Source organism: Phyllobates terribilis, unplaced genomic scaffold (assembly GCF_046119375.1).
Source record: "Phyllobates terribilis strain yellow unplaced genomic scaffold, ASM4611937v1 Scaffold_10__3_contigs__length_209671492, whole genome shotgun sequence".
Classification (NCBI taxonomy): Eukaryota; Metazoa; Chordata; class Amphibia; order Anura; family Dendrobatidae; genus Phyllobates; species Phyllobates terribilis.
In genome coordinates, this window is record NW_027362770.1 from 178,585,148 (window position 1) to 178,657,236 (window position 72,089).

The window sequence follows — 72,089 nt, forward strand, 5'->3', positions numbered from 1 at the left end:
TGATTAATTTGGAATCAGTCTGATCGAAACTCGGAATTATGAACGTTAATCCAGCCTGATCATACTGTTGATCTCGAATAATAATCTGGTCTGATCAACACTCATAATTGATCCAGTCTGATCGACATCTGGGATCATGAATATTATTATCAACACTCGGGATTCTAAATATTGAACCAGTCTGATCAACACATTCGGAAACATAAACATTGATCTGGTCTGATTGACACTCTACTCTGGATCATGTTGTTCTAGTCTGATCGACACTTGGAAACAACAACATTGTCTGATCCACACTCGGGATTATAAATGCTCACTTGGGATCAGGAGGAAACGCTTTATGTTTTCTTTTTTTTTAGACTACCGTACTTCTTATGAAGCAATCGTGAAGAAACAACCTTCTGCAGTTTTCCCCGTGTCCTCGCCCTTCATTCACATTTCACCCATTCCATGTTTTTTCATGTAACTATTAAGCAATGACGCTGCAGATTACCGGCTGAACAGGCAGCTGCCTTCACTCACCTATGGGATGGGCTATACGACAGGGGAAGGACTGGATAAATGCAGGCAGCACCTTGTGCACTGCGAGACACTGGGACACATTGCACCATGGCTCTGAAGCCGGACTCCTACGTGTTGTTGAACGATGGGCATAAAATGCCAGTGATCGGATTTGGCACCTACGCCCCGGACACGGTGAGTGCATTAGACATAAAGTAGAGGCTACACCACTGAACCCAAGGCAAAGCGGCATTTTTGCTGGTCTCTCACCATCACAATGTTTCCCTGTTTGGGACCCCGTGCCATCATTCCGTGCGACATTTACCCCATAGGGAAACATTGAGATTTATAAAAAAAATTGCATCTTATGCACTCTCTGCACAGTACACCAAAGAACAGGCTTGTGAGAGCACCAAAGTGGCCATTGACGTCGGATACCGCCACATCGACTGCGCCCTTTTATACGGGAATGAGGTCCAGGTCGGCCAAGCCATTAGATCAAAAATTGCAGATGGGACGGTGAAGAGGGAAGACATTTTTTACACTGGGAAGGTGACCAATTAAAATATATATATATATATTTTTTCACTTTAACATGGCCACTAGGTGGCGATGATGAGCTGTTATAGGTTATTTTTTTATTCTGCAGCTTTGGGGTAATAACCACACTCCCGAGAGGGTCCGACTCGGGCTGGAGAAATCTCTGAAGGATCTGCAGCTGGATTACGTGGATCTCTTCCTTATCCACACCCCTGTGGAGTTTAAGGTTTGTGGATATATGTCTGGGATCGGCCGTGGGATCAGAGTGGAAGATATGAATTATATGTGAATTCTTTTTTTCCCCTCCAGCCTGGAGATGATCTCTTTCCCATAGATGAAAATGGGAAATTTGTTTTTCATAACACAGATATCCGAGAAACATGGAAGGTAAATTATCTAAAAGTAAGAGTCCCAGTTTCAGATGGAGCATCTCTTTAATTATACCACCATAATATCTAGGCTATGGAAGCGTGCAGAGACGCCGGCCTCGTCCGATCCATCGGAGTCTCCAATTTTAACCGAAGTCAACTTGAGCTGATTCTCAAAATGCCAGGACTCAAGTACAAACCAGTGTGCAACCAGGTACATATCACAGGACATTAAGAATAAATCACACATAAATATCCTAAAAAGTAAAAAAATTCAATATTAAAAAAAAACAGCGCCACTCTTTCCTACAGGTTGTGTGTGGTATTGCAGTTCAGCTCAATTCCCATTAATGGAGCTGCAATACGAGATACAACCCATAGACAGTTGTGGCACTGTTTGTGAAAAAAAAAGCAGCCATATTATTGTAATATTTTACCATCGTTATGTTGTTTAGAGTAAAATGTTCTTTAAATAATTGCACATTGTATGCAATATTATATATAATAATGAGATATTGAATCTCTACACAGGTAGAATGTCACATATTCCTCAACCAGAGCAAATTACTGGAGTTCTGCAAATCTCGTGATATCGTGCTGGTCGGGTACAGTGTGCTGGGGTCCAGCAGAGTAGAGGGCTGGTAAGAACGAGGACATTGGTTTATTATATGTGGTGGTGTCCTAGAAAGTAGGCAAATATAAGGAAATAACTGCTATAATACTGCCCCTATGTACAAGAATATAACTACTATAATACTGCCCCCTATGTACAAGAATATAACTACTATAATACTGCTCCTATGTACAAGAATATAACTACTATAATACTGCCCCTATGTACAAGAATATAACTACTATAATGCTGCCCCTATGTACAAGAATATAACTACTATAATACTGCTCCTATGTACAAGAATATAACTACTATAATACTGCCCCTATGTACAAGAATATAACTACTATAATACTGGCCCTATGTACAAGAATATAACTACTATAATACTGCTCCTATGTACAAGAATATAACTACTATAATACTGCCCCTATGTACAAGAATATAACTACTATAATGCTGCCCCTATGTACAAGAATATAACTACTATAATGCTGCTCCTATGTACAAGAATATAACTACTATAATACTGGCCCTATGTACAAGAATATAACTACTATAATACTGCCCCCTATGTACAAGGATATAACTACTATAATACTGCCCCTTATGCACAAGAATATAACTACTATAATACTGCCCCCTATGTACAAGAATATAACTACTATAATACTGCTCCCTATGTACAAGAATATAACTTCTATAATACTGCTCCTATGTACAAGAATATAACTACTATAATACTGCCCCCCATGTACAAGAATATAACTACTATAATACTGCCCCCTATGTACAAGAATATAACTACTATAATACTGCTCCTATGTACAAGAATATAACTACTATAATACTGCCCCTATGTACAAGAATATAACTACTATAATACTGCTCCCTATGTACAAGAATATAACTATTATAATACTGCCCCCTGTGTACTAGAATATAACTACTATAATACTGCTCCCTATGTACAAGAATATAACTACTATAATACTGTCCCCTATGTACAAGAATATAACTACTATAATGCTGCCCCTATGTACAAGAATATAACTACTATAATGCTGCTCCTATGTACAAGAATATAACTACTATAATACTGGCCCTATGTACAAGAATATAACTACTATAATACTGCCCCCTATGTACAAGGATATAACTACTATAATACTGCCCCTTATGTACAAGAATATAACTTCTATAATACTGCTCCTATATACAAGAATATAACTACTATAATACTGCCCCCTATGTACAAGAATATAACTACTATAATACTGCTCCTATATACAAGAATATAACTACTATAATACTGCTCCTATGTACAAGAATATAACTACTATAATACTGCCCCTATGTACAAGAATATAACTACTGTAATACTGCCCCTATGTACAAGAATATAACAACTATAATACTGCCCCCTATGTACAAGAATATAACTACTATAATACTGCTCCTATGTACAAGAATATAACTTCTATAATACTGCTCCTATGTACAAGAATATAACTACTATAATACTGCTCCTATATACAAGAATATAACTACTATAATACTGCTCCTATGTACAAGAATATAACTACTATAATACTGCTCCCATGTACAAGAATATAACTACTATAATACTGCCCCTATGTACAAGAATATAACTACTATAATACTGTCCCTATGTACAAGAATATAACTACTATAATACTGCACCTATGTACAAGAATATAACTACTATAATACTGCCCCCTATGTACGAGAATATAACTACTATAATACTGCTCCTATATACAAGAATATAACTACTATAATACTGCCCCCCTATGTACAAGAATATAAATACTATAATACTGCTCCTATATACAAGAATATAACTACTATAATACTGCTCCCTATGTACGAGAATATAACTACTATAATACTGCTCCTATATACAAGAATATAACTACTATAATACTGCCCCCTATGTACAAGAATATAACTACTATAATACTGCTCCTATATACAAGAATATAACTACTATAATACTGCCCCCTATGTACAAGAATATAACTACTATAATACTGCCCCTATGTACAAGAATATAACAACTATAATACTGCCCCCTATGTACAAGAATATAACTACTATAATACTGCTCCTATGTACAAGAATATAACTACTATAATACTGCTCCTATGTACAAGAATATAACTACTATAATACTGCCCCTATGTACAAGAATATAACTACTATAATACTGCTCCTATGTACAAGAATATAACTACTATAATACTGCCCCTATGTACAAGAATATAACTACTATAATACTGCTCCTATGTACAAGAATATAACTACTATAATACTGCCCCTATGTACAAGAATATAACTACTATAATACTGCTCCTATGTACAAGAATATAACTACTATAATACTGCCCCTATGTACAAGAATATAACTACTATAATACTGCTCCTATGTACAAGAATATAACTACTATAATACTGCCCCTATGTACAAGAATATAACTACTATAATACTGCCCCTATGTACAAGAATATAACTACTATAATACTGCTCCTATGTACAAGAATATAACTACTATAATACTGCCCCTATGTACAAGAATATAACTACTATAATACTGCTCCCTATGTACAAGAATATAACTACTATAATACTGCCCCTATGTACAAGAATATAACTACTACTAGATGGTGGCACGATTCTAACGCATCGGGTATTCTATAATATGTATGCGGCCGACCGGGCGCAATCAGCAGAACGTTGTTAAAATTTACCGCCAAAATCGCTGATTGGTCGCGGCCGGCAACCGCGACCAATCAGCAAAACGGTGTTTAAATTTGGCGGCAATATCGGTGATTGGTCGCGGGTGGCGGCCGCAACCAATCAGCGAACTGTGTTAGTGAGGACCGGAGCGGTTGTTTAAATTTGGCGCCAATCTCGCTGATTGGTCGTGGCCGGCCGGCAGCCGCGACCAATCAGCAGAGCGTTGTTTAAATTTGGCGCCAAAATCGCTGATTGGTCGCGGCTGGCGGCCGCGACCAATCAGCAGAGCGGTGTTTAAAAGTTGCGCCAATCTTGCTGATTGGTCGCGGCCAGCCGGCGGCCGCCACCAATCAGCAGAGCATTGTTTAAATTTGGCGCCAATCTGGCTGATTGGTCGAGGCTGGCGGCCGCGACCAATCAACAGAGCGGTGTTTAAATTTGGCACCAATCTCGCTGATTGATCGCGGCTGGCCACCGCGACCAATCAGCAGAGCGGCGTTTAAATGTGGCGCCAATAATGCTGATAGGTCACGGCCGGCGACCACGACCAATCAGCAGAGCGGTGTTTCAATTTGGTGCCAAAATCGCTGATTGGTCGCGGCTGGCGGCCGCGACCAATCAGCAGAGCGGCGTTTACATTTGCCGCCCATATCGCTGATTGGTCGCGGCCAGCCACCGCGACCAATCAGCCGAGCGGGGTTTAAATGTGGCGCCAATAATGCCGATTGCTCGCGGCCGGCCACCGCGACCAATCAGCAGAGCGGCGTTTAAATTTTCCTTCCATATCGCTGATTGGTCGCGGGCGTCGACCGCGACCAATCAGCGTCGTATTAGTGAGGACCGGGGAGCGGCGCTGCTTGTGAGGCTACTTCCGCTGCGAGAAGCCGGGAGATGAGCGGCTACTCGCAGCAGAAGCATCCCGACCGGCGGCGCCGCTCCCCGGTTCACCGTTCAGCTAGCGGCCGGGAGATGAGCGCCTCGCGCCGGTCATCTCCCTGCTGCATCACCGCTTACCTCCGTCCTGCAGATGAGCCGCTAACGGCCGCCATCTTTTTCTCAAATCCCGCATCGCTGATTGGCCGCGGCCGGACAAATCAGCGACGCGGGATTTCCTGGACAGACAGACAGACAGATGTGATAAGACGATTATATATATAGACTAGATGGTGGCCCGATTCTAACGCATCGGGTATTCTAGAATAGGTATGCGGCCGACTGGGCGCAAGCAGCAGAGCGGTATTTACATTTGGCGCCAAAATCGCTGATTGCTCGAGGCCAGCAACCGCAACCAATCAGCAAAGCGGTGTTAAAATTTGGCGCGTATATCGCAGATTGGTCACGGCCGGCGGTCGCGACTAATCAGCAGAGCGGAGTTTAAATTTGGCGCCAATAATGCTGATTGGTCACGGCCAGCGAACGCGACCCATCAGCAGAGTGGGGTTTAAATTTGGCGCCTATATCGCAGATTGGTCACGGCCGGCGGTCGCGACCAATCAGCAGAGTGGGGTTTAAATTTTGCGCCAATAATGCTGATTGGTTGAGGCCGGCAACTGCAACCAATCAGCAGAGCGGGGTTTAAATTTGGCGCCAATACTGCTGATTGGTAAGGGACAGCGACCGCGACTAATCAGCAGAGCGGTGTTTAAATTTGGCGCCAATACTTCTGATTGATGTCAGCCAGCAACCGCGACCAATCAGCAGAGCGGGGTTTAAATTTGGCGCCAATACTCCTGATTGGTCGCGGCCGGCAACCGCGACCAATCAGCAGAGCGGGGATTAAATTTGGCGCCAATAATGTTGATTAGTCGCGGTTGCCAACCACGACCAATCAGCAGAGCGGGGTTTAAATTAGGCGCCAATACTGCTGATTGGTCACGGCCGGCAACCGCGACCAATCGGCAGAGCGGGGTTTAAATTTGGCGCCAATACTGCTGATTGGTTGCGGACGGCGACCACGACTAATCAGCAGAGCGGAGTTTAAATTTTCCGCCAATATTGCTGATTGGTCGCGGACGGCGACCACGACTAATCAGCAGAGCGGAGTTTAAATTTGGCGCCAATACTGCTGATTGGTCGCGGTTGCCGGCCTCGACCAATCAGCAGAGCGGGGTTTAAATTTGGCGCCAATACTGCTGATTGGTCGCGGTTGCCGGCCTCGACCAATCAGCAGAGCGGGGTTTAAATTTGGCGCCAATAATGCTGATTAGTCGCGGCCGGCATCCGCGACCAATCAGCAGAGCGTTGTTTAAATTTGGCGCCAATCTCGCTGATTGGTCGCGGCTGGAGTCCGCGACCAATCAGCAGAGCGTTGTTTAAATTTGGCGCCAAGCTCGCTGATTGGTCGCGTCTGGCGTCCGCGACCAATCATCACAGTAGTGTTTAAATGTGGCAACAAGATCGGTGATTGGTCGCGGCCGCTATTTAAATGTGGCGCCCAAATCGGTGATTGGTCGCGGGCAGCGGTCGCGACCAATCAGCAGAGCGGTGTTTAACTTTGGCGCCAAGATCACTGATTGGTCGCGTGCGGAGAGCGCGAACAATCAGCGAATCGTATTGGTGAGGACCGGGGAGCGCAATTGTATTAGTGAGGACCGGGGAGCGCCGCTGCCTGTGCGGCTACTTGTGATGCGAAAAGCCGGGAGATGAGCGACTGCTCGCAGCAGAAGTATCCCGACCCGCAGCGCCGCTCCCCGGTCCGCCCTTAACACCCTAGCCGCTGATGTCTCCACAGTATCCGCATGGTGTTACTAAGGTCCGGACATTTGCGTTAAAAATCGCTGATTGGTCGCCGACGCTGGGCGTGACCAATCATCGATTTTGGCACCACATTTAAATAGCGTCCGCGACCAATCAGTACAGTGGTGTTTAAATGTGGAGCCAAGATCAGTGATTGGTCGCGGCCGATATTTAAATTTGGCGCCCAAATCGGAGATTGGTCGCGGGCAGCGTCCACGATCAATCAGCACAGTCACAGTAGTGTTTAACTTTTGCGGCAAGATCAGTGATTGGTCGCGGGCCAAGACCGCGACCAATCAACGATTTGTGCGGCACATTTAAATAGCGGCCGCGACCAATTGGATGTCAGCGCCGCTCCCCGGTCCTCCCTTCACACCATAGCCGCTGACGGCGACCATCGCGTCGGCGACCAATCTGCGATTTTTAACACAAATGTCCGGACCTTTGTAACACGATGCGGATACTGTGGGGACATCAGCGGCTAGGGTGTGAAGGGAGGACCGGGGAGCGGCGCTGACATCCATGCGGCTAGGGTGTGAAGGGAGGACCGGGGAGCGGCGCTGACATCCAATGGGTCGCGGCCGCTATTTAAATGGCCCGCGACCAATCACTGATCTTGCCGCAAAAGTTAAACACTACTGTGCTGATTGGTCGCGGACGCTGCCCGCGACCAATCACCGATTTGGGCGCCAAATTTAAATATCGGCCGCGACCAATCACCTATCTTGGCTCCACATTTAAACACCGCTGTGCTGATTGGTCGCGGACGCTATTTAAATGTGGCGCCAAAATCGGTGATTGGTCGCGCCCAGCGTCGGCGACCAATCAGCACAGCGGTATTTAAATGTGGAGCCAAGATAGGTGATTGGTCGCGGCCGATATTTAAATTTGGCGCCCAAATCTTGGTCCGAAGAGCGCGACCAATCATCGAATCGTCTTGGTGAGGACCGGGGAGTGGCGCGGTCTGTGCGGCTTCTTCCGCAGCAAGAACCCGGGACATGAGCAGGCGCTCGGAGCAGAAGTATCCCGACCCGCAGCGCCGCTCCCCGGTCCTCCCTTCCGCATGGAGGTCAGCGACGTCGGCGGTCCTTCCGCTGTTACCGGCCGGGAGATGAGCGCCTCGCGCCGGTCATCTCCCGGCTGCATCTCCGTTCCGCAGATGGGTCCGGCGGTCGAGGTCCTTCTGCTGCTACCGGCCGGGAGATGAGCGCCTCGCGCCGGTCATCTCCCGGCTGCATCTCCGTTCCGCAGATGGGTCCGGCGGTCGAGGTCCTTCTGCTGGTACCGGCCGGGAGATGAGCACCTCTCGATATGAGCGACGTGGGATTTCCTGGACAGACAGACAGACAGACAGACAGAAAGACAGACAGAAAGACAGACAGACAGACAGATAGACAGACAGACAGACAGACGGGATAAGACGATTATATATATAGATAATTATGCCTTCATATATACAGTATAAGCCCCACCTTGCCTCCATATATACAGTGTGAGACACACATAGCCTCCGTATATTAAGTGTGAGCCCCACAGGCGGGGTAGGGCAGGATGTGGCCCACAGGCCGAGATCTGATCCATAGTATGCATATGATAACATCACATATAGTGCTCATATAATAGTGTCATTCATAGAATGAGACATCACAGAAGGCCCTATAATGACTATTTTGCTGGTGTTTTTTGGAGTACCCTAAAAAAAATTGCTTATCGCCTATCCCATAGCCAAACTATTAGGAAAAGTGTGAAATTTTGTTTGTTTTCGTTCTGACAGGATTGATCAGAATTCCCCCAAAGTACTTGAAGACCCCGTTGTAAATACAATCGCTAAGAAGCTGAACCGTTCTCCTGCACAGGTGGCCATGAGATATCTGCTACAGAGGGGATGTGTCGTCTTGGCAAAAAGCTTCAGCCCTGAGAGGATTAAGCAAAACTTCCAGGTAAATGAAGTGATTCTAATTCCTATAATTTCCTTTATCTTAAAAACAATCGACATTGTTTATTACTTTTCACTTACAGGTTTTTGACTTTGAATTAAGTGATGAAGACATGAAATCTGTAGATGGAGTCAATAAAAACCTGCGTTACGTGATTATCCATCCGTAAGTGTCTTTCCTGGCATTCTAGTTTTCGAGAACATATTTATTCATAATTTATTCTTTATATTTACTTTTATTTATTATTATTTTTACAATTATTTTTAATGTATTTTTATTATCTTATATTTTATGTACTTAGTTTACTTTTATATTCTTTTTTTTTTTATTTTAGCTGGAAAGAAAGCCCTAAGTATCCATATCACGATGAATATTAAGAACATTGGATAGTTTCTCTGGATTCGTCCTATTCATGTCTGTGTCTTAGTATCTTACTCTAGCAGATTCCAATCTGCAGAGAATATACTATCTATGATATAGATTTTGACTGTGGTGTAACACTTATTATGGCTCAGAAATGACATCACATAGATACATTTTAACATACAGTACAAAGAGAAATTCTAAGGCTGAGTTCAGATGCTGCAATTCCACAGCAAAATCTCTTTGTGTCCTAAGTCAAATGTATAGCATTCGTCTGTATATTGCAATAAAATAGATTTTATGTCCAATTTAATTTGAAGGTGTTATATGTTTTAAAGTTTTGTCAATACCCCTTTAACTCATGAAAAATTAATGATGTAATTCAATACCTTGAATCCTCTTAGAATTCTGTACAACATGGTATCAATTTCATTGTTTTCAGTCTTTCACATGGCTGTCAAATAGCTTAAAATCTGTAGAGGCGTTTATGATCGTGCCCATAGCGGTCCTTTAGCTTTATAAACATCCTTAAATTTACATGAATCTCAGTTTTATTATTTTAGTTTAAAACATTCTTTTCTGTTGTTTTCCACCAAGAAAGTTTCAGATTTACTACTCTGGCTTTAAATATGATATGTGAAAAGAAACAAATGAAACAAAAGAGCATCATCAGTATCAAGATATCATGACGTGAGAGTGTCCCCAGGGTCAGCTTTGTAACCATGCATACAATAGCCCTTCAGTTCTGATCACTACAATCTCCCTTTAGGAGTCTCTGTTCCCACATGTTAGTTCTGTTTGATATTTTTCAGTATTTCTGGTTGAAAAAAATTGTCACCTGTAGAACTTACCAGTGAGGAGTTTAAAATATGTGTTTTTGGTTTCTCAGAATTTTTACAAATTTTTCAAAATTATCAGTTATTTTAATTGTAAAAGTTTCTTCATGTCTTTTGGTAATTTCTTAAGAAATTCCACAATACTGGCTGCAATTATATCCTGTAAAATATAAGCTCCTTGCATTGTGCAGTGATATCATGATGTTGTAGAGGCTTTAAAACACAACAGTTGCCCATGTTGCCCTGTTCTATTTGCCACGGAGTACATACTGTAAATGGAAGCCGGATCATGGTTGTTTGTATATTTATGCTCATGTCTACCTGATAGCTTGGCGCTCCTATGTACAGAACCCTATATAGCAGAACACAGAGCTCCTATGGGTAATTATTGTGAGGTCATAGCTGCCAACCCATCCAGATTTGTCTGCAAATCTGCATGTCCCCATATACTGTACCTGTCACCTTCTTCTGTTAAGTGCCCATACATTCATGCATGACATATAGTTTTATGGAAGCTACAATTAGTCACATGCAATGTGGCTGCCATATGTAATCTATATACATTGCAGCAGGGCCGGCTCCAGGTTTTTGTGCGCCCCGGGCGAAAGAGTCTCAGTGGGCCCCTTTAACACATACCACGATTCATGATGCACAGATACCGCAGAGAAATATACAGTACAGACCAAAAGTTTGGACACACCTTCTCATTTAAAGATTTTTCTGTATTTTCATGACTATGAAAATTGTACATTCACACTGAAGGCATCAAAACTATGAATTAACACATGTGGAATTATATACTTAACAAAAAAGTGTGAAACAACTGAAAATATGTCTTATATTCTAGGTTCTTCAAAGTAGCCACCTTTTGCTTTGATGACTGCTTTGCACACTCTTGACATTCTCTTGATGAGCTTCAAGAGGTAGTCACCGGAAATGGTCTTCCAACAATCTTGAAGGAGTTACCAGAGATGCTTAGCACTTGTTGTCCCTTTTGCCTTCACTCTGCGGTCCAGCTCACCCCAAACCATCTCGATTGGGTTCAGGTCTGGTGACTGTGGAGGCCAGGTCATCTGGCGTAGTACTCCATCACTCTCTCTCTTGGTCAAATAGCCCTTACACTGCTTGGAGGTGTGTTTGGGGTCATTGTCCTGTTGAAAAATAAATGATGGTCCAACTAAACGCAAACCGGATGGAATAGCATGCCGCTGCAAGACGCTGTGGTAGCCATGCTGGTTCAGTATGCCTTCAATTTTGAAAAAATCCCCAACAGTGTCACCAGCAAAGCACCCCCACACCATCACACCTCCTCCTCCATGCTTCACGGTGGGAACCAGGTACTGTATGTACAATCCATCGGTTCACCCTTTCTGCGTCGCACAAAGACACGGTTGTTGGAACCAAAGATCTCAAATTTGGACTCATCAGACCAAAGCACAGATTTCCACTGGTCTAATGTCCATTCCTTGTGTTCTTTAGTCAAAACAAGTCTCTTCTGCTTGTTGCTTGTCCTTAGCAGTGGTTTCCTAGCAGCTATTTTACCATGAAGGCCTGCTGCACAAAGTCTCCTCTTAACAGTTGTTGAAGAGATGTGTCTGCTGCTAGAACTCTGTGTGGCATTGACCTGGCCTCTAATCTGAGCTGCTGTTAAACTGTGATTTCTGAGGCTGGTGACTCGGATAAACTTCTCCTCAGAAGCAGAGGTGACTCTTGGTCTTCCTTTCCTTGGGCGGTCCTCATGTGAGCCAATTTCTTTCTAGTGCTTGATGGTTTTTGCAACTGCACTTGGGGACAATTTCAAAGTTTGCCCAATTTTTTGGAATAACTGACCTTCATTTCTTAAAGTAATGATGGCCACTCGTTTTTCTTTACTTAGCTGCTTTTTTCTTTCCAAAATACAAATTCTAACAGTCTATTCAGTAGGACCATCAGCTGTGTATCCACCAGACTTCTGCACAACACAACTGACGGTCCCAACCTCATTTATAAGGCAAGAAATCCCACTTATTATACCTGACAGGGCACACCAGTGAAGTGAAAACCATTTCCGGTGACTACCTCTTGAAGCTCATCAAGAGAATGCCAAGAGTGTGCAAAGCAGTCATCAAAGCAAAAGTTGGCTACTTTGAAGAACCTAGAATATAAGACATATTTTCAGTTGTTTCACACTTTTTTGTTAAGTATATAATTCCACATGTGTTAATTCATAGTTTTGATGCCTACAGTCTGAATGTACAATTTTCATATTCATGAAAATACAGAAAAATCTTTAAATGAGAAGGTGTGTCCAAACTTTTGGTCTGTACTGTATATATATAGTACAAGGCAAAAGATTTCACTTCTTACATTACATGAGTGATATCTATTGTAAATTCCAGAATAGCTCAGAAACCGGTGAATCGCTCCATACAGAATACTGGCCCCCATATAACGTTTCATACAGGATACTGGCCCCCATATAAAGCTCCATACAGGATACTGGCCCCCATATAACTCTCCATACAGAATACTGGCCCCTATATAACGCTCCATACAGGATACTGGCCCCCACATAACGCTCCATACAGGATACTGGCCCCCATATAATGCTCCACACAGGATACTGGCCCCCTTATTTCGCTCCATACAGGATACTGGTTCCCATATAACGCTCCATACAGGATAGTGGCCCCCTTATAACGCTCCATACAGGATACTGGCCCCCTTATAACGCTCCATACAGGATACTGGCCCCCATATAATGCTCCATGCAGGCTGTGCCCCCACATAATGCTCCATGGAGGCTGTTCCCCCCACATAATGCCCCATGCAGGATGTCACCCCCCTTATAATGCCCCATGCAGGATGTCACACCCTTATAATGCCACATGCAGGATGTCACCCCCCCTTATAATGCCCCATACAGGATGTCACTCCCCCCCATATAATGTCCCATGTAGGATGTCACTTCCCCCCCTTTTAATGCATCATGCAGGATGTCACTCCCCCCATATAATGGCCCATGCAGGATCTCACTCCCCCCCCTTTTAATGCCCCATGCAGGATGTCACCTCTCCCCCCTTCCTTATAATGCCCCGTGCAGGATGTCACTCCCCCCCTCATAATGCCCCATGCAGGATGTCACCCCCCCTTATAATGCCACATGCAGGATGTCACTCCCCCCTTTTAATGCCCCATGCAGGATGTCACCCCCCCCTCCTCCCTTATGATGCCCCATGCAGGATTTCACCGCCCTTCCCTTATAATGTCCCATGCAGGATTTCACTCCCCCTTATAATGCCCCATGCAGGATGTCACCCCCCCCTTATAATGCCCCAGGCAGGATGTCACCTCTCCCCCCCATATGATGCCCAATGCAGGATGTCACTCCCCCCTTATAATGCCCCATGCAGGATGTCACCCCCCCCTTATAATGCCCCATGCAGGATGTCACTCCCCCCCCCTTTTAATGTCCCAGGCAGGATGTCACCTCCCCCCCATTTAATGCCCCATGCAGGATGTCACTCCCCCCCTTATAATGCCCCATGCAGGATGTCACCCCCCCTTATAATGCCCCATGCAGGATGTCACTCCCCCCCTTATAATGCCCCAGGCAGGATGTCACCTCTCCCCCCCATATGATGCCCAATGCAGGATGTCACTCCCCCCTTATAATGCCCCATGCAGGATGTCACCCCCCCCTTATAATGCCACATGCAGGATGTCACTCCCCCCTTATAATGCCCCATGCAGGATGTCACTCCCCCCCTTATAATGCCCCATGCAGGATGTCACCCCCCCTTATAATGCCACATGCAGGATGTCACTTCCCTCCATATAATGCCCCATGCAGGATGTCACCACCCCTCCCTTATGATGCCCCATGCAGGATGTCACTCCCCCTCCTTAAAATGCCCCATGCAGGATTCCCCCCCCCCTTCCTTATAATGCCCCATGCAGGATGTCACTCCCCCCCTCCCATATAATGCCCCATGCAGGATGTCACTCCCCCCCATCCTTATAATGCCCCATGCAGGATTTCACCCCCCTCCCTTTTAATGCCCCATGAAGTATGTCACTCCCCCCCTCCCTTATAATGCCCCATGAAGGATGTCACTCCCCCCCCCCCCTTTAATGCCCCATGCAGGATCAGGAAGTCACCCCTCCCTTATAATGCTCCATGCCTCCATACATTAAAAAAAAATAATCAAATACTCACCTCACTTCTCATCTGCTGCTGCTCTGGACTCCAGCGTCGCCGGCGTCTTCCCGTTCTGCGCTGTGACGGCTCAGGAGAGAGCGCGGTGTAAAGACATCACAGTCAGAGGACACGGAAGAGACCGGAGCTGCTGCGGAGGCACGAGGAGAGGTAAGTATTGTTTCGCCGACTGTCGGGACCCTGAGCAAGCGGGGGGAGCGGGCGCTGTCACCGCTCTCCTCCGCTCACGGGTCCCATAACACAGCGGGGAGCCTGACGGCGAGTGGGCCCCCACCTGCTCAGGGCCCCGGCACTTGCCCGGGTGCGCCGGGTGCTGGCGCCGGCCCTGCATTGCAGCCACCTGCTTGCTATATGCCCCTATATACAGTGCACTTAATTACCATATACAATCATGACAGAAAGTGTTGGCACCCTTCAAATTGTTCCAAAAAATGAAGTATTTCTCCCAGAAAATTATTGCAATTACACATGTTTTGTTATACACATGTTTATTTATTTTGTGTTTTGCAACAACACAAAAAAAAGCAGAGAAAGGCAAATTGGACATAATTTAACACAAAACACCAAAAATGGGCCGAACACAATTATTGACACCTTTCTAAAATTGTGGGTAAACAACTTTGTTTCAAGCATGTGATGCTTGTTCAAACTCACCTGTGGCAAGTAACAGGTATGGGTAATACAGAAATCACACCTGAAGCCAGATAAAAAGGGGAGAAGTTGTCTCAATCTTTGCATTGTGTGTCTGTGTGTGCCACACTAAGCATGGAGACCAGAAAGAGGAGAAGAGAACTGTCTGAGGACATGAGAACCAAAATTGTTGAACATTATCAACAATTTTAAGGTTACAAGTCCATCTTCAGAGATCTTGATGTTTCTTTGTCCACAGTGCGCAACATAATCAAGAAGTTTACAACCCAAGGCACTGTAGCTAATCTCCTGGCAGAGAAAAATTGATGAAAGGTTGCAACACCGGATAGTCGAGATGGTGGATAAGCAGCCTGTAACATCCCTGGCGGCGTGCTTGCATAGTGCACCACCTCCCACTATGCAAGACCGCAATTTTACCTGTCAGTCCAGCCTACAAACCTTGCTCCAGTTCATGCTGTGTGCATGTCCCTTGACTGACTGCTTAGGGCGGCGGCCCGGTTGCTTCCTGATTCTTATAGCTGCTGTGGGCGCACCCTAATGCGTCTCCAGCCTATTGCTGTGAGTCACTGGATGTTTAAACCCCCTCCACCCAGTAGGAGGTGCCTGAGCAACACCTTCACTCAGTTTGTCTTTGCAACTGTATTGCCAGGTCCTGTCCTTTTATCTCTGACTTCTAGTCTGTTTACGCCACTCTGGGGGCTGCATTCTCAGACTTGTTATCTCTGACTTCTAGTCTGTTTCCGCTACTCTGGGGGCTGTATTCCCAAGCCTGTTACCTGTGACTTCTAGTCTGTTTCTGCCACTCTGGGGGCTGTATTCCCAGGCTTGTTCTTGTATCTCATTGCAGTAGCAGTTCCTGTCTGAACTGTATCCTAGTCTGTTACCTGTTTTTCTCTATGTCCGTACCTTCCCTTTTCCTGCAGTATCTGAACCTGCACCTAACTCCAACTCGTTGTCTCTGTACTTCTGTTTGTGAGTTTTGTGTCCACTCGCTACTTCATAGGAAGTACCTTGTGTGTATCTGGTTCTGCTTGTCCCTTTTCCCTTCCTCCGTATCTTCCTGTATTTTCCAGTCTGTTCCATGTGAACAGAGCCCTGTCCTCTCTGCCTTGCCCACTGCTCCGGCGGTTTCTCTCTGCTCTGACTTGCCCACCGCTCCGGCGGCTTCCCTCTGCTCTGCCTTACCCACCGCTCCGGCGGCTTCTCTCTGCTCTGACTTACCCACCGCTCCGGTGGCTTCGCTCTGCTCTGACTTACCCACCGCTCCGGCGGCTTCTCTCTGCTCTGACTTGCCCACCGCTCTGGCGGCTTCTCTCTGCTCTGCCTTGCTCACCGCACTAGCGGTTTCTCTCTGCTCTGACTTGCCCACCGCTCCGTCGGCTTATCTCTGCTCTGCCTTGCCCACCGCTCCGGCGGCTTCTCTCTGCTCTGCCTTCCCCACCGCTCTGGCGGTTCCGCTCTGCTCTGCCTTGTCCACCGCACCTGCGGTTTCTCTCTGCTCTGCCTTGTCTACCGCTCCGGCGGTTCCGCTCTGCTCTGCCTTGCCCACTGCACCTGCGGTTTTCGCTCCGCTCTGCTTGCTCACCGAACCAGCAGTTCTTCTCTGCTCTGCCTTGTCCTCCGCTCCAGCGGTTTCGCTTTACTCTGCTTGTCTACCGCATCTGCGGCTCTGTATCTGTCTCCCAGTCTGTACTGGACCCTATCCAGCCTGCGCTCCAACCTGCTAGTACCTCCCGGTCTGCACTCCAGCCGTGCTTGCCAGTATCTCCCTGTCTGCATACCAGCCGTGCTTGCCAGTGCCCACCTGTCTGCATACCAGCCGTGCTTGCCAGAGCCCACCTGTCTGCATACCAGCCGTGCTTGCCAGTGCCCACCTGTCTGCATATCAGCCGTGCTTGCCAGTGCCCACCTGTCTGCATACCAGCCGTGCTTGCCAGTGCCCACCTGTCTGCATACCAGCCGTACTTGCCAGTACCCACCTGTCTGCATACCAGCCGTACTTGCCAATGCCCACCTGCCTGTATGCCAGTCTAACCTGCCTGTTCCTGCATTCCCCAGTGTGGGTCAACAACTGTGACCGGGGTCTGACCTGGAGTCGCACCTGGTCCCTCTGCTCGGTTCCTCCTTGGTCCACGGAGTCGACTGAGCCGCCGTGCGACCTTGGTCGGATCGGGTTGATACTTAGTCACGCCCCTCCAGGCACTCCTCGGTTCATGGTACAGTGGGATCACTAACCACGCTCACGCCAGTCAGTCTGGGATATGTGAATGAAATGAAACGCTATGGCAGGAGACCCAGGAGGACCTGTCACGCTTGGTGAGCAAAGGAACAAGTGTACAATGATGGGAAGAGGGGGAAGGGAGCCCAACAACTAGGGAAAGGGGGAGTGGAGACCCTTAGGCAGATCTAGTATCACCCTGACTGCTCTATCATCCCTAAATAGGTTCCGCACCTATCGCCTATCAGGAAAAATAATCCCTGAATGTCCATAGAGCTAGGCCATAGGTAGGGAGGGGACGAGGTGAACACTAGTTGACGTGGGGTACTCGGCAGCCGGGCCTACGGAGGCCGGTATAGGGGATATCACGGTGGCTAGCCCGGTCCGTGACCCAGGGCGGTCAATGAAAAGGGGAGTTATTATTTATATGGAGTTTTTGGAATAGTTCGTGACGCCACCTGTGAAATGGGGCTAAAGGGGCCGCCGCTGCAGAGCAGTCCTCTGAGGCAGATGGTAGGGCAGCTTGCGATGGAATGGCTCCCCACAGGTGGAGCGGGCCTCAGGGCAGCGTGGGATGTAATGGATGGTGGTGCAGGGGAGAGATGGCAGGACGATCCCGGAGGAAAGACGGACACTCACACAGGGGTAAGCTTCAGTACCTTTACTGGTGGCGATGCAGGCACGGTCCAGGGTACTCCAGACGAAGGGCGCACTTCTGGACTTTCCCCAGTGAGCGGGTATAGGGCCTCCTGATCCGTGGCTTTATTCTCTAAGCTTCTGGCCTGCCTGGAACTAGGCCTAGATTGGTTACTGTCTCTCCTTGCACCTGCTGACCTGGTGGTAGGGCCTTCTCTTTGGAGATCACTCTGCCTGGATGCTGGGGCCTCCGTGACTCTTAGCCCTGGTACTGCAATCAGCATTTGGTGAACCTGGGACCTGTAGTCCTCCAGGGGTTCCAGTGGTTCCTACTGGGTATTAAGGGTCCCTGTAGGCTCGGACCCGATGTCCGGTTTATATATCAGGGTGAGTCTGGTATGCTCCTCTGCCCCCCTCGCTACTTATTCCTTCTCCTCTCGCCTTCGGCCACACTCAGGGCCCTCACTAGGCTTCAGCGTGCTGTAGGCCTCAACTTGCCTCACACAGCAGCCTGTGTGCTGCTCTCTCACTGAGCACTAGACTCTGAACTCACTCACAACTAACTGAGCTGCCTGGCTCCACCCTCCCTATATATGTCCCTAACGGGCTCCCTCTGCTGGTCTGAGGTGGTAGGGTGGAGATGTGTGAATGTGTGAGGGCCTCTTGTGGAGAAGTCCATCCATGCACCCTTCTGGGTTCTGTGGCACCAATGCGCAGCAGGGCACCACACTAGTCAGGCCCCACTGTAACTAAAGGCAACAAGGTAAACAAACAAAGGGGATACACTTAGCTTGAGAAGACACTAGAGAGATCATGTCAACTGTCCTCCAAGGGAACTTCAAAAAGATACTAGCCGACTACTAGTACTTCAGGCCTGGACGGAGGAAAATAGAGCTATCACCGGCGACTCTCTGGAGACACTGAGTTTTTAACTATCAAGCAAGGGTGTGTTAATTAGAAACAGAAGGTGGAGGTCACTGCTGGGTCCTAGAAGGAGAAGGATTTCACTACACTACAAAGATGAAAGGATCAAGAAAGCGTCTGCAAAGCCAAGTGCAGTGACCTTCTAAAGCCGGATCCAGAAGGACTGTCTGTCACGCTTGATACACCTGTGACAGGACCCCACTGCTGACACAGAGGCATAAAAAAGCTAGATGCAGTTTGCCAAAATGTACAAGAAAGCTTCTTGCAGACTGATGAGACCAACATAGAGCTTTTTGATAAAGCACATCATTCTACTGTTTACTGAAAATGAAACGAGTTGCCATTTATATAAATGGCAGCCACAGTTAGGTCTATGCACACATTACCTTTCTTAAAGGGCTACACATTCCTCATCTACAACTAAAGATAAAACATGAGGCATAACATAATATAACAAATAATAACCAGTACGACCAGTTATTCCACTGATCTTATGGCATGTTTCTACTTTCGGGTTTTTTTAAGCACATTTTGAAGTCAAAGTCAAGTGTGAAATCATAGAAAGGGAATGCCTTAGGGTGAATTCATGAAGACTATCACCAGTCTCTACCAACAATCAGCTTGCATAAGATGTGCCAAGTTCATTAATGTTCACATGTGTCTATCTTAATTTGGTGCGTCTTCAGGACTCGAAGTCAAAAAATGTACTGTAGTTATGAGCCTGAAGAAGCACCCGAGTTGGCGAAACTTTAAAACTCTCTCAGGGTTAAAGCTGCAGCCACACAAACTTGCCGTAAGTACTATCTATGCACGCCGCTTCCGGATGTGCCACGGTCATTGATGTAAGACAATGTGAAGCAGTCACAAGATGTCCTCTTGTTCTAACGGCTGATAGATGTCAGGGTGGGAGCACGTTTAGCCTGATGGACGTTCAAGGCAGGAATGAATCTCAGAGATGCACATCTAGCACCAGGAATGGAGATAAACTACCAAAACTATTGTTGCCAGTAGTGGCATAGCAAACGCGTTTCGAGTAACGTTTTTAGTCATGGCTAAGTAGCCGACCAATCAGAATGCAAATAAAAGCCACGTGCTAAACCAGACCAATAATGAAAAACATTATCGCCACCTTTACTGAATATGTCTGATTTGAGTTTATGACTTAACTACTTCCAAATTACTAATAAACTTTAGTCGTCCGGGCAGTCAGCATTTGTATCACGAGATCATGCTGCTGCAGGAGCAAAGAGCCTGGCTATCAGACACAGCCAGACTCCACATAGAGAAGGCAGATATGGTTTATTACTGTCTCTGCCTTTTATATTGCTGTTTAAATAGCACTGAGCGAGTATAAAATATAGAAAGCGCTGACAACTGTCATGCTATGACCGGGTTCAGGGAGAGTTGGAGCTGTTGTGTCCTAAGAGACCTAGTCCGCTCTGCAGTGAGGAGGCTGAATTCCCACTGTAACTCGGCTATTATACCAGTTACAGGGGAAATCAAATAAAAAAAAACGTTTTTAATTGTTGAAATGTCCCCATGAGCTTATGGGGGGCACAATGTGCTTATAGGGGACACAATGTGTGAAATAAATGAAAAATAAATACAAAGTTAAAACAAATAATTTAAAAAATGCCGCTGCCAATGCCTATTATTCTTAACGTTTGAATAAAAAACCCATGTTTCCGATATTAATATAATTGTTACAGAAAAGGGAACAACATTAAAATGCATTCTAGTGTTCCTTTGTGGTCATAAAAAATAATGTAAAAATAGACATATATTTCCTTTATTTTTCCCTCCGATGTTGCACAATATAAGCAAAAAGAAAAAAAAATTATAGGATGCACTAAAATACAAATGCAACACAACTGAATTAGAGCCGGACTACTATTCATGGTGTGTGTATTATAAATACACCCATAAAGCAATTAGTAGTGAATCTTCAGTGGCCGCTCTCCACGGCAGCCGGCTCACACCGAGCAGAGCGTGAGAAGTTCTGCATTCCTGTGACCAGCGGTGACGTCATTAAGGTTACCGCCGGTCACACGCAGTGGGTCTCACGATCTGCTCAGTGTGTTCCGGCTGGTGTGGATAGCGGTCGCATCACTGATGGGACTAATCTCCTAACCATGAACCCCCGTAATTTTCATAACCAGCTGAGGTAATGCCGAAAGCTGGGGGTAGATGTTAATGTTCTGGGAAGGAGCCAATAGCCATAAAGGTTCCAGGCTATTAATATCAGCTCACAACTGTTTGATTAGCCTTTACTGGTTATTATAGGGAGCACCCCCCCAAAGAAATGATGTGGGGTTTCCCCTATATTCAATAACCAGCAAAGGCTAAACAGGTAGCTGCGGGCTGATATTAATAGCATAAGAAAGGGCCATGTAGTTTGGCCCCCTCCCAGACTAAGAACATCAGCTCTCAGCCGCCCCAGAAATGGTGCGTCCATAAGATGCACCAATTTTTGCCCTTAGTCTCCGCTCTTCCCACTTGCCCTGGTGCGGTGGCAAGTGGGGTAATATTTGTGGGGTTAATGTCAGCTTTGTAATGTCAGCTGACATCAAGCCTAGGGGTTAGTAATGGAGAGGCGTCTATGAGACGCCCCCATTACTAACCCAAAGTCAAATGTTATAAAAACACACATAGAGTAACGTTCTTAAATCCTCCTCTTTTACCCATTTATTACTGTAAAATTAAAAAGAATAAAATACAATATACCTCACCTGTCCGACGACAATCCCTTTGTCCCACGATGAGTCCAGCTCTGCTTCATATGGATTTCATGGCTGAGCGGTGGCATGATGCGACCTCACAGCTGGGAATCGAAGAGACACTGAACTGCTGAAAGCGCAGCTCAGTGACCTGCGGTGACTTCTTTGAGGTTACCGCAGGTCACAAGCTGCGGTTCCCACGGGCAGCTCACTGTGAGCGGGCCAATGAACTACGGTGACCTCAATGACATCACCACTAGCACTGTGAGAAATTTCGCTCACACTGAGCTGCCCATGGGAATCGCAGCTTGTGGCCTGCGGTAACCTCAATGATGTCATCGCAGGTCACTGAAGCTGCTCTCAGCAGCTCAGGGTCTCCTCAATTCACAGCTGCGAGGTCGCATCATGCCACTGCTCCCACTATCAAAGAGACCAGTAGTACGCTGATGAGAGTAGTACTCTCATTAGTGTACCCCTGTGACTGTCGGTAACCTTTTTACCGCCGGTTACAGCTGCTGCGTGGGAACTTACCGCTGATCAGAGCCGGTGTTTTACGCGCTGTCACACAGATTACAGCGTTGGAAACACCGGATGTTCGGGCCCCCCATTCATTTGAAGGGGTCCGGGTTTGGGTTCGAGTTCGGGTACCTTTCTGGTAGCTTTTTAAAATCTGATGGACCTCCACGGGTTTGCCCATCGCTACCTATGATCTATTATCTACACTATAGCTTGGAAAGTTTGCGGGTGAATGTGGAGGAGCAGCCATAAAATAGCAGCTCCTCCGTTCAGTGTCAAAGGACAACCCAGGGGTGCAGCTAATCCAGGTAGCTCACATCCTGCAGCTCCAGCCTCACATGGTCTCCAGTCTTCATCTGCTGCATCCCCCTTTTTGGACTTGACTCGTTCCAACCTCTTTCCTCTGTCCTCTGATGTATATGACGCGCCCCCTGGGCCATGTTCAGGGGATACCCGGAGCCGGATCTGAATAGGAGTAGTAGTCCTCGTGGCGGTGACCCGGTCCGTGCCCAGGGTGTCAGTCTAGGAGGCAGTGTTTGGCAGATGATACTGTATTGTTCGACTACGCCACCCGTTGAATGCAGCTATGGAGCTGCCGCTGCAGGGCAGACCGCTGAGGCCGGTGGTAGGATTGTGCAGCGTGGATGGTATAACCCCCAACGGGAGGGGTATGGCCTCAGGGCTATTGTGAGTTGGATGAGGGGAGTGATGGTGCGGGTGTCCCAGTACTGAAGGTGCAGGTATGACCACGAAACACGGAGGCTTGAAGTGCAGTTTCAAAAGCTTTACTCACTGTTCTTTACCCGGTCGCTTGTGCACAGTAAGGACCACTCGAGTCATGCTGCGTCCACCAGGTCAGGGACTCGGCCAACTCCCAGGTCGTTCCAGAGCGTGGTCCAGAGCTCCCCTCTCTTCCTTCCTACTGGCCGTTCTCACCAGGGACCCACCTATGTCCGGCTCCCTCGGGCCTCTTGGTGGTGAAACCTTTCCTGGCTTCCCTGGCCCTATGCGTGGTATGCCTTCCTGGTGGATGTGGTGAGGGTCGTGCCAAAGCTTGACCACGACCTCCGGTTCCTGGCTGAGGATGATTAGCCTCTACCAGTTTGGGATCCGGTACCCTTCTCTGCCAACCCTTCACCCTTTTCGTTCTCCTGTGGGATCTCAGGGTTCCCTCTCTCCTTGCGTCTCTGGGCCTTTCTGCCTCCTTCTCTCTGCTTCAGGCCTGGCCCTGGAGCTGGGCCCAGCCGGAGCCACAGCTCCCTGTCGGCCCTCTCTGGCTGAACTCCTCTCTGCACCGAACAGACCCTGTCTCCAGATGGTGCCCACCTTATATACTCCCTCTATGTGTGAGCCCAGGTGACTAGCACCCAATGGGCTCCTAGCTATACCCAGAGTACCTCCCCTATCTGCTCCTACACTACAGGGATATTCCTCCCCCCTCCCCACTCCAGCCGGGGACAGACGCTGTCGTACCTGCACATCTTCCTAGTGGGAGTACCGTTGTTCTGTCCCCCGGAAATGGGGTGAGTGTAGTGCATGCAGTTGTCTGAGCTCTGTTCCACACTCCATCCTTACCCGGGAGTGGAATACCACACCTCTGGTTCGAGGTGCAATACCCCTGTAGCAGCCGAGTCCTCGGGGTGCTACATATAGATCTCATCCTCTACAGGGGGTCTCCCTCTCTGATCCACAAGGTTGCTGTGCCACTTCAGGGACCACAGATTTTCCTTCCAATGAGGCAATCATGAAGAAACAACCTTCTGGAGTTTTCCTCTGCTCTTTCCCTTCATTTATGTTTTTGCTATCTCATTTGTCCTTTATGTAATTATCAGCAATGACTCTGCAGAATGCCGGCTGAACAGGCGGCCGCCTTCACTCACCTATGGGATGGACTTTACGACAGGGGAAGGACTGGATAAATACAGGTAGCAGCTTGTGCACTGCCAGTCACTGGGACACATTGCACCATGGCTCTGAAGCCGGACTCCTACGTGTTGTTGAACGATGGGCATAAAATGCCAGTGATTGGATTTGGCACCTACGCCCCGGACACGGTGAGTGCATCAGACATAAAGTAGAGGCTACACCACTGAATGCAGAGCACAGCTGCATTACTGCAGCTCTCTCGCCACCTCAATGTTTCCCTATGTGGAAATACACAGTGCAACTATTTTGCCATTTACCCCATAGGGAAACATGGAGATTGTGCACAATTTTCGGTAACGCTGCAACTTAAACATGACTTATAATGATTGCATCTCATTCCACACAGTACACCAAAGAGCAGGCTTGTGAGAGCACCAAGGTGGCCATTGAGGTCGGTTACCGTCACATTGACTGTGCATTTTTATACGGCAATGAGGTCCAGGTCGGCCAAGCTATTAACTCAAAAATTGCGGATGGGACGGTGAAGAGGGAAGACATTTTTTACACTGGAAAGGTGACTGCAGAACGTAAAGTTCTGAACAATCAAAAAATTATTTTTTAGCATTAGTATGGCTATTGGGGGGCGATGCCGAGGTCTTACAGGTTTTAATTTATTCTGCAGCTTTCGAACAATAACCAGACTCCCGAGAGAGTTCGACCCGCGCTGGAAAAATCTCTGAAGGATCTACAGCTGGATTACATGGATCTCTTCCTTATCCACTCCCCAGTGGAGTTCAAGGTCTGTAAATATATGTGTGGGATTTGCCATGGCTCCCACTCAGTCCTGGATGTTATTAGAGCAGAAGACATGATACTTTGTAAATTATATGTGAATCCTTTTTTCCCCTCCAGCCTGGAGATGATCTCTTTCCCGTTGATGAAAATGGGAAATTCATTTTCCATAACACAGATATCCGGGAAACATGGAAGGTAAATATCGGGGTCCTGGTTGTCTTAGATAGCTTGATCTAACTAAGCACAGTGGCAAGTTGACAGCTCTTAAGAGGGCTTTCATGGACAGGATCCCAGGGGAACATTGGTCTTCACAGTTTAAATCCTAAAAAAAGGCAACTGGATTTATGTATGGCAACCTGGGTTGATTTCACAGAGTGGCTGCTGGCCGGTGGAGTGGGCTGGCAGAAAATAGACATTAAGATGTGTAAGAACTTCCATTGATAGGATCCCAGAGGAACCTTGGTCTTCACCCTCTAATCCCTAAAAAAATGGGATCTTGACTTATGAAGGCCACCCTAGATTAATTCCATGGAGTGGCTGCTGGATGGTGGGGCTGGTGGGCATTCAATAGTCAGAATTTCAGGACAGAACTAGGAGTTGCTACTGGCCGGTGGAGTGGGCTGGCAGAAAATAGACAAAAAGATGGGTAAGAACTTCCATTCATAGGATCCCAGGGGAACCTTGGTCTTCACCCTCTAATCCCTTAAAAAATGGGATCTTGACTTGTGAAGGCCTCCCTAGATTGATTCCATGGAGTGGCTGCTGGCCGGTGGAGCAGGTTGGCATTGAATAGTCAGAATTTCAGGACAGAACTAGCAGTGGCTGCTCGCCGGTGGAGTGGGCTGGCAGAAAATAGACAAAGAGATGGGTAAGAACTAGGAGGTCAAAGTCAGGAACAAAATCGAGTCAAATCAGGTAGTCAGTTCACAAACCGGGGTAAAGGACGTGAGTAAACAGCTTGAGTCACAGCTGGAAAGTAGGAATGAACCAAAGAAAATAAATCTTATAACTGGCAGCCAAAGACCGACTTCAGTGGGTTTAATTATCTGAAGGTTGATGGGGGATTCTAGTCAGAATAACTTTGCCTCCAACACGCTGGGTAAGAGTCCCAATTTTAGAAGGAGCATCTCTCATATTATTTCACCCCAACTTCTAGGCTATGGAAGCGTGCAAAGATGCCGGGCTTGCCAGATCCATAGGCATCTCCAATTTTAACCGAAAGCAGATTGAGCTGATTCTGAACATGCCAGGACTCAAGTACAAACCAGTGTGCAACCAGGTACATATCGCGGACCAGTAAGGATAATTTACAGATAAATATCCTAAAGACATAGAAAAACATGTTTTTTTAAAGAAAAAACAAAACAAACAACAACAAAAAAAAAAACAGCGCCACTCTTTCCCACAGGTTGTATGTGGTATTGCAATTCCGCCCCATTAACGTTAATGGAGCTTTAATACAAGATATACGAGATATAACCCATGGACAGGTGTGGGGCTGTTTCTGAAAAACAAAACAAAAACAAAACATAGCCATGTTGTCCTAATATTGTATCATCAACATGTTGTTTAGAGTGAAACTTTGCATATTGTATCCAATGTTATATATAGTAATGAGCCATTATATCTCTACACAGGTAGAATGTCACATATTCCTCAACCAGAGCAAATTACTGGAGTTCTGCAAATCTCGTGATATCGTGCTGGTCGGGTACAGCGTGCTGGGGTCCAGCAGAGTAGAGGGCTGGTAAGAACGAGGACATTGGTTTATTATATGTGGTGGTGTCCTAGAAAGTAGGCAAATATAAGGAAATAACTGCTATAATACTGCCCCTATGTACAAGAATATAACTACTATAATACTGCTCCTATGTACAAGAATATAACTACTATAATACTGCTCCTCTTTACAACAATATAACTACTATAATACTGCTCCTATGTACAAGAATATAACTACTATAATACTGCCCCTATGTACAAGAATATAACTACTATAATACTGCTCCTATGTACAAGAATATAACTACTATAATACTGCTCCTATGTGCAAGAATATAACTACTATAATACTGACCCTATGTACAAGAATATAACTACTATAATACTGCTCCTATGTACAAGAATATAACTACTATAATACTGCCCCCTATGTACAAGAATATAACTACTATAATACTGCTCCCTATGTACAAGAATATAACTACTATAATACTGTCCCCTATGTACAAGAATATAACTACTATAATACTGCTCCTATGTACAAGAATATAACTACTATAATACTGCTCCTCTTTACAACAATATAACTACTATAATACTGCTCCTATGTGCAAGAATATAACTACTATAATACTACTCCTATGTGCAAGAATATAACTACTATAATACTGCTCCTATGTGCAAGAATATAACTACTATAATACTGCTCCTATGTGCAAGAATATAACTACTATAATACTGCTCCTATGTACAAGAATATAACTATATAATACTGCTCCTCTTTACAACAATATAACTACTATAATACTGCTCCTATGTGCAAGAATATAACTACTATAATACTGCCCATATGTACAAGAATATAACTACTATAATACTGCTCCTATGTACAAGAATATAACTACTATAATACTGCCCCCTTGTACAAGAATATAACTACTATAATACTGCCCCTATGTACAAGAATATAACTACTATAATACTGCCCCGATGTACAAGAATATAACTACTATAATACTGCTCCTATGTACAAGAATATAACTACTATAATACTGCCCCCTTGTACAAGAATATAACTACTATAATACTGCCCCTATGTACAAGAATATAACTACTATAATACTGCCCCGATGTACAAGAATATAACTACTATAATACTGCCCCGATGTACAAGAATATAACTACTATAATACTGCCCCGATGTACAAGAATATAACTACTATAATACTGCTCCTATGTACAAGAATATAACTACTATAATACTGCCCCGATGTACAAGAATATAACTACTATAATACTGCCCCTATGTACAGGAATATAACTACTATAATACTGCTCCTATGTACAAGAATATAACTACTATAATACTGCTCCTATGTACAAGAATATAACTACTATAATACTGCCCCTATGTGCAAGAATATAACTGCTATAATACTGCCCCCTATGTACAAGAATATAACTACTATAATACTGCTCCTATATACAAGAATATAACTACTATAATACTGCTCCTATGTACAAGAATATAACTACTATAATACTGCCCCTATGTACAAGAATATAACTACTATAATACTGCTCCTATGTACAAGAATATAACTACTATAATACTGCCCCCTATGTACAAGAATATAACTACTATAATACTGCCCCCTATGTACAAGGATATAACTACTATTATACTGCTCCTGTGTACAATAATATAACTACTATAATACTGCTCCTATGTACAAGAATATAACTACTATAATACTGTCCCTATGTACAAGAATATAACTATTATAATACTGCCCCTATGTACAAGAATATAACTACTATAATACTGCTCCTATGTATAAGAATATAACTACTATATTACTGCCCCCTATGTACAGGAATATAACTACTATAATACTGCTCCTATTTACAAGAATATAACTACTATAATACTGCTCTTATGTACAAGAATATAACTTCTATAATACTGCTCCTATGTACAAGAATATAACTACTATAATACTGCCCCGTATATACAAGAATATAACTACTATAATACTGCTCCTATGTACAAGAATATAACTACTATAATACTTATCCTATTTCCAAGAATATAACTACTATAATACTGCTCCTATGTACAAGAATATAACTACTATAATACTGCCTCTATGTACAAGAATATAACTACTATAATACTGCCCCCTATGTACAAGAATATAACTACTATAATACTGCTCCTATGTACAAGAATATAACTACTATAATACTGCCCCCTATGTACAAGAATATAACTACTATAATACTTCTCCTATTTACAAGAATATAACTACTATAATACTGCCTCTATGTATAAGAATATAACTACTATAATACTGCCTCTATGTATAAGAATATAACTACTATAATACTGCATCTATGTACAAGAATATAGCTACTATAATACTGCCCCCTATGTACAAGAATATAACTACTATAATACTGCTCCTATGTACAAGAATATAACTACTATAATACTGCCCCCTATGTACAAGAATATAACTACTATAATACTTCTCCTATTTACAAGAATATAACTACTATGATACTGCCTCTATGTATAAGAATATAACTACTATAATACTGCCTCTATGTATAAGAATATAACTACTATAATACTGCATCTATGTACAAGAATATAGCTACTATAATACTGCCCCCTATGTACAAGAATATAACTACTATAATACTGCTCCTATGTACAAGAATATAACTACTATAATACTGCCCCCTACGTACAAGAATATAACTACTATAATACTTCTATTTACAAGAATATAACTACTATAATACTGCCTCTATGTATAAGAATATAACTACTATAATACTGCCTCTATGTATAAGAATATAACTACTATAATACTGCATCTATGTACAAGAATATAGCTACTATAATACTGCCCCCTATGTAGAAGAATGTAACTACTATAATACTGCCCCCTATGTACAAGAATATAACTAGTATAATACTGCTGCTATATACAAGAATATAACTACTATAATACTGCTCCCTATATACAAGAATATAACTACTATAACACTACTTCTATGTACAAGAATATAACTACTATAATTCTGCCTCCTATGTACAAGAATATAAATACTATAATTATGCCTTCATATATACAGTGTAAGCCCCACCTAGCCTCCATGTATACAGTGTGAGACACACATAGCCTCCGTATATTCGGTGTGAGCCCCACATAGCCTCATATATACAGTATGAGCCCCCCACATAGCCTCCTATGCACAGTGTGAGCCCCACATAACCTCCATATACACAGTAGTAGCTCCCACATAGCCTCCATACATACAGTGTGAGCCACACATAGCTTCCTATATGCAGTATGAGCCCCCATATAGCCTACTATATACAGTATAAGCCCCAAACATAGCCTCCATATATATAGTGTGAGCCCCACATAGCTTCCTATATACAGTATGATCGTCCCACATAGCCTCCATATATACAGTGTGAGCCCCACATAGCCTCTATATATACAATGTGAGCCCCACATAGCCTCCATATATACAGTGTGAACCCCCCACATAGCCTTCATGTATAAAGTGTAAGCCCCCACATAGCCTCCATATATAGAGTGTGAGCCCCACATAGCCTCCTATATACAGTGTGAGCCCTCCACATAGCCTCCTATATACAGTGTGCGCCCTCCACATAGCCTCCTTATATATAGTGTGAGCCACACATAGCCTCCTATATACAAAATGAGACACCCACGTAGCCTCCATATATATAGAGTGAGCCCCACATAGCCTTCATCTATACAGTATGAGCCCCCCGCATAGCCTCCTATGCTCAGTGTGAGCCACACATAGCCTCCATATACACAGTATGAGCCACACATATCTCCCTATATACAGTATGAGCCCCCCACATAATCTCCTATGCACAGTGTGAGCCACACATAGCTCCCTATATACAGTATGAGCCCATATATAGCCTCCTATATACAGTATGAGCCCCCAACATCCCATACACATGAAAGAAAAAAAACACCATATACTCAGCAGTAGTGTGATGAATTGACGTCATCGCGTCTGCTGTCTCATATGCTGATTGGTGAAAGATGGAGCCGGCGGCCCTGTCCTCCACCAATGTATTCATCGCTGTCTGCATCTTGAGGATGCAGATATTGGTGACCGTGTGAGGTGGTAGATGGACGGCAGGCGGGGGAGGGCAGGATGTGGCCCACAGGCCGAGATCTGATCCATAGTATGCATATGATAACATCACATATAGTGCTCATATAATAGTGTCATTCATAGAATGAGACATCACAGAAGGCCCTATAATGACTATTTTGTTGGTGTTTTTTGGAGTACCCTAAAAAAAAATTGCTTATCGCCTATCCCATAGCCAAACTATTAGGAAAAGTGTGAAATTTTGTTTGTTTTCGTTCTGACAGGATTGATCAGAATTCCCCCAAAGTGCTTGAAGACCCCGTTGTAAATACAATCGCTAAGAAGCTGAACCGTTCTCCTGCACAGGTGGCCATGAGATATCTGCTACAGAGGGGATGTGTCGTCTTGGCAAAAAGCTTCAGCCCTGAGAGGATTAAGCAAAACTTCCAGGTAAATGAAGTGATTCTAATTCCTATAATTTCCTTTATCTTAAAAACAATCGACATTGTTTATTACTTTTCACTTACAGGTTTTTGACTTTGAATTAAGTGATGAAGACATGAAATCTGTAGATGGAGTCAATAAAAACCTGCGTTACCTGATTATCCATCCGTAAGTGTCTTTCCTGGCATTCTAGTTTTCGAGAACATATTTATTCATAATTTATTCTTTATATTTACTTTTATTTATTATTATTTTTACAATTATTTTTAATGTATTTTTATTATCTTATATTTTATGTACTTAGTTTACTTTTATATTCTTTTTTTTTTTATTTTAGCTGGAAAGAAAGCCCTAAGTATCCATATCACGATGAATATTAAGAACATTGGCCAATTTCTCTGGATTCGTCCTATTCATGCCTGTGTCTTAGTATCTTACTCTAGCAGATTCCAATCTACAGAGAATATACTATCTATGATATAGATTTTGACTGTGGTGTAACACTTATTATGGCTCAGAAATGACATCACATAGATACATTTTAACATACAGTACAAAGAGAAATTCTAAGGCTGAGTTCAGATGCTGCAATTCCACAGCAAAATCTCTTTGTGTCCTAAGTCAAATGTATAGCATTCGTCTGTATATTGCAATAAAATAGATTTTATGTCCAATTTAATTTGAAGGTGTTATCTGTTTTAAAGTTTTGTCAATACCCCTTTAACTCATGAAAAACTAATGATGTAATTCAATACCTTGAATCCTCTTAGAATTCTGTAGAACATGATATCAATTTCATTGTTTTCAGTCTTTCACATGGCTGTCAAATAGCTTAAAATCTGTAGAGGCATTTATGACGTGCCCATAGCGGTCCTTTAGCTTTTTAAACATCCTTAAATTTATATGAATCTCAGTTTTATTATTTTAGTTTAAAACATTCTTTTCTGTTGTTTTCCACCATGAAAGTTTCAGATTTACTACTCTGGCTTTAAATATGATATGTGAAAAGAAACAAATGAAACAAAAGAGCATCATCAGTATCAAGATATCATGACGTGAGAGTGTCCCCAAGGTCAGCTTTGTAACGATGCATACAATAGTCTAAACTAGACCAATAATGAAAAACATTATCGCCACCTTTCCTGAATATGTCTGATTTGAGGTTATAACTTAACTACTTCTGAATTACTAATAAACTTTAGTCGTCCGGGCAGTCAGCATTTGTATCACGAGATCATGCTGCTGCAGGAGCAAAGAGCCTGGCTATCAGACACAGCCAGACTCCACATAGAGAAGGCAGATATGGTTTATTACTGTCTCTGCCTTTTATATTGCTGTTTAAATAGCACTGAGCGAGTATAAAATATAGAAAGCGCTGACAACTGTCATGCTATGACCGGGTGCAGGGAGAGAGCAGGAGCTGTTGTGTCCTAAGAGACCTAGTCCGCTCTGCTATGCAGTGAGGAGGCTGAATTCCCACTGTAACTCAGGCTATTATACCAGTTACAGGGGAAATCAAATAAAAAAAAAACATTTTTAATTGTTGAAATGTCCCCATGAGCTTATGGGGGGCACAATGTGCTTATAGGGGACACAATGTGTGAAATAAATGAAAAATAAATACAAAGTTAAAACAAATAATTTAAAAAAAGCCGCTGCCAATGCCTATTATTCTTAACGTTGGAAAAAAAAACCCATGTTTCCGATATTAATATAATTGTTACAGAAAAAGGAACAACATTAAAATGCATTCTAGTGTTCCTTTGTGGTCATAAAAAATAATGTAAAAATAGACATATATTTCCTTTATTTTTCCCTCCGATGGTGCACAATATAAGCAAAAAGAAAAAAAAATTATAGGATGCGCTAAAATACAAATGCAACACAACTGAATTAGAGCCGGACTACTATTCATGGTGTGTGTATTATAAATACACCCATAAAGCAATTAGTAGTGAATCTTCTGTGGCCGCTCTCCACGACAGCCGGCTCACACCGAGCAGAGCGTGAGAAGTGCTGCATTCCTGTGACCAGCGGTGACGTCATTAAGGTTACCGCCGGTCACACGCAGTGGTCTCACGATCTGCTCAGTGTGTTCCGGCTGGTATGGATAGCGGTCGCATCACTGATGGGACTAATCTCCTAACCATGAACTCCTGGGGTCCCCCGTAATTTTCATAACCAGCTGAGGTAATGCCGAAAGCTGGGGGCAGATGTTAATGTTCTGGGAAGGAGCCAATAGCCATAAAGGTTCCAGGCTATTAATATCAGCTCACAACTGTTTGATTAGCCTTTACTGGTTATTATAGGGAGCACCCCCCCAAAGAAATGATGTGGGGTTTCCCCTATATTCAATAACCAGCAAAGGCTAAACAGGTAGCTGCGGGCTGATATTAATAGCATAAGAAAGGGCCATGTAGTTTGGCCCCCTCCCAGACTAAGAACATCACCTCTCAGCCGCCCCAGAAATGGTGCGTCCATAAGATGCACCAATTTTTGCCCTTAGTCTCCGCTCTTCCCACTGCCAAGTGCGGTAATATTTGTGGGGTTGATGTCAGCTTTGTAATGTCAGCTGACATCAAGCCTAGAGGTTAGTAATGGAGAGGCGTCTATGAGACGCCCCCGTTACTAACCCAAAGTCAAATGTTATAAAAACACACATAGAGTAACATAAAAATACAATATACCTGACCTGTCCGACGACAATCCCTTTGTCCCACGATGAGTCCAGCTCTGCTTCATATGGATTTCATGGCTGAGCGGTGACATGATGCGACCTCACAGCTGGGAATCGAAGAGATACTGAACTGCTGAAAGCGCAGCTCAGTGACCTGTGGTGACGTTAGTGAGGTTACCGCAGGTCACAAGCTGCGGTTCCCATGGGCAGCTCACTGTGAGCGGGCCAATGAACTACGGTGACCTCAATGACATCACCACTAGCACTGTGAGAAATTTCGCTCACACTGCGCTGCCCATGGGAATCGCAGCTTGTGGCCTGCGGTAACCTCAATGATGTCATCGCAGGTCACTGAAGCTGCTCTCAGCAGCTCAGGGTCTCATCGATACACAGCTGCGAGGTCGCATCATGCCACTGCTCCCACTATCAAAGAGACCAGTAGTACGCTGATGAGAGTAGTACTCTCATTAGCGTACCCCTGTGAATGACGGTAACCTTTTTACCGCCGGTTACAGCTGCTGCGTGGGAACATACGGCTGATCAGAGCCGGTGTTTTACGTGCTGTCACACAGATTACAGCATGGGAAACACCGGATGTTCAGACCCCCCATTCATTTGAAGGGGTCCGGGTTTGGGTTCGAGTTCGGGTACCTTTCTGGTAGCTTTTTAAAATCTGATGGACCTCCATGGGTTTGCCCATCTTTACCTATGATCTATTATCTACACTATAGCTTGGAAAGTTTGCGGGTGAATGTGGAGGAGCAGCCATAAAATAGCAGCTCCTCCGTTCAGTGTCAAAGGACAACCCAGGGGTGCAGCTAATCCAGGTAGCTCACATCCTGCAGCTCCAGCCTCACATGGTCTCCAGTCTTCATCTGCTGCATCCCCCTTTTTGGACTTGACTCTTTCCAACCTCTTTCCTCTGTCCTTTGATGTATAGATCTCCTCATCCTCTACAGGGGGTCTCCCTCTCTGATCCACAAGGTTGCTGTGCCACTTCAGGGACCACAGATTTTCCTTCCAATGAGGCAATTATGAAGAAAGAACCTTCTGGAGTTTTCCTGAGCTCTTTCCCTTCATTTATGTTTTTGCTATCTCATTTGTCCTTTATGTCGCCTTCACTCACCTATGGGATGGACTTTACGAGAGGGGAAGAACTGGATAAATACAGGTAGCAGCTTGTGCACTGCGAGACACTGGGACACATTGCACCATGGCTCTGAAGCCGGACTCCTACGTGTTGTTGAACGATGGGCATAAAATGCCATTGATTGGATTTGGCACCTACGCCCCGGACACGGTGAGTGCATCAGACATAAAGTAGAGGCTACACCACTGAATGCAGAGCACAGATGCATTACTGCAGTTCTCTCGCCACCTCAATGTTTCCCTATGTGGAAATACACAGTGCAACTATTTTGCCATTTACCCCATAGGGAAACATGGAGATTGTGCACAATTTTCGGTAACACTGTAACTTAAACATGACATACAGTGCTGGCCAAAAGTATTGGCACCCCTGCAATTCTGTCAGATAATACTCAGTTTCTTCCTGAAAATGATTGCAATCACAAATTCTTTGGTATTATTATCTTCATTTAATTTGCTTGCAAGGAAAAAACACAAAAGAGAATGAAGCAAAAATCAAAGCATTGATCATTTCACACAAAACTCCAAAAAAGGGCCGGACAAAAGTATTGGCACCCTCAGCCTAATACTCGGTTGCACAACCTTTAGCCAAAATAACTGCGAACAACCGCTTCCGGTAACCATCAATGCGTTTCTTACAATGCTCTGCTGGAATTGTAGACCATTCTTCTTTGGCAAACTGCTCCAGGTCCCTGATATTTGAAGGGTGCCTTCTCCAAACGGCCATTTTGAGATCTCTCCACAGGTATTCTATGGGATTCAGGTCTGGACTCATTGCTGGCCACCTTAGAAGTCTCCAGTGCTTTCTCTCAAACCATTTTATAGTGCTTTTGGAAGTGTGTTTTGGGTCATTGTCCTGCTGGAAGACCCATGACCTCTGAGGGAGACCCAGCTTTCTCACACTGGGCCCTACATTATGCTGCAAAATTTGTTGGTAGTCTTCAGACTTCATAATGCCATGCACACGGTCAAGCAGTCCAGTGCCAGAGGCAGCAAAGCAACCCCAAAACATCAGGGAACCTCCGCCATGTTTGACTGTAGGGACCGTGTTCTTTTCTTTGAATGCCTCTTTTTTTTCCTGTATACTCTATGTTGATGCTTTTTCCCAAAAAGCTCTACTTTTGTCTCATCTGACCAGAGAACATTCTTCCAAAAGGTTTTAGGCTTTCTCAGGTAAGTTTTGGCAAACTCCAGCCTGGCTTTTTTATGTCTCGGGGTAAGAAGTGGGGAATTCCTGGGTATCCTACCTCACAGTCCCTTTTCATTCTGACATCGACGGATAGTACGGGTTGACACTGTTGTACCCTTGGACTGCAGGGCAGGTTGAACTTGTTTGGATGTTAGTCAAGGTTTTTTATCCACCATCCGCACAATCTTGCGTTGAAATCTCTCGTCAATTTTTCTTTTCCGTCCACATCTAGGGAGGTTAGCCACAGTGCCATGGGCTTTACACCTCTTGATGACACTGCGCACGGAAGACACAGGAACATTCATGTCTTTGGAGATGGACTTGTAGCCTTGAGATTGCTCATGCTTCCTCACAATTTGGTTTCTCAAGTCCTCAGACAGTTCTTTGGTCTTCTTTCTTTTCTCCATGCTCAATGTGGTACACACAAGGACACAGGACAGAGGTTGAGTCAACTTTAATCCATGTTAACTGGCTGCAAGTCTGATTTAGTTATTGCCAACACCTGTTAGGTGGCACAAGTAAGTTACAGGTGCTGTTAATTACACGAATTAGAGAAGCATCACATAATTTTTCAAAGGGTGCCAATACTTTTGTCCACCCCCTTTTTTAGGTTTGGTGTGGAATTATATCCAATTTGGCTTTAGGACAATTCTTTTTGTGTTTTTTTCATTGAAGACAAATTAAATGAAGATAATACCAAAGAATTTGTGATTGCAATCATTTTCAGGAAGAAACTGAGTATTATCTGACAGAATTGCAGGGGTGCCAATAATTTTGGACAGCACTGTATAATGATTGCATCTCATTCCACACAGTACACCAAAGAACAGGCTTGTGAGAGCACCAAGGTGGCCATTGAGGTCGGTTACCGTCACATTGACTGTGCATTTTTATACGGCAATGAGGTCCAGGTCGGCCAAGCTATTAACTCAAAAATTGCGGATGGGACGGTGAAGAGGGAAGACATTTTTTACACTGGAAAGGTGACTGCAGAACGTAAAGTTCTGAACAATCAAAAAATTATTTTTTAGCATTAGTATGGCTATTGGGGAGCGATGCCGAGGTCTTACAGGTTTTAATTTATTCTGCAGCTTTCGAACAATAACCAGACTCCCGAGAGAGTTCGACCCGCGCTGGAAAAATCTCTGAAGGATCTACAGCTGGATTACATGGATCTCTTCCTTATCCACTCCCCAGTGGAGTTCAATGTCTGTAAATATATGTGTGGGATCGGCCATGGCTCCCACTCAGTCCTGGATGTTATTAGAGCAGAAGACATGATACTTTGTGAATTATATGTGAATCCTTTTTTCCCCTCCAGCCTGGAGATGATCTCTTTCCCGTTGATGAAAATGGGAAATTCATTTTCCATAACACAGATATCCGGGAAACATGGAAGGTAAATATCGGGGTCCTGGTTGTCTTAGATAGCTTGATGTAACTAAGCACAGTGGCAAGATGACAGCTCTTAAGAGGGCTTTCATGGACAGGATCCCAGGGGAACATTGGTCTTCACAGTTAAACTCCTAAAAAAAGGCATCTGGATTTATGTATGGCAACCTGGGTTGATTTCACAGAGTGGCTGCTGGCCGGTGGAGTGGACTGGCAGAAAATAGACATTAAGATGTGTAAGAACTTCCATTGATAGGATCCAGAGGAACCTTGGTCTTCACCCTCTAATCCCTTAAAAAATGGGATCTTGACTTATGAAGGTGACGCGCCCCCTGGGACATATTCCTTTTTGAGGGGAATACCCGGCACCGGATCAGATGGGGGGTTGTAGTCTCCGAGCGGCTGTGACCCGGCCCCGTGCCCAGGGCGTCAAGCTCAGTGTTATGTGGCAGTCCTACAGATGTTATTAAGAGTTCTTTTGTGTCGACTACGCCACCCGTTGTGATGCGGTCACTGTGGCCGCCGCTGCAGCAGGGTCCGCTGAGGCTGATGGTGCAGGTGCAGCTTGAGATGGTATAACCCCCAACGGGTGGGGTATAGCCTCAGGGGGGACAGGTGCAGAGGATGGGGGTTGTGGTGGTGCAGTGCAGACGGCAGTGAAGACAGAGTCGGGTTGTGCAGTTAAGGGTGTTTACTTACTGCAGATGTTGTACTGGTCACTCCAGCTCCGAGTGACCACCCGAGCCGTGCTGCGTCCACCAGGTCCTGGATCCAGCCAACCCCCAAACAAGTCCGGAGCGTGGCCCTGAGCTCTCCTTCTGTCCCGTTCTCTGGCCGTCCCCACCAGTGATCCACCTAGGTCCAGCTCCCTCGGGCCTTCTGTTGGGACACCCTTGGCCTTGGGTTCCCTGACCCTTCATGTGGTGTGCCTTCGGGGTGGATGTGGTGGGTGACCGTGGCAAACGCTGCCCACGGTCTCCGGTCTCTGGCTGGGGAATGTTTTTACCCCCACCAGCTTGGGTTCCGGTACCCTGTGCCGACTCTTCACCCGGGGTTTTAATTTGGGATCTTAGAGTCCTGTTCTTCTGTGCCTCTGGGTCTCTCTCTCTCCTCTCTCACTCTGGGTCTTTCCTTCTCCTCTGCTCCTGACTTGTTCTCTGCATCTGACTGACTGACCCTGTTCTTTGATGGTGCCCACCTTATATACACCCTCTATGTGTGAGCTCAGGTGACCAGCACCCAATGAGCTCCTAACTTTACCCAGGCTGCTCCCCCTATCTGCCCCTACACTACTTGGGATGTACCACCCCCCTCCCACTCCAGCCAGGAACAGACTCGGTCGTACCTGCACATTTCTAAGTGGGAGTACCGTCGGTCTGCTCCTCGGAAATGGGATGTGTGTAGTGCATGCAGCCTACCGAGCTCAGTTCCACACTCCATCCTTACCCGGGAGTGGAATATCACACCTCTGGGTTGAGGTGCAATACCCCTGTAGCAGCCGAATCCTCAGGGTGCTACATTCCCCCCTGGTAAATCACAGCACGTCCTCGGGCTGTAAGACATAAAACATCACCAAAACATACAAATTTTTCATATGAACATATAAAACATATAAAACATTATATATATATAAAACTTTTCATATAACATTCTCGTCGTCTCTTGTTTCTGGTTCCTCCTCCGGACACTGTGCAACGTGTGTCCGGGAAAAGTGCGACAGTCTCTTAGAAAAACTGGTTTTCTATAAAACCGGTAGGGGGCGCTTTAGGACGCGCAACTATATACAGGGGAAGTTGGCCGCTCTCAGTCCTCGGCCAGGTAAGGAGGGAAAGGGAATGGCTGCTCACAGTCCTCAGCCTGTGGGATTAAGGGGTTAACGGGTGAACAGTTCACTCAGCTGGTCCCAACGGGGACTATATTAGCAACAACAGTTTCAGTTTCTTTATACCCCGATCGGGTAACTTATTTACAGCACCTGCTTCGCTGTACTTAGCGACGGCGTCCTCCTGCTCTTTCTTTATGGTTACCTCTAACTCTAGTTTCAGACCCGTCCGGGTCCTCTTGTTCCTCCTCCTCGCACCGCAACTCCTCCTCCGTCAGGCGGTGTACGTGGAGGGCGTAAGGTCCTTTGGCACACTTGTGCCGGGTGAAGGTGACCTCGTCTCCGATGTAGAGGTCACGACCTCTGTGCCCCTCCGGCAGATGGGACTCAACGTCTCTGCGCGTTACAAAAACGTCGCCGGGGGTGTTGTGGTCTCTGATGATGCCCCACCCATGCTGCTGGTTGAACTTGATCACTGTCCCGATGGTGCGGGGACAATGCGCTGCACGGGGGTCCCTCCTGGCTCGGCTCTTCTGCTCGGCGCTCCGTACTTGGGCCTGTTGCTCTCGGACCCGCCTCTCTCTCCGCTCCCTCGCAAACTCTTCAAGCTGCTGTCGGCAACACTCAGCACGCTCTGCTGCAGCTGCCCTGGTTTCCTGAGTGAACCCCATTAGGTCTTCTCCGGTGGGGTCCCACTCAAATTGGGCTTCTTCCAGAGGAGGCGAGATCCTAATCACGGGCTTCGGAGCCGGAATCAGGGGTGCACACATGGCCCCAACCCTCCTCTGGTGCTCCAGTTCGTAATACTTCTGGGGCCAGATGAAAGGCTGCCCGTCCGGCCACGTGTGCTGGGCAAACAAGTCCTCTCCCAGACGCGGCACCCTTGGTTTTACGGGTGCGGGCGCGGTGGTGGTGGCGCCCGGGTTGCCCAGGCCTTGCGGCCAGGCCTGGGGCACCTGGAAGGTGAAGGGCACCGTTAGGACGGCGGCACCCTGGGCTACCTGGCCTTGCGGCCAGGCCGGAGGCTCCGCGGAGGTAGGGGGCGCTGTTGGTGATGCGGCGCCCGGGGGTACTAGGCCTTGCGACCAGGCTGGTGGTACTTCCTGCTTGGTCACGCTCGGGGTCGAGGCGTGTGACGTCACAGGGGTCGCGACGGCGGCTTCCGGTTGGGGCCTAGTCTGCGTCGGTGACATGGCGTTTTCGGGCACAGCAGGGGGACTTTCGGGCTCTGCGACGGGGAGCTGGGGCAGGTAAGCGGTGTCCCGGCTTGGGGTGTAGACGTCCCCTTTACCTGCCTCCATGCGCTCGGCTCCCTTCTCGGCGCCGTCTCCGGCCTTTGGTCCTCCCGCGCCATCCTCAGAGGCGGTCTGTCTCCTCATCTTGGCTGGCGTGCTCCGGGTCTTGGTTTCAGCTTGCTGGGCCATCTCCCGGCTCCATTCCGCCAATATCTCGCGCTGTACCCGGGCCATCCTCCGTGCGAGGCCCTCCAGGGCAGTTTGTGCACACTCCCGGTCTCGGGGGAGCTGTGCAAGGACCTCCACTAGGCCTAGTGGGGTCGTGGTGTCTAGCAGGCTCCTGACCAACGGGTCGGTGCTGCTCTGCTCTTCTTCCAGCAGGCTCCTGGCCAGCGGGCCGGTGCTGCTCTGCTCTCTGGACATCTCCGGGTGAGCTTCTCTGCTACTCCTCTCCAGGCTTCTTGCCTCCAGGTGCGCTCGCTCCAGACTGCTCCAGGCGGCACCCATCTTCGTTCTTTTCTCTCGTCTCCTCCCACTTCGAGGGCGGTCCCGGGGCAACTCGGTGACTGTCAGCTCCAGGGGTAGTTCTTTCACGCTGACAGACACCTCCAGCATCACAGTCTCTGTTGGTGGGGGCGGTTTCCACTTTTGGCGCCATTTTCTGTCCCGGCCCACGATGGGAGGCGGCCTCTTGCCCTCCTTTGGCACGCCCATAATGGCGTCCGCTGCTCTTCCAAGGCGGGAAATCTTCGGATTTGGCGGGAAGCGTCGCCCAGTGGCGGGAAACTCTGCAGATGGCGGGAACAAGCTGGAAATGGCGGACAATCGGCGGGAAACGACCTGTGATGGGGCCCGATGGTGTGGACCCTCCGGAACCGGCGGGAGACTTCTTTCTAAGGTAAACTTGCATTTTTCTTCAGGCACGCAGTACCCGGGTGTTGCGGGCACGTAATCCTGCCGACTACGCCAAAGTTGACGCGCCCCCTGGGACATATTCCTTTTTGAAGGGAATACCCAGCACCGGATCAGATGGGGGGTTGTAGTCTCCGAGCGGCTGTGACCCGGCCCCGTGCCCAGGGCGTCAAGCTCAGTGTTATGTGGCAGTCCTACAGATGTTATTAAGAGTTCTTTTGTGTCGACTACGCCACCCGTTGTGATGCGGTCACTGTGGCCGCCGCTGCAGCAGGGTCCGCTGAGGCTGATGGTGCAGGTGCAGCTTGAGATGGTATAACCCCCAACGGGTGGGGTATAGCCTCAGGGGGGACAGGTGCAGAGGATGGGGGTTGTGGTGGTGCAGTGCAGACGGCAGTGAAGACAGAGTCGGGTTGTGCAGTTAAGGGTGTTTACTTACTGCAGATGTTGTACTGGTCACTCCAGCTCCGAGTGACCACCCGAGCCGTGCTGCGTCCACCAGGTCCTGGATCCAGCCAACCCCCAAACAAGTCCGGAGCGTGGCCCTGAGCTCTCCTTCTGTCCCGTTCTCTGGCCGTCCCCACCAGTGATCCACCTAGGTCCAGCTCCCTCGGGCCTTCTGTTGGGACACCCTTGGCCTTGGGTTCCCTGACCCTTCATGTGGTGTGCCTTCGGGGTGGATGTGGTGGGTGACCGTGGCAAACGCTGCCCACGGTCTCCGGTCTCTGGCTGGGGAATGTTTTTACCCCCACCAGCTTGGGTTCCGGTACCCTGTGCCGACTCTTCACCCGGGGTTTTAATTTGGGATCTTAGAGTCCTGTTCTTCTGTGCCTCTGGGTCTCTCTCTCTCCTCTCTCACTCTGGGTCTTTCCTTCTCCTCTGCTCCTGACTTGTTCTCTGCATCTGACTGACTGACCCTGTTCTTTGATGGTGCCCACCTTATATACACCCTCTATGTGTGAGCTCAGGTGACCAGCACCCAATGAGCTCCTAACTTTACCCAGGCTGCTCCCCCTATCTGCCCCTACACTACTTGGGATGTACCACCCCCCTCCCACTCCAGCCAGGAACAGACTCGGTCGTACCTGCACATTTCTAAGTGGGAGTACCGTCGGTCTGCTCCTCGGAAATGGGATGTGTGTAGTGCATGCAGCCTACCGAGCTCAGTTCCACACTCCATCCTTACCCGGGAGTGGAATATCACACCTCTGGGTTGAGGTGCAATACCCCTGTAGCAGCCGAATCCTCAGGGTGCTACAAAGGCCTCCCTAGATTAATTCCATGGAGTGGCTGCTGGATGGTGGGGCTGGTGGGCATTCAATAGTCAGAATTTCAGGACAGAACTAGGAGTTGCTGCTGGCCGGTGGAATGGGCTGGCAGAAAATAGACAAAAAGATAGGTAAGAACTTCCATTGATAGGATCTCAGGAGAACCTTGGTCTTCACCCTCTAATCCCTTAAAAAGTGGGATCTTGACTTGTGAAGGCCTCCCTAGATTGATTCCATGGAGTGGCTGCTGGCCGGTGGAGCAGGTTGGCATTGAATAGTCAGAATTTCAGGACAGAACTAGCAGTGGCTGCTCGCCGGTGGAGTGGGCTGGCAGAAAATAGACAAAGAGATGGGTAAGAACTAGGAGGTCAAAGTCAGGAACAAAATCGAGTCAAATCAGGTAGTCAGTTCACAAACCGGGGTAAAGGACGTGAGTAAACAGCTTGAGTCACAGCTGGAAAGTAGGAATGAACCAAAGAAAATAAATTTTATAACTGGCAGCCAAAGACCGACTTCAGTGGGTTTAATTATCCGAAGGTTGATGGGGGACTCTAGTCAGAATAACTTTGCCTCCAACACGCTGGGTAAGAGTCCCAATTTTAGGTGGAGCATTTCTCATATTATTTCACCCCAACTTCTAGGCTATGGAAGCGTGCAAAGATGCCGGGCTTGCCAGATCCATAGGCATCTCTAATTTTAACCGAAAGCAGATTGAGCTGATTCTGAACATGCCAGGACTCAAGTACAAACCAGTGTGCAATCAGGTACATATCGCGGACCAGTAAGGATAATTTACAGATAAATATCCTAAAGAAATAGAAAAGCATGTTTTTTTTTAAAGAAAAAACAAAACAAACAACAACAACAAAAAAAAAAACAGCGCCACCCTTTCCCACAGGTTGTATGCGGTATTGCAATTCCGCCCCATCAACGTTAATGGAGCTGTAATACAAGATATACGAGATATAACCCATGGACAGGTGTGGGGCTGTTTCTGAAAAACAAAACAAAAACAAAACATAGCCATGTTGTCCTAATATTGTATCATCAACATGTTGTTTAGAGTGAAACTTTGCATATTGTATCCAATGTTATATATAGTAATGAGCCATTATATCTCTACACAGGTAGAATGTCACATATTCCTCAACCAGAGCAAATTACTGGAGTTCTGCAAATCTCGTGATATCGTGCTGGTCGGGTACAGCGTGCTGGGGTCCAGCAGAGTAGAGGGCTGGTAAGAACGAGGACATTGGTTTATTATATGTGGTGGTGTCCTAGAAAGTAGGCAAATATAAGGAAATAACTGCTATAATACTGCCCCTATGTACAAGAATATAACTACTATAATACTGCCCCTATGTACAAGAATATAACTACTATAATACTGCCCCCTATGTGCAAGAATATAACTACTATAATACTGCCCCCTATGTACAAGAATATAACTACTATAATACTTCTCCTATTTACAAGAATATAACTACTACTAGATGGTGGCCCGATTCTAATGCATCGGGTATTCTAGAATATGTATTCGGTCGACCGGGCGCAATCAGCAATGCGGTGTTAAAATTTGGCACCTATATCGCAGATTGGTCACGGCCGGCAGTCGCGACCAATCAGCAGAGCGGGGGTTTAAATTTGGCGCCAATAATGCTGATTGGTTGCGGCCGGCGGTCGCATCCAATCAGCAGAGCGTTGTTTAAATTTGGCGCCAAAATTGCTGATTGGTCGGGGCTGGCAGCCGCGATCAATCAGCAGAGCATTGGTTAAATTTGGCGCCAATGTGGCTGATTGGTCGTGACTCGCCCCCTGGGCCGTGGGGCACGTTGAACCGGGCAGTAGGGAGACGCTGGGAGTAGTAGTGGCGGCCCGGTCCCGCGGCTCAGGGTGGTCAGACCAATGGTAGTCTGCTACGTGCTTTAGATAATGTCCGACTACGCCACCCGTGGATTGCGGTTATTAGGAACCGCCGCTGCAAGGCAGTCCGCTGGGGCTGATGATGTGTGCAGCTGGGATGGTGTGACTCCCCACGGGAAGAGTGCGGCCCCAGGGCAGTGTAGCGGATGGTGGGAGTTATGGTGGTGAGAGTCCCAGTACCGGTAGTGCTGGAGGAGCGAAAGAGCACACAGACAACGTACTGCAGTCCAATGTCTTTTACTCACAGTTCAGGTACTCCAGGTCACTTCTGTACAGGTAGTGACCGCCCGAGCCGTGCTGCGTCCACCAGGTGCGGGGCTCGGTCAACTCCCAGGCGGTTCAGGAGCATGGCACAGGACCCCCTTTAATCCTTTCTCTGGCCTGCCTCACCAGTGACCCACTTTTGTCCAGCTGCCGCGGACCTGTGCGGTTAAACGTGGGCCCCGTCCTCCGCTGTCCTATATGGTGCCTTCCTAGCAGGTTTGATGAGGTGTCGCACCAATAAATGATCACGACGACCGGTCTTTGGCTGAGGGTAGTTTCTCCTCCACCAACTTGGGATCCGGTACCCTTAATCTGCCTGACCCTTCACCCTGGATTCTCGTGGGTTCTTAGGGTCCCTTCCACCTTCTTGTTCCTGAGCCCTTCTGTTTCTCTCTCTTCTCCTTCTTTCCTGTTCTGTCTTCTCCTCCTTCCCTTGGCCTCTTCTCCAGGCCCACTTCTCCTTCTCCTCTCAGGCTCCGGCCTCTTCTCTAGGCCTGCCTCTGGAGCAGCACTCAGCCTGAGCTGCTGCTCCCTGTCAGCTCTCCTCACAGACTGAACCTAGATCTAAGATGGCTCCTTCCTTTTATACCTCCCTCCAGAACATGAGCCCAGGTGACCAGCAACCAATGAGCTCTTTCCTACGCTCAGGAACCAACCCCTATCTGCCCCTACAGCACTGGGTGTTCCACCCCCCTTCCCCACTCCAGGCAGGGACATGGTCGGTCGTGCCTGCACTTCTGTCTAGTGGGAGCACCGTTGAGCTGTCCCTCGGAAATGGGGTGTGTGTGCTGCATGCAGATAACTGAGCCCTGGTCCATACTCCATCCGTACCCGGGAGTGGAATATCACACCTCTGGTCTGAGGTGCAATACCCCTGTAGCGGCCGAGCCCTCGGGGCGCTACAGTCGCGTCTGGCGTCCGCGACCAATCAGCAGAGCGTTGTTTACATTTAGCGCCAATCTCGCTGATTGGTCGCGGCTGCCGTACGCAACCAAACAGCAGAGCGTTGTTTAAATTTGGCGCCAATCTCGCTGATTGGTTGGGGCTGGCAACCGCGAATAATCAGCAGAGCGTTGTTTAAATTTGGCGCCAATCTCGCTGATTGGTCGCGGCTGGCGTCCTCGACCAATCAGCACAGCAGTGTTTAAATGTGGCGCCAAAATCGCTGATTGTTCGAGGGCAGCGTCCGCGACCAATCAGCACAGCAGTGTTTAAATGTGGCGCCAAGATCGGTGATTGGTCGCGGCTGGCATCCGCGACCAATCAGCAGAGCGTTGTTTAAATTTGGCGCCAATCTCGCTGATTGGTCGCGTCTGGCGTCCACGACCAATCAGCACAGCAGTGTTTAAATGTGGCGCCAAAATCGCTGATTGGTCGCGGGCAGCGGCCACGACCAATCAGCATAGCGTTGTTTAAATTTGCGCCAATCTCGCTGATTGGTCGCGTCTGGCGTCCGCAACCAATCAGCAGAGCGTTGTTTAAATTTGGGGCCAATCTCGCTGATTGGTTGTGGCTGGCGACCGCGACCAATCAGCAGAGTGCTGTTTAAATTTGGCGCCAATCTCGCTGATTGATCGCGGCTGGAGACTGCGACCAATCAGCATAGCGTTGTTTAAATTTGGCGCCAATCTCGCTGATTGGTCGCAGCTGGCAGCCGCGACCAATCAGCAGAGCGTTGTTTAAATTTGGCGCCAATCTCGCTGATTGGTCGCGGCTGGAGTCCGCGACCAATCAGCACAGCAGTGTTTAAATATGGAGCCCAAATCGGTGATTGGTCGCGGCCGCTATTTAAATGTGGCGCCAAGATCGGTGATTGATCGCTGCTGGCATCCGCGACCAATCAGCAGAGTGCTGTTTAAATTTGGCGCCAATCTCGCTGATTGGTCGCGGCTGGAGACCGTGACCAATCAGCATAGCGTTGTTTAAATTTGGCGCCAATCTCGCTGATTGGTCGCAGCTGGCAGCCGCGACCAATCAGCAGAGCGTTGTTTAAATTTGGCGCCAATCTCGCTGATTGGTCGCGGCTGGCGTCCACGACCAATCAGCACAGCAGTGTTTAAATGTGGCGCCAATGTTAGAACTCTCCTGTTAGATTTTTTATATTTTGCTGGTCGCTTGACCTTTTTTGCCTATTTAATCCTGCTCCGCCCTTCTTGCCATGCTGGACTTCATTGTAATTTCTACTCTTAAGCTAGCCAGGTGCTTTGTAACCTTTTTCAGTCAGTTTAGCTAGGTCTTTTGACCTCTATGTTCTATGTTGTTTGTTTGTCTTTTCACTGCTACAATTTCTGCTAGGAGGTGTCCATCTTTCTCCCAGTCCCTAGTACTTGTAGGGATCCCTCCCTCACATCTATAGGTCTTCGTTCAGACTAGCTGAGGTCTTTAGCGGGTCTGATCGCAGGATCAGGTTCCCCGTTACATCGTAGGGATCTAGCTTAGTTCTATTGTAGGGACAGATCTCCTGTCTTTCCTTAGTGCTTGTAGCAGATCATAACAGTAAGTCCAGCCCAAAAATATCTCTAAGGAAAGACCTCCAGTTTCCATCATGGTGTCGGTTCAGGATTTGGCTCAACGCCTGCAGGGACTCTCTCTGGAGGTGGCCGAGCTCCAACAACACGTGAGTAGCTGTTCTGGAGCGCATTTTGTGGAGCCAAAGGTACAATTGCCTGATTTATTTTTTGGTGAACAACAAGATTTTTTTTCCTTTAAAAATGCTTGTTTATTGTATTTTCGTTTGAGACCCAGATCCTCTGGTGATGAATCTCAGCGCATAGGGTTCATAATGTCACTTTTGCGCAAAGAATCTCAGGATGGGCCTTTTCTCTCCAACCTAGTAATCCGTGCTTTAGATCAGTGGATAGTTTTTTTTCTGCTTTGGGGTTGTTGTATGATGATCCTGATCGTGTCTCATCAGCTGAGACGGAATTGAGACTTTTGAGGCAGGGATCAGGTAATGTGGAAAATTATTGTACTCACTTCCGTCGGTGGTCTGCTCAGGTGGGGTGGAACGATTCAGCTCTGAAAAGTTTGTTTCTTGCTGGGCTAGGTGAAAGGGTTAAGGATCTGCTGATTGCTTATCCTACACAAACTTGCAGGAGGCAATGCAATTAGCTATACGGGTGGACAGGAGACTGCGTGCAAGGGTTAATGAGAGTAAATCCTTTGCCATGTCAGCTCCGAGTCTTGAGAGGGTCTGTACTGACATTGGAGAGCCGATGGAGATTGGGGCGATGTCATCCCGCTCTCAGGAAAAAGACCGCAGGTTTTCTGAAGGTTTGTGCTTTTATTGCGGAAAATCTGACCATTTCATGAAGAACTGTGTGCTTCGTATGAACAAAAAAAAAAAAAAAAGGTCAGTTACGCACGTATAGCATGTTTAAACACTAAGGGGGTATTTCTTTCTGCTACTACTGCAGCTCAGGAAGAATTAATTGAATTTCGGGTATTTGTGGATTGTGGTTCTACTCTTAATGTGATTGATGGGGGATTCTTGGAAAAACTTAAATTAAAACCCAAACCTCTGTCATCCCCTATTGCCGTGGTTTCTGTCGATGGCTCTCCCTTGAAATGTCTTACTCACAAGATTTATGAATTTCCCCTCACTATTAATGGTATTCACCAAGAAAATTTGGATTTGGTGGTATTAAATAATTTGCCTTCTCCAGTAGTTTTGGGGTTACCCTGGTTAAAATTGCACAATCCTGTACTGGATTGGTCTACTAATGAAATTAAGTCCTGGAGCCCTAAGTGTTATGACAAGTGTTGTAACGGGCGCATTGCTGCTGTGGATAAAGGGGAATTACCTGTACCTATTCAGGATTTTTGGAAAGTTTTTTCTGAGGAGGAGTCGCAAATTTTGCCTCCCCATAGAGACTATGATTGTACCATTGAATTTGTCCCTGGAGCGACTCTTCCTAAAAGTCGTTTATTTAATCTTACTATTCCTGAGAGAAAGGCTTTGGAGGAATATATACAGACAAGCTTGGCCGCCGGTCATATCAGACCCTCTAAGCCACCTGTGGCTGTTGGATTTTTTTTTGTTAAAAAAAAGGACGGCGGTTTACGTCCTTGTCTGGACTTTCGCTAGATTAATAAAATTACTGTACGCAATCCTTACCCACTGCCATTGATTCCTGATTTGTTTAACCAGTTAATGGGGGCCAAGTGGTTCTCTGAAATTGATCTCCGGGGGCATACAATTTGTTGCGCATGAAGGAGGGTGATGAATGGAAGACTGCTTTTAACACTCCTGTGGGTCATTTTGAGTATCTGGTTATGCCTTTTGGTCTTACCATTGCACCAGCATTTTTTCAGAATCTTATTAATGACATCCTTAGACCTTTGATCGGCAAAAATGTGGTTGTGTATTTGGATGACATTTTGATTTATTCGCCTGATCTGGAGTCTCATTGGCGGAGCGTGCGTGAGGTATTACAGTTATTAATTGACAATTCGCTTTTTGCTAAGCTAGAGAAATGTGAGTTCGCTGTACAGAGAATTAGTTTTTTGGGTTACATTATCTCCAGCGAGGGCTTTGAGATGGACCCGGTGAAAGTTCAAGCTGTGCAGGAATGGCCTAGGCCTATTGGTTTGAAATCGATACAGAGTGTAACGGGTCTGGGTGGCGGAACCTCTGAGCAACTATACAAGGGGGCGGTCCTTGTAAAGAAGCGGGTGGCGCCCAGGGAAGACGGGCAGGTAGTCACAGCAAGTGACCGGGACAGTCTCTGGGTAAACGGGCAGGTGGTCACGGCAAGTGACCGGGACAGTCTCTGGGTAAACGGGCAGGAGGTCACGGCAAGTGACCGGGACAGTCTCTGGGTAATGGGCAGGTGGTCACGGCAAGTGACCGGGACAAGTGACCGGGACAGTCTCTGGGTAAAAGGGCAGGTACGACCTGTGACGGCAGAGCCTCCAGGTAGGCTAGCAGGCAAGTAGCAGATGTGTGCTCCCAGGTGAGCAGGCGAGAGTCTCTGGACAAGCAAATGGTCACAGCACGTGACGGCGGAGCCTCCAGGTAGGCTAGCAGGCAGGTGGCAGCTGTGTGCTCCCAGGTGAGCAGGCGAGAATCTCTGGACAAGCAAATGGTCACAGCACGTGACGGCGGAGCCTCCAGGTAGGCTAGCAGACAGGTAGCAGGTGAGCGCTCCCAGGTGAGTGGGCAAGAGTCTCTGGACAGGCAGGTGGTCACAGCACGTGACGGCGGAGCCTCCAGGTAGGCTAGCAGACAGGTAGCAGGTGAGCGCTCCCAGTTGAGCGGGCAAGAGTCTCTGGACAGGCAGGTGGTCACAGCACGTGACGGCGGAGCCTCCAGGTAGGCTAGCAGACAGGTAGCAGGTGAGCGCTCCCAGGTGAGCGGGCAGGCTGGTCCATAGACAGACTGACAGGTGTCGGAAGGCAGACCGTCAGACCTCAGGCTAGCAAGCAGGTAAGCGGAGATCAGGCAGGAATCAAGCAGAAATCTGGCAGGTGACTGGCAGGTAACTGGTAACGGGACCTGAGGGCTGAAGCAGAGTGAAGGCTTTGCAACAACATTGCTCGGGCACCTCCATTTTGGAGGAGGTACCTTATATATGGAGAGATCCTCCGGCCATTGGCCGGGGACTGCTTAGGGCGGCGTGCGCGGCCCCTTTAAGAGAGGGGGAGCGCGCACGCGCGCGCCCTAAGCACAGTGACCGGGGAGGAGCGCGCACTGCAAGCAGAGCGGGAGGAAGACGCCGGGCACGGAGCAGAGAGGTGAGGGGAACAGCGTCCCTGCCTAGCAGGAGGCAGGGACGCCGACGCTACACAGAGGTTTTTGGGTTTCGCCAATTATTACAGAAAATTCATTAAAAAATTTTCTATTATTGTTAAACCACTGACCGATCTCACCAGGAAAGGTGCTAATACGGTTCAGTGGACTACTAAGGCCATTGAAGCTTTTGTGTTTCTTAAGGAGAGGTTCACCTCTGCCCCCATCCTTATGCAGCCTGATGTGACTAAGCCGTTTTTGGTTGAGGTTGATGCTTCTTCGGTGGGGGTCGGTGCGGTGTTGTCTCAGGAAAACAAGGATGGAGTACATCCCTGTGCCTTTTTTTCAAAAAAAATTTCTGAGACTGAACTTAATTACGATATTGGTATTCGGGAATTGCTGGCTATTAAACTCGCATTTGAACACTGGCGTCATCTCTTGGAAGGTGCTGAATTTCCCATTCAGGTTTTCACTGATCATAAAAATCTGATCTATCTTGATGCTGCCAAGCGCTTGAATGCCCGTCAGGCTAGGTGGGCACTTTTTTTTTCGCGGTTTAATTTTTCCGTTACTTACATCCCGGGTACCAAGAATGTTAAAGCTGATGCTTTGTCTCACAGCTTTTCTCCCATGGTCGGTGCTGAGGAGGAGGAGAGCACTTTACAAGAAGGTGTTGTGATGGCTGCATTGGACTCCATTTTGGAAGATGAGATTCTTAAGGCACAGGAGAATGCCCCATCTAACACTCCCCATGGGGGGTTGTTTGTGCCTAGGACCTTTAGGAGAGATTTGTTTGTTGAGTGTCATGAGTCTTGGTTGGCAGGTCATCCAGGAATTTATGAGACCAAGAGACTTGTGGGTCGCAGTTTTTGGTGGCCTGGATGGCAGAAGGAAGTCATTAAGTGGGTGCGTCAATGTACTGTGTGTGCTAGATCTAAGTCTTCACATACTCCTGCTGCGGGGTTGCTTTGCCCTCTGGAGGTTCCTAGTGCACCTTGGACACATCTGGCTATGGACTTTATTACTGACCTTCCCTCCTCTGAGGGTTTCACGGTCATCTGGGTGGTCGTGGACCGTTTTAGCAAGATGTGTCACTTGGTTCCCTTCATCAAACTGCCTTGCGCTAAGACACTCGCTAAGGCCTTTGTTAAGGAAATTGTCAGACTCCATGGTGTTCCTACTGACATTGTTTCTGATAGGGGACCTCAGTTCGTGGCTCGTTTTTGGCGTGCCTTTTGTGACAGGTTGGGAGTTCATTTGTCGTTTTCATCTGGATATCATCCTGAGTCTAATGGCCAGACAGAAAGGAAGAATCAGGATGTTGAGCAGTTCTTGGCGTTGTTTTGTGGCAGACAATCAAGAGGGGTGGTCTGAGTTTCTGCCGCTTGCTGAATTTGCTCTTAACAACCATACATCCTCTTCTGCTGGGTGTTCGCCTTTTTTTTGTTGTTCTGGGAGACATCCGTCTTTTGGGTCATTCTCCAAATTGGTATCGGCTGTGCCTGAGGAGGAGAGTTTTTCCGGTGATTTGGAGAGAATTTGGACGGATGTGCGTGGTAATCTTCAGGAGGCTAACAAAAAATCTAAGAGGTACTTTGACAGGAAACGTCAAGAGGTTTTGTTTACGGTTGGTGACATGGTTTGGTTGTCCTCTAAGAATCTGCCGTTGAGGATTCCTTCTAAAAAATTGGGTCCCAAGTTTGTAGGGCCCTTTAAGGTGCTTCAGATAGTTAACCAATCTGCTGTTAGGTTGGAGGTTCCTACCTCCTGGAAGATTAATCCGGTGTTTCATGTTTCTCTATTGAAAAAAGCTGATGTATCAGATAGAGACGCCACTGCCACTGTTCCTCCGGTGGTGGAGGACGGGGAATATGAAATTTCCCGCATCCTTAATTCTAGACGGTATAGGGGGAGTTTGCAGTATCTCGTCGCTTGGAAGGGTTTCGGTCCCGAGGATAAATCATGGGTGAGGGCGGATGATGTTCCTGCTTCCAGACTTGTCAGAGTGTTTCACAAGAGGTTTCCTGATAAGCCTGGGCCTAGGGGATCCGGAAGATCCTCATAGAAGATGGGGTACTGTTAGAACTCTCCTGTTAGGTTTTTTATATTTTGCTGGTCGCTTGACCTTTTTTGCCTATTTAATCCTGCTCCGCCCTTCTGGCCATGCTGGACTTCATTGTAATTTCTACTCTTAAGCTAGCCAGGTGCTTTGTAACCTTTTTCAGTCAGTTTAGCTAGGTGTTTTGACCTCTATGTTCTATGTTGTTTGTTTGTCTTTTCACTGCTACAATTTCTGCTAGGAGGTGTCCATCTTTCTCCCAGTCCCTAGTTCTTGTAGGGATCCCTCCCTCACATCTATAGGTCTTCGTTCAGACTAGCTGAGGTCTTTAGCGGGTCTGATCACAGGATCAGGTTCCCCGTTACATCGTAGGGATCTAGCTTAGTTCTATTGTAGGGACAGATCTCCTGTCTTTCCTTAGTCCTTGTAGCAGATGATAACAGCCAAGATCGGTGATTGGTCGCGGCTGGCATCCGCGACTAATCAGCAGAGCGTTGTTTAAATTTGGCGCCAATCTCGCTGATTGGTCGCGTCTGGCATCCGCGACCAATCAGCACAGCAGTGTTTAAATGTGGCGCCAAAATCGCTGATTGGTCGCGTCTGGCGTCCGCGACCAATCAACAGAGCGTTGTTTAAATTTGGCGCCAATCTCGTTGATTGTTAGCGGCTGGGGACCGTGACCAATCAGCAGAGCGCTGTTTAAATGTGGCGCCAAAATCGCTGATTGGTCGCGGGCAGCGTCCGCGACCACTCAGCACAGCAGTGTTTAAATTTGGCGCCAATCTCGCTGATTGGTAGCGGCTGGCAACCGCGACCAATCAGCAGAGCGTTGTTTAAATTTGGCGCCAATCTCGCTGATTGGTCGCGTCTGGCGTCCGCGACCAATCAGCAGAGCGTTGTTTAAATTTGGCGCCAATCTTGCTGATTGGTCGCGGCTGGCGACCGCGACCAATCAGCAGAGCGTTGTTTAAATTTGGCGCCAATCTCGCTGATTGGTCGCGGCTGGCGTCCACGACCAATCAGCACAGCAGTGTTTAAATGTGGCGCCCAAATCGGTGATTGGTCGCGGGCAGCGGCCGCGACCAATCAGCACAGCGTTGTTTAAATTTTGCGCGAAGATCACTGATTGGTCGGGTGCGGAGACCGCGACCAATCAGCGAATCGTGTTGGTGAGGACCGGGGAGCGGAATCGTATTGGTGAGGACCGGGGAGCGCCGCAGCCTGTGCGGCTACATGCGCTGCGATAAGCCGCGACATGAGCGACTGCTCGCAGCAGAAGTATCCCGACTCGCAGAGCCGCTCCCCGGTCCTCCCTTAACACCCTAGCCGCTGATCTCCCGACAGTAGCCGCATGGTGTTACTAAGTTCCGTACATTTGTGTTCAAAATTGCTGATTGGTCACGGGCGCTGGCCGCGACCAATCACCGATTTGGGCGCCACATTTAAACAGCGCTGTGCTGATTGGTCACGGACGCTATTTAAATGTGGCGCCCAAATCGGTGATTGGTCGCGGGCAGCGTCCGTGACCAATCAGCACAGCGTTGTTTAACTTTTGCGGCAAGATCAGTGATTGGTCACGGCCGAACCCGGGACATGAGCGGGCGCTCGCAGCAGAAGTATCCCGACCTACAGCGCCGCTCCCCGGTCCTCCCTTCACACTCTAGCCGCATGGATGTCAGCACCGCTGCCTGTACGGCTACTTCCGCTGCGAGAACCCGGGACATGAGTGGGCGCTCGCAGCAGAAGTATCACGACCTACAGCGCCGCTCCCCGGTCCTCCCTTCACACCCTAGCCGCTGATGTCCCCACAGTACCCGCATGGTGTTACAAAGGTCCGGGCATTTGTGTTCAAAATCGCTGATTGGTCGCTGGCGCTGGCCGCGACCAATGACCGATTTGGGCGCCACATTTAAACAGCGCTGTGCTGATTGGTCGCCGACGATGGTCGCGACCAATCACCGATTTTGGCGCCACATTTAAATAGCGTTCGCGACCAATCAGCACAGCGGTGTTTAAATGTGGAGTCAAGATCGGTGATTGGTCGAGGCCGATATTTAAATGTGGCGCCCAAATCAGTGATTGGTCGCGGGCAGCGACCACGACCAATCAGCACAGTAGTGTTTAACTTTTGCGGCAAGATCAGTGATTGGTCGCGGGCCAAGACCGCGACCAATCACCGATTTGTGCGCCACATTTAAATAGCGGCCGTGACCAATTGGATGTCAGCGCCCCTCCCCGGTCCTCCCTTCACACCCTAGATGCATGGATGTCAGCGCCGCTCCCCGGTCCTCCCATCCGCATGGATGTCAGCGGCGCGGCGCTGCCTGTGCGGCTCCTTCCGCTCCGAGAACGGGAGATGAGTGGGCGCTCGCAGCAGAAGTATCCCGACCCGCAGCGCCGCTCCTCGGTCCTCCCTTCACACCCTAGCCGCATGGATGTCAGCGCCGCTGCCTATGCGGATACTTCCGCTGCGAGAACCCGGGACATGAGCGGGCGCTCGCAGCAGAAGTATCCGGACCCGCAGCGCCGCTCCCCGGTCCTCCCTTGACTCCCTAGCCGCTGATGTCCCCACAGTATCCGCATGGTGTTACAAAGGTCCGGACATTTGTGTTCAAAATCGCTGATTGGTCGCTGGCGCTGCCCGCGACCAATCACCGATTTGGGCGCCACATTTAAATATCGGCCGCAAATAATCACCGATCTTGGCGCCACATTTAAACACCGCTGTGCTGATTGGTTGCCGACGCTGGGAGTGACCAATCACCGATTTGGGCGCAACATTTAAATAGCGTCCGCGACCAATCAACACCAAGATAAGTGATTGGTCAGATCTGAAGACCTATGTACAAGAATATAACTACTATAATACTGCTCCTATGTACAAGAATATAACTACTATAATACTGCCCCCTATGTACAAGAATATAACTATTATAATAATGCTTCTATGTACAATAATATAACTACTATAATACTGCCCCTATGTACAAGAATATAACTACTATAATACTGCTCCCATGTACAAGAATATAACTACTATAATACTGCTCCTATGTGCAAGAATATAACTACTATAATACTGCCCCTATGTACAAGATATAACTACTATAATACTGTCGCTATGTATAAGAATATAACTACTATAATACTGCCCCCTATGTACAAGAATATAACTACTATAATACTGCCCCTATGTACAAGATATAACTACTATAATACTGCCCCTATGTACAAGAATATAACTACTATAATACTGCTCCCTATGTACAAGAATATAACTACTATAATACTGCTCCTATGTGCAAGAATATAACTACTATAATACTGCCCCTATGTACAAGATATAACTACTATAATACTGTCGCTATGTATAAGAATATAACTACTATAATACTGCTCCTATGTAAAAGAATATAACTACTATAATACTGCTCCCATGTACAAGAATATAACTACTATAATACTGCTCCTGTATACAAGAATATAACTACTATAATACTGCTCCCATGTACAAGACTATAACTACTATAATTCTGCTCCTATGTACAAGAATATAACTACTATAATACTGCCTCTATGTACAAGAATATAACTACTATAATACTGCTCCTATGTATAAGAATATAACTACTATAATACTGCTCCCATGTACAAGAATATAACTACTATAATACTGCTCCTGTGTACAAGACTATAACTACTATAATACTGCTCCTGTGTACAAGAATATAAATACTATAATACTGCTCCTATGTACAAGAATATAACTACTATATTACTGCTCCCTATGTACAAGAATATAACTACTATAATACTGCTCCTATGTGCAAGAATATAACTACTATAATACTGCTCCTATGTATAAGAATATAACTACTATAATACTGCTCCTATGTATAAGAATATAACTACTATAATACTGCTCCCATGTACAAGAATATAACTACTATAATACTGCTCCTGTATACAAGAATATAACTACCATAATACTGCCCATATGTACAAGAAAATAACTACTATAATACTGCCCCCAATGTACAAGAATATAACTACTATAATACTGCTCCCTATGTACAAGAATATACTGTAACTAGTATAATACTGCTCCTGTGTACAAGAATATAACTACTACTAGATGGTGGCCCGAGTCTAATGCATCGGGTATTCTAGAATATGTATGCGGCCGACCTGGTGTAATCAGCAAAGCGGTGTCAAAATTTGGCGCTAATCTCGCTGATTGGTTGCGGCCGGCGGTCGCGACCAATCAGCAGAGCGGTGTTTAAACTTGGCGCCAATAATGCTGATTATTCGTGACTGGTAACCGCGACCAATCAGCAAAGCGTTGTTTAAATTTGGCACCAAAATTGCTGATTGGTTGCGGCCGGAGACTGCGACTAATCAGCATAGCGGTGTTTAAATTTGCCGCCAATACTGCCGCCGGCGGTCGCGACCAATCAGCTGAGCGTTATTTAAATTTGGCACCAAAATTGCTGATTGGTCGCGGTCGGCTGTCATCCGTGACCTATCAGCAGAGCGTTGTTTAAATTTGGCGCCAATCTCGCTGATTGGTCACGGTCAGCTGGCGGCCGCGACCAATCAGCAGAGCGTTGTTTAAATTTGGCGCCAATCTCGCTGATTGGTCGCGGTTGGCGTCCGCGACCAATCAGCAGATTGTTGTTTAACTTTTGGCGCCAATCTCGCTGATTGGTCGCGGCTGGCGTCCGCGACCAATCAGCACAGCAGTGTTTAAATGTGGTGCCAAAATCGCTGCTTGGTCGGGTGCGGATCGTGTTGGTGAGGACCGAGGAGCGCCGCTGCCTGTGCGGGTACTTCCGCTCCGAGAACCCGGTATATGAGCGGGCGCTCGCAGCGGAAGTATCCCAACTCGCAGCGCCGCTCCCCGATCCTCCCTTGACACCCTAGCTGCTGATCTCCCGACTGTAGCCGCATGGTGTTAGTAAGGTCCGGACATTTGTGTTCAAAATCGCTGATTGGTCGGGGGCGCTGCCCGCGACCAATCACTGATTTGGGCGCCACATTTAAATATCGGGCGCGGCCAATCACCTATCTTGGCGCCACATTTAAACACCGCTGTGCTGATTGGTCGCGGCCGATATTTAAATGTGGCGCCCAAATCGGTGATTGGTCGCGGGCAGAGTCCGCGACCAATCATCGAATCGTATTTGTGAGGACCGGGGAGCGGAATCGTATTGGTGAGGACCGGGGAGCGCCGCTGCCTGTGCGGCTACTTCCCCTGCGATAAGCCGGGACATGAGCGACTGCTCGCAGAAGAAGTATCCCGATCCGCAGCTCCGCTCCCCGGTCCTCCCTTCCGCATGGAGGTCAGCGGCCGAGGTCCTTCCGCTGCTACCGGCCGGGAGATGAGTGCTTCGCGCCAGTCATGTCCCGGCTGCCTCTCCGTCCCGCAGATGGCTCCGGCGGTTGGGGTCCTTCTGCTGCTACCGGCCGGGAGATGAGCGCCTCGCGCCCGTCATCTCCCAGCTGCATCTCCGTCCCGCAGATGCCTCTGGCGGTCGGGGTCCTCCTGCTGCTACCGGCCGGGAGATGAGCACCTCACGGCCGTCATCTCTCGGCTGCATCTCCGTCCCGCAGATGGCTCCGGCGTTCGGGGTCCTTCTGCTGCTACCGGCCGGGAGATGAGCTCCTCGCGCCGGTCATGTCCCGACTGCATCTCCGTCCCGCAGATGGCTCCGACGGTCGGGGTCCTTCTGCTGCTAGCGGCCGGGAGATGAGCGCCTCGCGCCGGTCATCTCCCGGCTGCATCTCCGTCCCGCAGATGAACCGCTTACTGCCACCATCTTTTTTCAGAAATCCCGCGGCGCTGATTGGCCGCTGCCGGACCAACGAGCAATGCGGGATTTCCAGGACAGACAGACAGACAGACGGGATAAGACGATTATATATATAGATAATACTGCTCCTATGTACAAGAATATAACTACTATAATACTGTCCCTATGTACAAGAATATAACTACTATAATACTGCCCCTATGTACAAGAATATAACTACTATAATACTACTCCTATATACAAGAATATAACTACTATAATACTGCCCCTATGTACAAGAATATAACTACTATAATACTGCCCCCTATGTACAAGAATATAACTACTATAATACTGCCCCTATGTACAAGAATATATCTACTATAATACTGCCCCTATGTACAAGAATATAACTATTATAATACTGCCCCCTATGTACAAGAATATACTGTAACTAGTATAATACTGCTCTTATGTTTTAGAAAATAGTGGATCGCATTATCATCTTATGTAATCATATACAGTACCATAGAGCTGTCAATAACTTAACTTCCGTCTCTTGGTACCCAAGAGAAACCTAACAAAATTGGTGTCCTCACCTTTGCACCAGTGTATTAGTTTTCATACAAAGCGTATTGGTAGTAGTATCACAGTACCAATTGCTTCATTGCCAATATAATACCCTTTTCATGTTTCATATGTACCAACTATCATGTGACAATAGTAGTAACAGTATCCCTGCATATCCGAGTGCTCATATAATAGTGTTGTTCACAGAATGAGACATCACAGGCGGCCATATAATGACTATTTTGTTGGTGCTTTTTGAAGTACCGTAAACAACTGTGCCCATTTCCTCCCCCTTGTCCACAATTTCAGGAAAAAGTGCAAAATTAATTTTCTTTCTTTCTGACAGGATTGATCAGAATTCCCCCAAAGTGCTTGAAGACCCCGTTTTAAATACAATCGCTAAGAAGCTGAACCGCTCTCCTGCACAGGTGGCCATGAGATATCTGCTACAGAGGGGATGTGTCGTCTTGGCAAAAAGCTTCAGCCCTGAGAGGATTAAGCAAAACTTCCAGGTAAATGAAGAAATTCCAATTAGAATAATTTCCTTCATCTGAAAAACAATCTACATTATTTATTACTTTTCACTTACAGGTTTTTGACTTTGAATTAAGTGATGAGGACATGAAATCTCTAGATGGAGTCAATAAAAACCTGCGTTACCTTATTGTCGACCTGTAAGTATCTTTCCTGACTTTCTAGTATTCAAGAACACATTTCTTCATTTTTTTATGTTATCTTATATATTATTATTTTTATAATTATTTTTTAATATATTTTTATTTTTTATTTTAGCTGGAAAGAAAGCCCAAAGTATCCCCATGATGATGAGTATTGAGAACATTGGGTAATTTCTCTGGATTAGGCCTTAATACCCCTGCGTCTTAGTATCTTAATCTAGCAGATACCAATTTACAGAGAATATACAATCTATGATATGGATTCTGACTGTGGTGTCAGGCTGAGTTCAGATGATGCAATTCCACAGTGAAATCTCTTTGTGTTTTAAGTCAAGAGTACAACATTCTTCTATATATTGCAATAAAATAAATGTTATGCCCAATTTAATTTGAAGGTGTCAACTGTTTGAAAGGTTTGCAAATATCCCTTTAAGTTATCAAAAACTAATGTTGGAATTCTATTTCTTGAATCCTCTTAAGATTCTGTACATCACGGTATAAATTTCATTTTTTTCAGGCTTTCACGTGGCTGCTAAATAGCTGAGAATCTGTCGGGCGTCTGTGATCGTGCCCATAGCGGTCCCTTAGCTTTTTATACATCCTAAAATTTATATGAACCGGCGTTTTATTATTTTAGTTTCAAACACTCTTTTCTGTTGTTTTCCACCATGTAAATTTCAGCTCTGGATTTAAATATGTTATATAATAAGAAACAAGTAAAACAAAACAGCATCATCAGTATCATGATATCACAGTGTCCTGAAGGTCAGCTTTATAACGATGCATACAATAGCCCTTCAGTTCTGATCGCTACAATCTCCCTTTTGGAATTTCTGTTCCCACATGTTGTTTCTGTTTCCTATTCTCCAGTATTTCTGGATAAAAAATCTATCAGCTGGTAAGTGAGGAATTTTAAATATTTGTTTTTGTTTTCTTATAATTGTTACTAGTTTTTCAAAATTTTCAGATAATTTTATTGCAAAAGGTTCTTCATGTCGTTTAGTCATTTCTTAAGAAATTCCACATTACTGGCTGAAATTACAAGCTCCTTGCATTGCGCTATAATGTTATGATGTCGCAGAGGTATTAAAACACAACAGGTGTCCAGATTGCTGCCATTTGAGTTTGCATTGCATTTATCCAGCTGCCACAGAGTACAGAAGTGGAAGCCGAGACAGGGTAGTGTGTATCTTTTTGCTCACCTCTACCTAATAGCTCGGCACAGGACTCTATATGGCAGCAAACAGAGTTCCTAAGGTTCAAAATTATGAGCTCGTAGCTGTCACCCCATCAAATCTGCATGCTCCCAAATACTGTACATTGCCTATCATATGACCTGATATAAAGCAGTCACATGACATTTATATAAATTGCAGCCACATGCCCTCCACATACAGTGCCTGCCACATGACATTGCCTTTAAAGGGATTTTCCTGACCCACAATATTCAGAAATTCAGTAATGTATATACCCACATTATTTTTCTCAAAAGGCTACACATTCCTCTTCTTCAACTAGAAGAAAAGCATAAGGCATAACATAGTATAACAAATAATAACCAGTATGACCAGTTACTCCACCCCCAACCTTATTGTATGTTTCTTTTTATGCACCTTTGAAGTCAATGTCAAGAGTGAATTCAGAAAAAGAAGAAGCCTTAGGGATGAATTCATCAAGACTAGGACCAGTCTCGGTTAACAATCAGCTGGAGTAAGATGTGCCAAGTTCATTAATGTTCACATGCCTCTAGATTAGTGATGAGCGAGCACTAAAATGCTCGGGTGCTCGATGCTCGGGTCGAGCACGTTGGAATACTCGGGTGCTCGACCCGAGCAACAAGCCCAATGTAAGTCTAAGGGAATCTCGAGCATTTTTCAGGCGGCTCCCCCCGGCGGTCTGCAGACGGCCTAAAAATTACCCAAATAGATGGGAACAGTGCTCAACTTACATGGGAACACCATGGGGAAGACCCCTGGAAGCATCTCTGACTCCCAGGTCACTTCTGTTAACAACGTTGTCAGGGTATTACGCCACTTTTACGGACTCACAATAAAACATACAAAAACAAAACCAAAATGGATTTTCCTGGGAAATATGTTAAGGAACATCCTTTCCAGGGTAATGACTTGTATATAAGGTAAAATAACCAAAATCAAAAATACTCCTCCACACCTTGGGCTATGTTCACACGTAGCGTTTTTGATGCGTTTTTGCACTTTTGCATTTCTTTCAACCAAGACAAATGCATTCACTGGGAAATTTAATTTTAACATTTTACAACCTTATCTGGCCATGTGGTGTGTGACACATCATCAGACACATGCATACAGTGCTGAAAAGTCATGGGAACAGCATGGGGAAGACCTCTGGAAGCATCTCTGACTCCCAGGTCACTGCCTAAAAGTGTGCCCATCACAAGTGATCCTTGGCGCATGCAAAGATGCCTCCCGCCATGCACCTGTCGTTGCAGACTTGCAACAATCACTGTCCACGTCCTTGTCCCACTGCAGCGTTCAGTTGTCCCTCCCCCATTCCTTGGAATGCAAGCGCAAGTATGCAGCCAGCCAGCCACCCACCCACAGGCTGCAATACTATACTGCCAAATTTTTTACACCTGCTTGCACTTGAAATGTGGCCTTTAAGGCTCGTGGAGGCAGAAGCTTTTCATAACCTCATGCCGGCGGTGGCCGGGTGTCCATACTCGGACCCCAGCAGACACTGTTTCTCCCGGTGTCGTCTTCGCCTTCCTCCAGCACGGGTCTCACAACATTACCCGTGCCCTCCCCAGTGCACTTACTGGGAAGGACCGCCTAACCACAAAAACGTGGACAGGTGAATGTGGCCAGGGACGGTACGGAGCCAGTCCACAGCTTTTTTTGCTGAGTTGTATTTCACCACAGCCATATTCTTTAGCTTGGTGAAAGGACTTGGGAAACCATATCTACTCCAGCTGTCATTTCTCCCAGGAAGTCCTCTAAAGCTGCTTTCACTTGAAATGTGGCCTTTTAGGCTCATGGAGGCGGAAGCTTTTCACAACCTCATGCCTCGTGTCCATACTTGGTCCCCAGCCACCACTATTTCTCCCGGTGTTGTCTCCGCCTTCTACAAGCGCAGGTCCCTGAACATTACTGCTGGTACTTTTCTGTGGGAATTTGCTTGCCTCCTACCAGCCTGGAGTATTTCCAGTAAAGTATGGTACGACAGCATGGTATTAGCACTGCCCCAGTACCAGTAGTGAAGCCTTCCCCAATTTCCTTCTCAGGAATTTTATTTGGTAGACTGAGTGGCTGCCCAAATACATTAATTTCTCACAAAGGAGCTGAAGATAGAGTGGCAGTATGTGCAAGTTTCTCCAGCCTGTTATATATTAGAGGGTGAACGGCAGCACATTGGATCAGTGGTTAGCACTTAAAGCCTTGCAGCACTGGGATCCTGGGTTCAAATCCCAGCAAGGACAACATCTGCAAGGATTTTTTATGTTCTCCCCATGTTTGCGTGGGTTTCCACCTCAGTAAAAAAGCAGCCGTAGAGTGTCCGGGACCCTTCCCACACACTTTTCTTAGCCAGGACTGCTTCTCGGCAGGGTTGGACGGTCCCACCAGAGAATCCTCTTGTGTGCCTTGACTTCTACCTCAGGAGAGTACATTATAGCGCTAACTTTGCAGCTGCTATGGGGCTCTTGAGCAGGGGAGAAAGGTGAGCCCTCAGAATCAAATCCTCTGGTTGGCACAATGTTTTTCAATCTGAAACAGCTTCTCAGAGGGAGTTGTATTTCACCACAGCCATATTCTTTAGCTCGGTGAAAGGACTGGGATAGAGGGAAACCATATCTACCCTGGCTGTCATTTCTCCGTCACCAGGTTCCACCCATTGTCACACATGACCATGCCTGGCTGTATGTTCAGCGGTGAGAGCCACAGATCCGGCTGCTGTGTTACAGCTTTCAACAACTCTGCAGCGCTGGGCGGTTTGTCACCTAATCATTAAGCATGTTATCTTCAGCACAGCCTGTTGCCGCTTGGCCAAGGCAGTGCTGTCAGCTTGTGACTGATGTGGTCATTTTGGAGATGGAGGAGGAGGGGTAGGAGCTGAACAATGTGATTACATTTAGGTTACATTGGCGACTCAGTTTTTATACTAAAGAAAGATCCTACTGTTTTTTTTTTTTTTACGTTATTTTTTAAGGCAAATGCATTCACCGGGAAATGTAATTTTAACATTTTACAACCTTATCTGGCAACGTGGTGTGTGACTCATCATCAGACACATCCTGTTTCATTGATGATGGAGGGACTCTGAAAGACACATAGAGCAGGGCCACAGTAACGAGTATGACATGTTCCTATTAGAAAGGAGAGAGTCTGCTATACAGTTATAGGGTATGCAGTGAGTCCAACGGCTGACCAAATTTAGGAAAAACCCGACTAAGAAATTAAAGACACATAGAGCAGGGCCACAGTAACGACAAATTCCCATTAGAAAGGAGAGAGTCTGCTATACAGTTATAGGGTATGCAGTGAGTCTTAACGGTTGACCAAATTTAGGAAAAACTCCACTAACAATTTAAAGACACACAGAGCAGGGCCACAGTAACGACAAATTCCCATTACAAAGGAGAGAGTCTCCCATAGTTTTGGCCTAAGCAGTGAATGCAAGGGCTGCCAAAAATTTGGAGGCACTTCAATGCCCCTTAGAAGAGACATGGAGGAGGGCCTCATAAAAACATGTTCTCATTAGAAAGGAGCAGGCCTCCTATACTTGTAATGCCCATGCACTAAGTGGGGGTTATACATGAACATACTGTATAAAAAATTTTTTTACGGGCATCATAAACACCCTTTAAAAAAAATTATGTGGGTGTTGCATCACGGACCACGGTCACCCTGGTGATATGGTGGTGGAGGATGAGGAGAAGGAGGAGGACAAGAGCAAATAGCCAAAATCAGGAAGCGTATAACCATGTGTGGGTTTGAAAAGGTGAATGGGAATACATCTCCCAAGAAAAGACACTGGATTTGAGTTTATGTTACCCTGGTATTGTGGCACCCCAGAGGGTCTGGTTGCCACAGTGGTAGTAATACCATGTCTGGGAGCAAAACAGGAGTTTCCTTGTCAGGAACACATTACATGCAACACCTCCTGCCCCAGACCAGAAAGGGGAGGATCCTGCCCTATATAACTGGATCTGGAGGCGGGGTTAGTCAGTCTAAGTCTGAATCTAGAGTTCAGTGTGTGGAGTCAAGTAGGACACGAAGGAGTAAAGAGCCAGGGACTGGAGCTGGAGTTAGCTCCAGTCCCTGGATAGGATCTACAGAGGACCGGACGCCGGAGTCCTAGGCTGTGGGGATTGCATACCCAGCAGTAGATACCGCAGGGCAGGAGATTGCAGGTCTCCTGGCCCATCGGAAGCCCGGAGGCTCAGCCACACGAAAGGACCCGTACCGCCACAGAGGAGCGAGGAATACACAAGGTCCGAGTCGCCAGCCATACGGATGAGCGCAGCACGTTACACTCAGGGATGTGGGCTACAACACGACTATAAGCGGGATAGCCAAAGAGTATAGTCAGAACGGCAGGCCTACAACGCCACCTGGCCAGGGGGACTCTAGGATTGTTCCCAGACTGATCAGGCCCTCATCACTAGCCGGTACTCCCGTTGGGGCCCATATAATTGCCAACAGTAAAGACTCTGGGACTGCACTGCAAAGACTCCGTGTTGTCATTACCTTGCACTACGACCACCATCATCCATACGCGCTGCCCTGAAGCTCCACTCTTCCTGTGGGGAGTTACATCACCTTGCTGCACATACCACCAGCTTCAGCGGACTGCTCCGCAGCGGCGGTTCCCAATAACCGCATTCCACAGGTGGCGTAGTCGGACTATACATAAACTACCCTGGTTTGACCGCCCTGGGTCACGGACCGGGTCACCGCCACGGTGACTACAACCCCCAGCATCTACAGGCCCTGCTCCGGGTACCCCACGGCCCAGGGGGCGCGTCACTATCATTCGGTGGTGTTGAGAAGTCTGGCCCAATCCAGCCCTTGTTCATTTATATAAGAGTCAGCCTGTCAGCAATTTAAGTTATAATTCCACCAGCGGCACTAAAAACCCGCTCTGATTTAACGCTGGCGGCAGGCAGGCCAGGAGCTCCAAGGCATAGAGAGCCAGTTCATTCCTTGTATCCAGCTTCGATACCCAATAATTATAAGGCACAGCTGAATCACGGAGGACGTTGGTACGGTCGGCAAGGTACTCCCTGAGCATCTTCCCAAACTTTGCACTCCTTGTGAGAGTACCCCGCGCCTCAGGGCTTGTGCGATGGGAGGGTCTGAGAAAACTCTCCCAGAACTTTGACAGTGTTCCCCTGCCTCTGCTGGATTGAAGTTGTGTCTCTCTCGCCTGTACTCCTTGGTTGTCTAACGTTGTGCGCCCTCTGCCGCCAGCGTTTTCAGATGGTAATTTTTTTAATAGTTCCGCAACAAGGGCCTTCTGGTACATCCCCATTTTTGTAGACCTGTCCGCCTCTGGAATAAGAGATATAAAATTCTCCTTGTAGCGTGGGTCTAGAAGAGCCACCAACCAGTAATAACTGTCACGCAAAATTTTGAGAACGTGAGGGTCATGGGAAAGGCAGCGTAACATAAACTCAGCCATGCGTGTGTGACGCTCACAGCCCTCCCTGGGAGATGGGGGTACTCGGAGCCGGGTCAGATGTTTGGGGGGGTTGCAGCCGTGGCCTGGACCCGTTCCATGCCCAGGGCCGTCACATAAAAGATTTAATGGGCTTTCAGGGATTGGTGTTAATCGAGTGGATTAAATGACTACGCCACCTGTGGAGTCTGGTGATTCGCCACCAGCGCTGCGGCAGTCCTCTGAGGCGGGATGTAGTGGCAGAAGAAGATGGTACTACTCCCCACAGGCGGAGCAGGGCCTCAGGGCAGAGAAGACGGATGAGGGGAGTCGTAGTGGGTGGTGCGGTGTGGTGTTGTGCTGAAATAAGTGACCGGAGGCAATGGATGCAGTCTTCCAAGCTTTACTCACATTGTTAGATGTCAGCTGCAAGGCTTCTCCTTGCTCCTCACGGCACGGTGCGGCCACCAGGAAGGGGTTCAGCACACTCCAGGTAGTTCGGGTGCATCAATCAGGACCCCCTGCACCAGAGTGTTCCTAGACTTTCCCACTAGGTCCTCTCCTGTCCGTTTGTGGTACGCGTACTAAGGCCGGGTCTCCCTCTGGACTATGCACAGAACAAGGGTATGTGTGGCGACTCCGCTCCGTCCGTTACCCGGTCGGATCCACTGAGCCTCCGGGTTTTTCCGACTAAGACTTAAAGTGACAGAGTCAGATATCGGGGGCCGGTCCCCTTTTGCAGCAGGAATCCCTCTGACTAGGCCAGAATAGTGAGGACAGGTGGCGTATGCCGCTCCGTCTGCATCCCCCTGGGATCCTTTTGCCTGTGGAGCTTGTCTCTTCTGCTCCCCTCCAGGCCTTCTTGGGTAGGGACCTTGACCGGGTAGAGACAGCCATTAACTGTAGCCCGCTCCTCGCCTCAAGGCCAGAGGACGAGGACCGTGTATCTTCTATCAGCTGCAGGTTCACACAGAAAGCCACGTTCAGTGATGAAGATCACAATCAAAGACCATAAGCCCAAGATGGCCGTTCATTAAATATGAATTTTGTGGTGTAACCTAAAAGTGCATCCTCCACCCTCTCCCACTACATGGTTCCCCCTATCTCTTGGTTCCCCCCATCTCCTCTTATCCCGGCTGGGGCAGCACCCTGGTGCATATAAGCCCCCCTCAGGTGGGAGAGGTGTAGTGTTGGATAAAGAGGTGGGGTCCTGAGAGGTGCTCCTTCCTTACCTCGGAGAGGAGATATCACACCTCCGTCTGAGGTGCAGTACCCCTGTGGCGACTGAACCCTCAGGGGCGCCACACGTGCCAGACTACTAACAGGCAAGACTTCCGTGTCCTCACCAAGAGGATGACTGACCATGCTCTTCTCCTCCTCCTCCTCCTCTCTGTCCTCTGGCCATCCACGCTGAACAGACGGTATGACAGCTGTGCAGGTAGTACCGTCTATAGCGCATGAAACTAGCTCCTGTCCTTCCTCCTCCTCTTCCTCCTTGTCACCCAATCCACGTTGGGATGAGATGAGGCTTGGCTGTGTGTAATCACCTTGTAGGGTTCCTTGCTCCATCTCATCGTGCTCCGCCTGCAATGCATCCTCTTTGATTGTGAGCAGAGAGCGTTTCAGAAGACAGAGAAGCGGGATAGTAATGCTAATTATGGCATCATCGCCGCTCACCATTTTGGTGGAGTCCTCAAAGTTTTGGAGGACGCTGCTGAAACACGGCAAGAGCGGCGGAAGCAGTAGCTGACTTTCTAAAATGGGCACACAGGCGGCGTACTTTAACAAGCAGATCCAGAAGCTCCGGGTAGGATTTGAGAAGCCGCTGAACCACGAGGTTAAGCACATGGGACATGCATGGTACGTGTGTGAGCTCGCCTCGCCTCAGAGCCGCCACCAGGTTCCGGCCATTGTCACACACGACCATGCCTGGCTGTAGGTTCAGTGGTGTCAGCCACAGATGTGCCTGCTCTTTCAGAGCTGTCCACAACTTTTCAGCATTGTGTGGTTTGTCACCTAAGCATATTAGCTTCAGCACAGCCTGTTGCCGCTTGGCCGAGGCAGTGCTGCAGTGCTTCCAGCTTGTGACTGATGTGGTCATTTCGGAGATAGAGGCTGAAGAAGAGGAGGAGACTGAGGAGGATGAGGTGCAGGAGCTGTAGACTGTGGGGGCAACCCTGATTGACCTAGGGCCCGCAATCCCTGGCGTCGGGAGGACGTATTCCGTCCCAAGGTCCGACTGGGTCCCGGCTTCCACTATGTTAACCCAGTGTGCTGTCAGTGAGATGTACCATCCCTGCCCACAAGCACTTGTCCACGTGTCTATGGTTGGTGGACTTTCCCGGTAACTGCATTGTTGAGGGCACAGATAATGTTTTGGGACACGTGCTTGTGTAATGCGGGGACAGCACAATGGGAGAAATAGTAGCGGCTGGGGACCGAGTACCGAGGGATGGCCGCTGCCATCAGGTTGTGGAATGCTTCCGTCTCCATGAGCCTAAAAGGCAACATTTCGAGCACAAGCTGTCGTGAAATGTGAGAATTTAGTAGTGTGGCCTGTGGGGCGTTGGCTGCATATTTGTGCTTGCGTTCCAAGGACTGGGGTAGGGACAACTGAATGCTGCGCTGGGATAAGGACATGGACGTGCTTCCTGATGCTGCTACTTGAGAGTGCGCAACGACAGGTGCAGGGCAGGAGGCGTCTTCGCATGCACCATGGACAGGGGATTGGCTTGCATGCACAACAGCAGAAGAAGCAATGGTGCCACTTTCAGACACTGTTCCTGGATCCTGGGGTTCGGCCCACAAAGTCGGGTGCTTTGCTGCCATGTGCCTGATCATGCTGGTAGTGGTCAGTCTGGTCGTTTTGCCACCCCTGCTGATGCGGGTCTGGCAGGTGGTGCAAATGGCCTTTTTGGGGTTATCGGCAGAGTCTTTAAAAAACAACCAGACTCAGGAAGACCTAACAGTTGTACTGGCAACTTCCTTCGTGTTGGTGTTATGGGGAATGGTTGCCTGCCTTCTGTCTGCGGCCACCACACTGCTACTTCCTGCCTGTAGGAGTGCTCTGCCTCCCTCCCCCTGTGTGCTGCTGTCCTCGCTCTGCATGTCCTCCTGCCAGGTTGGGTCAGTTACTATATCATCCACCACCTCGTCTTCCACTTCCGCACCCTGGTCCTCCTCCTGAGTTTCTGGCAATTGTGTCTCATCATCATCCACCTTTTGTGACACTTTCCCACCGTCGCCTTCGTGTGACCGTGGCTGCTCAAATATTTGGGCATCGCTACATGCGATCTCCTCTTGCCCCGCTTCAAGTGAACCAGGCGAGAGGCCCGAATCTATAAATGGAAAAGTGAACAGCTCTGCAGAGTGTCCAAGTGTGGGATCAGTTGTCTCCGGGCACTCGGCATGGTGGGAGGAAGGAGGATCAGGTTAAGGAATATGCGGTCCAGACTCACGGCTACTGAGACTTGACTGTGTGGTAGACAGAGTGGTGGTGGCTAAGTGACTGGAAGCATTATCCGCTATCCAACCAACAACCTTTTGACACTGCTCTGGGTTCAATAGTGGTGTACTGCGGTCCCCTAGGAATTGGGACAGGAAGGTCAGACAAGAAGATGTGGGTGTTTGTTGTGGTTCAATTTCGGCTTGCCCACGGCCTTGTCCTCGGCCTCTGCATGCACCATCACCATCACATCCAGTTCCCCGTCCCTTGCCACGTGCCTTGCCCATTTTAAATGGAGGACAGTATCTTCCACGCTCACTACAAATGACTGAGTTTGGAGCGAACTTATATGTGATCCGTGTGATGGAGAAAACACAGTTTTAAATACCTGGCCTGTAGGTAAGTAGTTTGAACAGCCAACTGGTGTGAATTGCTTCAATGACACACTAAAGGAAATTTTTAATGGAGGCCAGAAATGGCAGTATTTTCTGACAACGTATATGTGATCCGTGTGACGGAGAAAACAGAGTTTTAAATAGCTGGATTTCTAGCTCTGTAATATGGAAAGGACCTGGCTGTATTCTGCAGTGCCAACAAGCAAATGGCGCAGAAAAAACGTGTTCTCTGGATTGCTTTTTAAGCAAATAATGAGGATTAAGATCCAAAAAAGAAAGTATTCCTGGCCCCTGAGACCTGGGCCTTTGTATAGAAATATCTAACAGCAGCAGAAGGGAGAACTGGAATGGAGCCTCTTGTCCTATGTACACTGCAGTCTGCTATATACCCTGCCGGCCTATATACCCTACCTGCCTGATATCTCTGCAGATGGATTAGTCCTCAGAAGGACTGTTTGTTAAGATGGATATGTGTAATGTACGTTTTTTCTCCCTACACTACCTAATACACAAGCAAATCTCTCCCTGACACAGCAGCAGCACCTCTCCCTACACTGTATGATCCGGAGTGACTGTGACGAGCATGGCGGTGCCAGGTCTGATATAGACCTGATGACGCTGTGCGGCCAGCCAATCACAGTAATGCCACAACCACCATGGCTGTGGCATTACAATGAGTGGCAGGCAATCCCTGCATGTTGATTTTCGCTCTAAAGAGCGCCAAACATGCAGGGAGGGAACCCAAGCTCCCGCCGAGCAGCCCCGGAAATACTCAGCGAGCGCCGAGCATCTCGAGCAGTGAGATGCTCGGGCGAGCACCGAGCAGTAGCGAGCATGCTCGCTCATCACTACTCTAGATTCATTTGGTGATCTTCAGGACTTTGAGTCAAAAAGAGTATTTCAGTTTTGAGCCTGAAAAAGCGCCAAAGATGGCAAAACATTACAACTATATACCTGCATGTGCCCTTGTGGGTCATAGCTGTTACTGCACAGACTTGCCAAAAGTACTGATCATGCGCTCTGGTTCTGGTTTCACCATGATCATTCATGTTAAAAAAAAAGTGAAGCAGTCACAAGACATCTTCCTGTTCCAACGACTGAGAGAGGTCTGGGTGGGAGCACGGCCAGCCTGATAGACAATCAAGGCAGGAATGAATGCCAGGGCTGCACTAGGAGTGAAGATAAAATCCCAAATTCTTAAAAATACTGTTGTCAGTAGTGGCAAGTACAATGCGTTTCGAGTGACACTGTTCTTAGTCATGGCTAACATCATGATATAGCTAACTGTGGAGTGCTCTCGTCCGCTGGCCTGACTATCTTTAGAAAATCCTCATGGACAAAGGCTCATCTCGCTGAACGTCTGTACTCCTTTCTCGTGGGCAGAATACCACTCAGACAACACATGGTGAGGGTAACACAATGGGGTGATACTTTATTGGATCACCATCAG

The 72,089-nt window shown here is 47.1% G+C and overlaps 2 protein-coding genes and 1 pseudogene across 2 annotated transcripts; all 3 read left to right on the forward strand.

The window, feature by feature from the left end:
• The first annotated feature begins 514 nt into the window (after positions 1-514).
• Positions 515-10,127, forward strand: LOC141164721 (aldo-keto reductase family 1 member C1-like; annotated as a pseudogene).
• Positions 10,128-24,381: 14,254 nt separating this feature from the next.
• Positions 24,382-32,177, forward strand: LOC141164723 (aldo-keto reductase family 1 member C1-like). The gene is made up of 9 exons (XM_073650234.1): positions 24,382-24,569; positions 24,788-24,955; positions 25,064-25,180; positions 25,294-25,371; positions 26,333-26,455; positions 26,814-26,923; positions 31,344-31,509; positions 31,589-31,671; positions 31,841-32,177. Exons 1-9 carry the CDS (start codon positions 24,483-24,485, stop codon positions 31,881-31,883), a joined length of 975 nt encoding a protein of 324 aa, XP_073506335.1. The 5' UTR covers positions 24,382-24,482; the 3' UTR covers positions 31,884-32,177.
• Positions 32,178-35,307: 3,130 nt separating this feature from the next.
• Positions 35,308-60,553, forward strand: LOC141164724 (aldo-keto reductase family 1 member C1-like). Its single transcript, XM_073650235.1, has 9 exons — positions 35,308-35,480; positions 37,334-37,501; positions 37,610-37,726; positions 37,840-37,917; positions 43,789-43,911; positions 44,275-44,384; positions 59,833-59,998; positions 60,078-60,160; positions 60,279-60,553. Exons 1-9 carry the CDS (start codon positions 35,394-35,396, stop codon positions 60,319-60,321), a joined length of 975 nt encoding a protein of 324 aa, XP_073506336.1. The 5' UTR covers positions 35,308-35,393; the 3' UTR covers positions 60,322-60,553.
• Positions 60,554-72,089: the final 11,536 nt, after the last annotated feature.

Excerpts from the sequence above, each read along its gene's own strand:
- LOC141164723 (XM_073650234.1), top strand. The coding sequence starts at position 24,483 with ATGGCTCTGAAGCCGGACTCCTACGTGTTGTTGAACGATGGGCATAAA. Across the intron at positions 25,181-25,293 it reads ACTCCCCAGTGGAGTTCAAG|CCTGGAGATGATCTCTTTCC; the intron begins GTCTGTAAATAT and ends TTTCCCCTCCAG. Across the intron at positions 26,456-26,813 it reads ACAAACCAGTGTGCAACCAG|GTAGAATGTCACATATTCCT; the intron begins GTACATATCGCG and ends ATCTCTACACAG.
- LOC141164724 (XM_073650235.1), top strand. The coding sequence starts at position 35,394 with ATGGCTCTGAAGCCGGACTCCTACGTGTTGTTGAACGATGGGCATAAA. Across the intron at positions 37,502-37,609 it reads ACATTTTTTACACTGGAAAG|CTTTCGAACAATAACCAGAC; the intron begins GTGACTGCAGAA and ends TTTATTCTGCAG. Across the intron at positions 44,385-59,832 it reads TCCAGCAGAGTAGAGGGCTG|GATTGATCAGAATTCCCCCA; the intron begins GTAAGAACGAGG and ends TCTTTCTGACAG.